General features: G+C 34.6%; 3 protein-coding genes across 3 annotated transcripts; all 3 read left to right on the top strand.

Annotated features, from left to right (window-relative positions):
• Positions 1–14965: 14965 nt before the first annotated feature.
• Positions 14966–15603, top strand: LOC120115732 (CTP synthase 2-like). The gene is made up of 3 exons (XM_039136349.1): positions 14966–15148; positions 15236–15316; positions 15434–15603. The coding sequence occupies exons 1-3, from the start codon at positions 15083–15085 to the stop codon at positions 15539–15541; spliced, it is 255 nt and encodes an 84-aa protein (XP_038992280.1). The 5' UTR covers positions 14966–15082; the 3' UTR covers positions 15542–15603.
• A 38390-nt stretch (positions 15604–53993) lies between these two features.
• Positions 53994–55795, top strand: LOC120115739 (myb-related protein 305-like). Its single transcript, XM_039136355.1, has 3 exons — positions 53994–54147; positions 54223–54352; positions 55132–55795. Exons 1-3 carry the CDS (start codon positions 54015–54017, stop codon positions 55793–55795), a joined length of 927 nt encoding a protein of 308 aa, XP_038992286.1. The 5' UTR covers positions 53994–54014.
• An 11559-nt stretch (positions 55796–67354) lies between these two features.
• On the top strand, positions 67355–68507 carry LOC120115798 (transcription factor MYB106-like). Its single transcript, XM_039136402.1, has 3 exons — positions 67355–67543; positions 67619–67748; positions 67949–68507. Exons 1-3 carry the CDS (start codon positions 67411–67413, stop codon positions 68505–68507), a joined length of 822 nt encoding a protein of 273 aa, XP_038992333.1. The 5' UTR covers positions 67355–67410.
• Positions 68508–72089: the final 3582 nt, after the last annotated feature.

Below are 72089 nucleotides of genomic sequence, written 5' to 3'. Positions count from 1 at the left end.
ACAGATCAAAAAATAGAACCACAGGTTTAAGCCCATTTGAGATTGTCTATGGTCAGAACCCATCCGGGGTGTTGGACTTAGCCCCTATTCCACGTATAGGACGTTTCAGTCCTAAAGCAGATGAGATGGCAAAGTATCTTCGGGGTATCCATGAGCAGGTGAAACAGACCATTCATGAGAGCAATACCAAGTACAAGACTCGGGTCGACAATCATCGTCGTCAGATACTTTTTTATGTTGGTGATTTTGTTTGGGCTGTATTAACTCGTGATCGTTTTCTTGTTGGTGAGTATAATAAGCTTAAGGATCGGAAGATTGGACCTTGTGAGGTCGTGCAGAAGATCAATGATAATGCTTACAGGTTGCGACTTCCCAGTCACTTGAAGACTTCTGATGTCTTTAATGTGAAGCACCTGAGTCATTGTTTTGTGGATCCTGATGACACTACTCTGAACTCGAGGACGAGTTCTTTCCAACCCGGGGTGACTGATGCAGGGGGATCCGAGACAGATGATGCTGAGCTGTCAGATTGCACGTTGATGGCGCTGAGATACCATGAGTTGGCAGATCAGCGCAAAGGCGGGAATTGATTGTGACATGTTCCTCATTGGGGTCGTTTTGAGTATGTTTCAGTCTTTTGGCCATAACTTTGGCTACAGGTGTCAGAATCGCACATAAGACCCCAATCCGGAAATCTATTTTCGACGCGCACACTCTCCAAATTGAGCTATGCTCCATGTGACCTTTTTTTCAACCTCAAATTCTGCCGTTTTCCCCTCCGGATCACTAGATTTAGTTATTTTTTACTATTTATGGTAATATTTCGATTGTTAATTAGGAAGTCAATTTAAATCCGATTTAGGTCGGATTTTTGGGAGATTGCTTATTTTATTTCGAATTTCAATTTAGAGTGATTTTCGGGATTTTGCTATTTTTGGCAAAATTCGAATAAAGACGATTTTTGGCTATAATAGTCCAGCTTGTGGACTGCTTTTTGGATTGTTTTGATTTTATAATATTTTATTAAACCCTAGAGACTTTTTTCTCTGGTTTTTGGGCGAATTTTCTCTTGTGAATCGTCTGTCGGAGCTAGCCTACAGGATAATCACTATTCTGTCTGGCGTCAAATTCTTTTAACCTGAAAAAGTGAGTAATAGAGTGAGCTTTGGAAAGCTCAATAATACAGAACTACCAGATGATACTGATGAACGTGCAGATACAGATAAATATATATTTCCTTATTGATTCCGAACATTTACAGAATTTTATGCTGAGCAGAGATCCTACTGATATTTCATGTGGTAACGGACAATGAGCTTTCAGTTCAGAGAAATATTTCGGATGACTGAGTTCAGGAGATCAGAATAGGTTATCTAGTGTGTTCCCATAAAACCAGTAAAAAGATACAGATCAAAATGTGTAGGTTCCCCAGAACCATACAACCCCGTCACGTCCAGTAAGGTCCTGAGCACACAGCCGAGGAACCGGTAAATAAGGCCCTGAGCACACAACCGAGGAGCCTCCAGGTATTCTTCCTCCAACATTACCCCCCAAGTAAAATAAGTCTGTCCGTAAACGGATATATCAAAAATCAACACATAAATCAGGTCAAGTATCATATCAAAATCCGGGTCAAGTATCAGATCAGAATCCAAGTCAAGTATCAGATCAGAATCCATGTCAGATATCAGATCAGAATCCATGTCAAGCATCAGATCAGAATTCAAATCGAAAATCAGATAAAATATTCATGTGAGTAGGGAACACACCAGAGTTTATGGACATTATTTAGAGGGACTGGATAATCTTATAAGGTAGAGAAACACGAATCTTCAGTTTACCGATAGAATGTCGGTATTTAGAATCACTATAGGAATAGTTTAATAACTAACGGAATCATCAGTTATTCATAATATAACTTGAGCTGATAAGGAAGAAATGAAAGTTTAGGACATTTATATTATATATCGATTGATCGGATTATCGGACAACTCTTAGATGAATAGTTCCCAGAACTAATGCCTGTCGATTGGTCAATTCATTGTTCTTCCAGGGTATTTACTCTTTAATACCACAAATTCTTGTTCGTAGACCATTTTCGGAATCATCGCTGAATAAATCTTCCAATGTCTTTATTTCATTTCCACGCTTCCACAATATCATGAAATGTTGACGTACTTGATTAATTTGTTCATAACCCATTGTAATTGTACACTACGTAAGCTCATCAGAGTTTCCAAACTTATCCAAATCACTTATTAAATCCTCAGTCATTGAGGTTACCTAGTTCATTTAGCAGTCATGTCCATTCCAGTTACTTCAGGATTTTCCAGAGTAATTCAAACGTTCCTGAATTTCAGATACATGTTGTACTTCCATTCAATTCAATTTGGTCTTCGTGGTTGATTTGTCGAACAAACATCCAATTCTTAGTACTGAATACGATCTAGAGTTGAGCTGAGCTGAATACTTCCAAAATTTATCATCGAGCCAAACTTGAGAAGACGAACATATGTTCCAGTAATATCTATGTCATTCAGGTATTGACATAGCTTTAGGGTTGATCTACTCACTTAAATTGTTTTTCATTACCTTTAAAGGTAGTCCAATACCTATGCTTACTTGGATTCCTTAATTAATCCAAGACATTTACTTAATTTAGGCCATAAGGTTATTTTGGTGTTCAATTTTATTCCATTCATTTCAGAGTTCGAGGATATCCAATCATTTTTGAGCTTGGTGATATTCTTGGGTCATTTCCATTATAGGGGTATTTTGGTCATTTTACAAATTCAATGTATTTCAATCATTTTCTTCCGTCCAATCTTACTATTAAATTCAATCTTATCATTTATTCTAGTCATTCCGAACAATTCTGACAGCAGAATACCCCGATAAATTACTCTTCAAGTATTTACTCATTATTCGAATATTTTCGGGTCAAGTGTCTTCTCAGATTTTACAAACGGAATATCATGAATTTTTCTGTAAAAAGACAGGATCTTAACAATTAAATTCGTACTTAATCAAGTTAAGTACAAATCCTCAAAGTATTTTCTCATTTGGGGTTAACTCGGACTATTTTACCTCTCAAGGGCATTTTCGTAATTGTTTAACCAGATAATTTCAATATTAGCTCTTAACGAAAATAATATAATTTAGAAATCCTATGATCAATTGCTTTCCCGAACATTCTCTTATCTTGAAATGATTACTTAATAGAATTCTAATATCTTGCACAAACCCTCTAGTGGTTAAAAACCGGTTATCCATATTTCATAAGCAAAATCTAGCATTTCTTAAGCACATCTTTAGTTTTATCATATCAATATATCCTTTCAGAGTTATTAATCAACTTCCAGGGATAATTCTTGACATCTTACAACTTAAGGGTATTTTCGTAATTTTACCCTACCGGAGTATTATCATAATTTCTCGTCCAAATACCTTTAACATTTAATCTTTGATGAAATAAACTATAAGTTACAAATCCATGTTGATTTCTTTATCACTAAGCACAGAACTTATAATTTAATTCTAACAATCCCTCAATTTCTTATAAAAATCATCTGAACCATAATCAATTATTGAACCCTGTTACCGTATTCAGATCGAGTGTAGAAACTAATTAACAACACAAATGAGACCAACATTATCTTAATCATGCATTTACCAATATTCACATGTTCCATAAAGCATAAAGAGGTAGTAAAGTATTACCTCGATTTCCGTGCAATACTGATCGACCATAAAAATTTTATTCGAACGCCTTTGATCTTCAATTCAACTTCCAATAATTCCTCAGATACATATTAACATAAATTATATAAAAAAATGGAGCTTAATTGCGATAAACGGATCGAATCGGGTGATAAATCAATGAAAAATAGCTTACCGGGTTCGAATTTGGTGAAACGATCTTCGGATTCAGATTCAGGATGTCGAAAGCATAAAATATGACTTTTCGGAAATTTGGAATTTTCAGTCAAAATCAAAGTCAACGGGTTTGACTGGCAATTTCGAGGCCTTTGGGTTCAAATTTCGAAAAACAGACTGCGGAATCGGATTTGGAACGTCGAAAAATGTCATGATAGGTATACTCGGTCAAAGTCAAAGGTCGTTTAATGCCCGGTCAAAGCCAGTCAAGGTTTTGGTTAACAGTGGTCAACGCCGGTCAACGGTCAAAGGGTAAACGGGTTGGGTAAACGGGTCGGGTCAGGTAAATAGGTCGGGTTATGACCGGTCAAACCGGTCAAAATAGGAACAAAACCGGTCAAACCGATCATTTTTTCTTCCCCACGAGCAGTGGCGGCGCGTGGGGGTGCGTGAACAGTGCTAAATTCCCGGAAAAATTCCTAAAAATTATTTTAAGAGATTTCGAGATACTTACAAAGCTCGGTTCACAATTTTGAACGGCAGAGAGCTCGATTTCAACAAATTGGAAACTTTAACCGCTTCACCTCCTTACGCGCCGCCGTCGACGGAGACCAAAGATGACACCGGCGGACTCGAAACGATGCAAGGAACACGATGGTGCGGGAGGTGTCGTAAAAGGATGACCGAATCATCGTGAATCGATGAAAAATCAACTAAAATTGAGTTATTACCGACGATACTTTCGACTGAAATTAACGACGAACGGCGACGATTCACGATGAAAGGTTTGAGGGGTTTTTGTTCTTTGGTTGACAACAAACACGATGGTGGTTTTGGCTCATCGATCAGAGGTCGGACGGCTAGTAGATCGGAGTTGAAAGAGGGGTTGACGGGAGAGGGAAAACTGGAAAAATTTCCAGAAACATACGGGAAATTGGGGGTTTATATCATCTCATAATTAAAAATGGATAAACCAAGAATTTAGCCACTAAATTTCCTGTACTTCTTAAAACGGTATGCCAACTTTAAAATTTTACAATTTAATCCCCACTTTCTTCCAAAAATACAAATTAAATTCACCACTTTATAATTTCTTAAATTTAGCCCTTAAATTGGGGTGTTACAATTCTCCCCTCCTTAAAAGAATTTCGTCGTCGAAATTCATTCATGTCACATTATTGCAGAAATGAAACTTCCATCAGTTTTTTTCATATCTTTTATGTAGCTCTTATAGAAATATGAATCCTCCACTAATCTTTAACCAGTTGAGTATACCTTCTTATCAGAAATCCCTCTCATTCCAAGTAAATAATCAAAACAACTTTATCCTTGTGAAATCAATTCAGCCTTGGTTACGACAATAGGCTCATAAAGCAGTAGCATATCCCAATATCATTTCTGGAGTCGGGTCAGCATTTCTCGGATAATTAACTCTCACATGGCTCGTGAGGTACTTTACAACGTTAAAAAAATGTTACTGGTATTTCTTTTTGTACAAATATTACCTTAACGGATAGAAATTTTGGTTTACTCGTTACAGATAGGAACTCAGCCCTGGAGTTCCGGCTCAGAGAGGTACGTTGCAGTCTAGGGGCATGTACTGATCAGACATATTTTTGACATTCGACCGGCCGGTCTAACTTGAAAATTTTGACTCAAACTATAGCTCTGATACCACTAAATGCAACCCCCCAGACCGATGCGGGTAACCCGATCCGATCCGGGAAGTCACATTAGGGCCACCGGAGCGACCCACTATAAAAATAGCGGAAAATTTAAAACTTTTATTGAAACGTGTAACATATAAAATCAGTTGTCACTATTTAAAAATAAAACAGATTTCCAGACTCGTATATAAATCAAAATACAATTACATGCCCCCTAATCACATGTACCATACTCTGCAATAACGCCGGAAGAACTCCCTTACTGAAGTCGATAGATGCACTGGTACAATTCTTTTAACCTAAAAAAGTGAGTAATAGAGTGAGCTTTGGAAAGCTCAGTAATACAGAACTACCAGATGATGCTGATGAACGTGCAGATACAGATAAATATATATTTCCTTATTGTTTTCGAACATTTACAGAATTTTATGCTGAGCAGAGATCCTACTGATATTTCAGGTGGTAACGGACAATGAGCTTTCAGTTCAGAGAGAAATATTTCGGATGACCGAGTTCAGGAGATCAGAATAGGTTATCTAGTGTGTTCCCATAAAACCAGTAAAAAGATACAGATCTTTTAAAACATATATATATATATACCCCCATCCGTCACGTAAAAAATGTGTAGTTTCCCAGAACCATACAACCCCGTCACGTCCAGTAAGGTTCTGAGCACACAGCCGAGGAACCGGTAAGTAAGGCCCTGAGCACACAACCGAGGAGCCTCCAGGTATTCTTCCTCCAACATTACCGCCCAAGTAAAATAAGTCTGTCCGTAAACGGATATATCAAAAATCAACACATAAATCATGTCAAGTATCATATCAAAATCCAGGTCAAGTATCAGATCAGAATCCAAGTCAAGTATCAGATCAGAATCCATGTCAGATATCAGATCAGAATCCATGTCAAGTATCAGATCAGAATTCAAATCGAAAATCAGATAAAATATTCATGTGAGTAGGGAACACAACAGAGTTTATGGACATTATTTAGAGGGACTGGATAATCTTATAAGGTAGAGAAACACGAATCTTCAGTTTACCGATAGAATGTCGGTATTTAGAATCACTATAGGAATAGTTTAATAACTAACGAAATCATCAGTTATTCAGAATATAACTTGAGCTGATAAGGAAGAAATGAAGGTTCAGGACATTTATATTATATATCGATTGATCGGATTATCGGACAACTCTTAGATGAATAGTTCCCAGAACTAATGTCTGTCGATTAGTCAATTCATTGTTTCTTCCAGGGTATTTACTCTTTAATACCACAAATTCTTGTCCGTAAACCATTTTCGGAATCATCACTGAATAAATCTTCCAATGTCTTTATTTCATTTCCACGCTTCCACAATATCATGAAATGCTGACGTACTTGATTAATTTGTTCATAACCCATTGTAATTATACACTACGTAAACTCATCAAAGTTTCCAAACTTATCCAAATCACTTATTAAATCCTCAGTCATTGAGGTTACCTAGTTCATTTAGCAGTCATGTCCATTCCAGTTACTTCAGGATTTTCCAGAGTAATTCAAACGTTCCTGAATTTCAGATACATGTTGTACTTCCATTCCATTCAATTTGGTCTTCATGGTTGATTTGTCGAAAAAACGTCCAATTCTTAGTACTGAATACGATCTAGAGCTGAGCTGAGCTGAATACTTCCAAAATTTATTATCGAGCCAAACTTGAGAAGACGAACACATGTTCCAGTAATATCTATGCCATTCAGGTATTGACATAGCTTTAGGGTTGATCTACTCACTTAAATTGTTTTTCATTACCTTTAAAGGTAGTCCAATACCTATGCTTGGATTCCTTAATTAATCCAAGACATTTACTTAATTTAGGCCATACGATTATTTTGGTGTTCATATTTATTCTATTCATTTAAGAGTTCGAGGATATCCAATCATTCTTGAGCTTGGTGATATTCTTGGGTCATTTCCATTATAGGGGTATTTTGGTCATTTTACAAATTCAGTGTATTTCAATCATTTCCTTCCGTCCGATCTTACTATTAAATTCAATCTTATCATTTATTCTAGTCCTTCCGAACAATTCTGACAGTAGAATACCACCGATAAATTACTCTCAAAGTATTTACTCATTATTCGAATATTTTTGGGTCAAGTGTCTTCTCAGATTTTACAAACGGAATATCATGAATTTTTCTGTACAAAGACAGGATCTTAACAATTAAATTCGTACTTAATCAAGTTAAGTACAAATCCTCAAAGTATTTTCTCATTCAGGGTTAACTCGGACTATTTTACCTCTCAAGGGCATTTCCGTAATTTCTTAACCAGATAATTTCAATATTAGCTCTTAACGAAAATAATATAATTTAGAGATCCTATGATCAATTGCTTTCTTGAACATTCTCTTATCTTGAAATGATTACTTAATAGAATTATAATATCTTGCACAAACCCTCTAGTGGTTAAAAACCGGTTATCCGTATTTCATAAGCAAAATCTAGCATTTCTTAAGCAGGTCTGTAGTTTTATCATATCAATATATCCTTTCAGAGTTATTAATCAACTTCCAGGGATAATTCTTGACATCTTACAACTTAAGGGTATTTTCGTAATTTTACCCTACCGGAGTATTATCATAATTTCCCATCCAAATACCTTTAACATTTAATCTTTGATGAAATAAACTATAAGTTACAAATCCATGTTGATTTCTTTATCCTAAGCACATAACTTGTAATTTAATTCTAATAATCCCTCAATTTCTTATAAAAATCATCTGAACCATAATCAATTAATGAACCCTTTTACCGTATTCAGATCGAGTGTAGAAACTAATTAACTACACAAATGAGACCAACATTATATTAATCATGCATTTACAAATATTCACATGTTCCATAAAGCATAAAGAGGTGGTGAAGTATTACCTCGATTTCTGTGTAATACAGATCGACCATAAAAATTCCATTCGAACGCCTTTGATCTTCAATTCAACTTCCAATAATTCCTCAGATACATTTTAACATAAATTATATAAAAAACGGAGCTTAATTGCGATAAACGGATCGAATCGGGTGATAAATCAATGAAAAACAGCTTACCAGGTTCGAATTTGGCGAAACAGGCTTCGAATTCGGATTCAGGACGTCGAAAGCATAAAATATGACTTTTCGAAAATTTGGAATTTTCGGTCAAAATCAAAGTCAACGATTGACTGGCAATTTCGAGGCCTTCGGGTTCGAATTTCGAAAAACAGGCTGCGAATCGGATTTGGAACGTCGAAAAATATCAGGATATGTATACTTGGTCAAAGTCAAAGGTCGTTTAATGCCCGGTCAAAGCCAGTCAAAGTTTTGGTCAACAGTGGTCAACGCCGGTCAACAGTCAACGGTCAAAGGGTCAACGAGTCCGGTAAACGGGTAAACGGGTCGGGTTATGACCGGTCAAAATAGGAACAAAACCGGTCATTTTTTCTTCCCCACGCGCAGTGGCGGCGCGTGGGGGTGCGTGAACAGTGCTAAATTCCCGGAAAAATTCCTAAAAATTATTTTAAGCGATTTCGAGATACTTACAAAGCTCGGTTCACAATTTTGAACGGCGGAGAGCTCGATTTCAACAAATCGGAAACTTTGACCGCTTCACCTCCTCACGCGCCACCGTCGACGGAGACCAAGGATGACACTGGCGGACTCGGAACGATGCAAGGAACACGATGGTGCGGGAGGTGTCGTAAAAGGATGACCAAATCGTCATGAATCAATTAAAAACCAACTAAAACTGAGTTATTATCGAAGATACTTCCGACTGAAATTAACGACGAACAACGATGATTCAAGACGAAAGGTTTGAGGGGTTTTGTTCATTGGTTGACAACGAACACGATGGTGATTTCGGCTCGTCGATCGGAGGTCGGACGACTAGTAGATCGGAGTTGAAAGAGGGGTTGACGGGAGAGGGAAAACTGGAAAAATTTCCAGAAACATACGGGAAATTGGGGGTTATATCATCTCATAATTAAAAATAGTTAAACCAAGAATTTAGCCACTGAATTGGGGTGTTACATTACTGAAAATATTTGTTCCATGATTCATTTGTTTATTTTACTGATCATGAATATTTGGCACATTCCTTTACTACTAATATTTATGCCAGAGGTTTGTAAACATATTACATTTGAAAAAAATATATGTCTTGTCACATTAAGTGAATTATATGTGTGATTTTATCACACGGATCGAAAACTCATATGGGAGGAACAATATGTTGAAAATATATCAAGTGGCCAAATTGATGGCCATTTTCGGTGGAGAATTAAAGGAAAAACAAAACAAATTAATTCCACCGAAAGTTTGGTTGAAAAAGTTGAATGGTAAAATTACAATTTTAGTCATTATAATTTAAGGTATTTACAAATTAGTCCTTAAGCTTCAACTATAAATACCCTAGCTCATTTAGCTTCAAAATCATCCCAAAGCATTCTAGCTTTCTTCCAATACTAGAGAATTTAGAAAGTTTCTTGAGAGTTGTTTTCTCATTTTTATCAAGAGATAATTATTATTGTTTTCTCATTGGTAGATCGAGAAAAGTTGTAATTCCTATTTTATCATAGTGAAATTCTTCTACTGTTGCTCGTGGTTTTTACCCTATATTACGTAAATTTTGTGTCTCTTTTATCTTCATTTTTATTTTCTCAAATTATCAGTTGTGATTTTGCTCTATTCGATAGTCGTCTTCCGCAACAATTGGTATCTGAGCAAGATTTGAGTATGTAATATCTGCTTATTGTCTTTGTGGTTGCCACCAAAAGGTGGATCCTTCAACATAAGAAAGTAAGAAGGTATTACCCATTCTTTGAAGGTTCCAGAGAACTATTCACGATAGTGAAATAGTGTGAGCTATCCGTAATAGAAGTTATGGCAACAAAATTTGATATTGAAAAGTTCAATGGGAGAAATTTCTCATTGTGGAAATTGAAGATGAAGGCCATCCTGAGGAAAGACGGTTGTCTAGCAGCTATCAATGAAAGGCCGGTAGATTTCACAGATGACAACAAATGGATCGAAATGGACAGGAATTCTATGTCGAACTTTCATCTAGCATTAGCAGATGAAGTATTGTCAAGCATCGAGGAGAAGAAGACAGCTAAGGAGATATGGGATCATCTCACCAAATTGTACGAGGTCACATCGTTGCACAATAAATTTTTCCTTAAGAGGAAATTGTACACTCTCCGGATGCTAGAATCTACTTCAGTGACGGAGCACTTAAACACGCTGAACACTTTATTTTCTCATCTTACATCCCTAAGATATACAATAGGAGAACAAGAACGTGTTGAACTTATACGTCAAAGTCTACCTGATTCGTATGATCAACTCATCATCAACTTGATAAACAGTAATGTCACCAGTCTAGTCTTCGATGATGTTACAGCTGCTGTTCTACAAGAAGAAAATCGTCGCAAGAACAAGGAAGACAGACAAGTAAATCTGCAACAAGCAGAAGCGTTGACAACGATGAGAAGGAGATCAACGGAATGTGGCCAAAGCAGCAGTCACAAACATGATAGATCAAAGTCGAGAAGCAAGAAGAATTTAAAGTGCTACAACTGTGGAAAGAATGGTCACTAAAGAATGATTGTTTGAGTCTAAATAAAAACTCTAATCCACAAGGCAATATCGCAAACACTTCAGATGATAGAGATGCACTATGCTATGAAGCGTCAACCACTGTGGAAGGTAGAAAGAGATATGCAGATATATGGCTCATTAATTCGGGAGCAACATATCACATGACCTCAAGAAGAGAATGGTTCCATTATTATGAACTTGTCTCAAGAGGATCTGTGTATAGTTGCAATGATCATGTCTTAGAGATCGTTGGTGTGGGAACCATCGAATTGAAGATGTATAATGGAACAATTAAAGTTGTTCGAGATGTGCGGCACGTGAAAGGCCTGAAGAAAAATTTATTATCCTACGGATTGTTGGATAATAATTCAAGCAAGATTGAAACATGGAAATGAATCATTAAGGTGTTCCGTGGAGCGCTTGTGGTGCTGAAAGGAAAAAATATAGATGCAAACTTGTACATGCTGAAGGGAGAGACATTACTAGAAGCATAAGCCTCTGTTGCCTCATGTAGTTCAGATTTTGCAATGCTATGGCATCAGAAACTTGGACACATATCAGAACAAGGAATGCAAGTCCTTGTGGAGCAAAAACTACTTCCAGGCTTAACGAATATATCACTTACGTTTTGTGAGCATTGCATAACAAGTAAGCAGCACCGGTTAAAATTCAATACATCAAATTCTAGAGGAAAAAGTGTTCTAGAATTGGTTCACTCTGACGTATGGCAAGCACCAGTTATATCCCTAGGCTGAGCAAAATACTTTCTCTCATTTATTGATGATTACTACAGGAGATGTTGGGTGTACCCTATTACGAAGAAGTCAGACGTGTTTTCAACTTTCAAAAACTTCAAAGCGCGGGTGGAACTTGATTCTGGAAATAAGATCAAGTGTTTCAGAACAGATAATGGAGGAGAATACACAAGCGAAGAATTTGATGACTTTTGGAGGAAATAATGCATCAAAAGACAGTTCACAGTGGCAAACACTCCTCAACAAAAATAGAATGGCAGAGCGGATGAACAAAACCTTGTTAGAAAGAACAAGAGCAATGTTGAGGGATGTAGGCCTAGAAAAATCATTCTTGGCAGAAGCATTCAATACTGTCTCTGTTATTTGGTGAATCGAGCTCCATCAACTGCAATAGAGCTGAAGAAACCAATGGAGATGTGGACTGGTAAACCAGCTGATTATTCAAACCTCCATGTATTTGGAAGTATTGTGTACGTGATGTACAACTCCCAAGAAATTTCAAAGCTAGATCCAAAATCCAGGAAATGCAAATTCTTGGGGTATGCTGATGGTGTAAAGGGGTATCGTTTGTGGGATCCCATTGCCCGCAAAGTGATCATTAGCAGGGATGTTATCTTTGTAGAAGATAAGCTACAAAGAAAAGAAGAAGATGGTAGCGCTGAAAAGTCAGAGACTACACAGATACATGTAGAAAAGAAGTTTGAACAAAGAGATTCTTCTGAAGCAGAACAAGTACATGATGAACAAGAACCAGAGAGTTCTGAAGCTCCAACAACTCGTCAATCAGATCGTGTGAGAAGACGTCCTAATTGTCACTCAGATTATGTTATAGAAGGTAATATTGCATACTGCCTTTTAACAGAGGACGGTGAGCCATCAACATACGAGGAGGCAATAAACAACTCATATGCTTCACTGTGGATGATGGCGATGCAAGAAGAAATTTAAGCCCTTCATAAAAATAATACATGGGACCTTGTGTCACTACCACAAGGAAGGAAGCCAATTGGTAACAAATGGGTCTTCAAAATCAAACGAAATGGCGATGATCAAGTGGAGAGGTATCGGGCAAGACTGGTGGTCAAAGGATATGCTAAAAAAGAAGGTATTGATTTCAATGAAATATTTTCTCCTGTGGTTCGACTAACAACAGTTCGAGTAGTTTTGGCAATGTGTGCTACATTGAACTTACATCTAGAGCAGCTAGATGTTAAAACAACTTTTCTTCATGGAAATCTTGAAGAAGAGATTTACATGCTCCAGCCTGAAGGTTTTGAAGAAGACGAAAAAATGAACGTGGTTTGCAGGTTGAACAAATCTCTGTACGGTCTAAAGCAGGCACCGAGGTGTTGGTATAAGAGATTTGATTCCTTCATTATGTGCCTTGGATACAACAGACTTAATGTAGACCCTTGTGCTTATTTCAAGAGGTCTGGTGATAACGATTTTGTTATATTGTTGTTGTATGTGGATGACATGTTGGTTGCAGGACCCAACAAAGATCATATTGAAGAATTGAAGGCACAACTGGCTAGAGAATTTGAAATGAAGGACTTGGGATCAGCAAACAAGATTCTAGGGATGCATATTCACTGAGATAGAAGTAATAGAAAGATTTGGCTATCACAAAATAATTACTTGAAGAAGATCTTGTCACGATTTAGCATGCAAGATTGTAAGCCAATTTCTACCCCCTTCCTATTAACTTCAAATTATCCTCCAGTATAAGTCCTAGCAGTGAAGAAGAGAGGATGGAGATGTCTCGAGTACCGTATGCATCAGCAGTGGGAAGTTTAATGTTTGTTATGATATGCACAAGACCAGACATTGCACAAGCAGTGGGAGTGACTAGTCGGTACATGGCGAATCCAGGCAAAGAACATTGGAATACGGTAAAGAGGATCCTGAGATACATTAAAGGGACCTCAAATGTTGCATTATGTTACGGAGGATCAAACTTACTTATCAATGGGTATGTCGATTCTGACTATGCAGGGGATTTGGATAAAAGTAAATCTACTACAGGATATGTGTTCAAAGTTACTGGTGGAGCTGTAAGTTGGGTTTCAAAATTGCAGTCAGTTGTGGCTACATCCACAACAGAAGCAGAATATGTAGCAGCTACACAAGCCAGTAAAGAAGCAATTTGGTTGAAGATGCTATTGGAGGAGCTTTGGCACAATCAAGAGTATGTATCTATGTTTTTGTAACAGTAAAAGCGCCTTGCATTTAGCAAGGAATCCAGCATTTCATTCAAGGACTAAGCACATACGAGTTCAATACCATTTTATTCGTGAAAATGTGGAAAAAGGGACGGTAGATATGTAGAAAATCCATACCAAAGACAACATAGCAGATTTCATGACAAAAGCGATCAATGGTGATAAATTTACTTGGTGTCGATCCTCTTGTGGCCTGACAGAAACGTAAGCAACATGAAGGTACAAGGTAGAAAGAATAGTGTGAAGATATGATTGGTCCAATCAAATCTTCAAGTGGGATATTGTTGAAAATACATCAAGTGGCCAAATTGATGGCCACTTTCGGTGGAGAATTAAAGGAAAAAACAAAACAAATTAATTCCACCGAAAGTTTGGTTGAAAAAGTTGAATGGTAAAATCTCAATTTTAGTCATTGTAATTTAGGGTATTTACAAATTAGTCCTTAAGCTTCAACTATAAATACCCTAGCTCATTTAGCTTCAAAATCATCCCAAAGCATTCTAGGTTTCTTCCAATACTAGAGAATTTAGAGAGTTTCTTGAGAGTTGTTTTCTCCTTTTTATCAAGAGAAAATTATCATTGTTTTCTCCTTGGTAGATCGAGAGGAGTTGTAATTCCTATTTTCTCATAGTGAAATTCTTCTATCGTTGCCCGTGGTTTTTACCCTATATTATTTAGGGGTTTTCCACGTAAATTTTGTGTCTCTTTTATCTTCATTTTTATTTTCTCAAATTATCAGTTGTGATTTTGCTCTATTCGATAGTCGTCTTCTGCAACACAATACGTATGGGGTCGAGGAGGACTTACTTCAAGGTTCCTGACTGCAAATATGCCAAGCTGTAAGAACACGACTCTCTAAGCTTAATTCCTATATATGATGTTACAAACTTCTTGAAATTGTTAAGGGGTTATATTCTAAGCGGCATTTCATTTTCTTAATGGTTGTTTATTCTAGGTATGGTGATGCAAACTTTGTTGATGAACGACATCGGCATAGATACGAGGTAGTCTACTATCCAAGGGACTATTAGATGCTATTTGTCAGTGACAGTTTATGTTAAGTTATTAAGAATGACGTTCGTCCTTTGTAGGTCAATCCTGATATGATATCAAAACTTGAAGCAGCTGGTCTCTCGTTTGTTGGCAGGGATGAAACTGGTAGGAGGATGGAGGTAAGTTACAATGTAGCATCTCTATATGAAAACCCAGACTCCACTCAACAGTTTCACTGATCATTACTTCTATATTTAGTTCATGATTGTTATGGGCATTGTCTGTTGACTATACAGATTGTAGAACTACCAAGCCATCCATATTTTATTGGTGTTCAGTTCCATCCTGAATTCAAGTCCAGACCAGGAAAACCTTCTGCTCTTTTCTCCGGTTCTTATCCATAAAATCTGGCATTAAGGGTTTATATTGGTTGCAGCATAATTGCTTAGTATTTAGATTATTTTATCTCTATTAGCATGGAGGGTTGCCTGGATTAATTCTGAATAACATGTTAGGTAATCGACTTTTGAAGTCCGTTATCTGCATTGAAGTACAGAAAACATGGTTAGAGAATTGTTGGGTTGTGATAATGGCACTTCTCTAGCATGTTGGATTGCTTATGCTTGTTTTATATCTTATGATTATTCTTTTATTTTATGAAGTGACACCTAAAAATCATCCATTGAACTTTGCCTGTCAAGCTCACTATATGTATTTTCGTAAATGTCCAGGACTCATCGGGTGTTCATTAGGTTAAAACGGTGACCGACTGAATCGAATTATCATTAACCGAATTAATCGAACTTTTTTTCTTTTAACCGTTAATCCAACCGAACTTTTTTTTAAATATTAACCGAGCCGAATAAATTTCGGTTAATTTTAGAATTAACCGATTTTTTTTAAAATTTTCTAAATTATATAAAAATTGAAAAAATTTTAATTCAAAAAAAATTACAATTAATTTAAATAATATATAATTATAAAATAAAAAATTTATATGGATTTTTTAATTAATTAATATTGATTTAGGTTGAAAAGTTATTGGATCATAAATTATTAATTGGGTTTTAAATAGTTTGGGCTGAGCCCATATGTTATATATAATATATTTAATATTTAAAATTTAATTTTGGTTAATTAACCGATTTCGAACCGAATTAACCGTTAACCGAATTCTAAAAAAATTAACTAATTCGGTGACTGACCAAATTAACCGAACTAATTCGATTCGATCGGTTAATTCGGTTAAAACCGAAAAATGAACATCCCTACTCATCGCCGCATCATGTGGGCAATTGGAATTGTTCTTAAACAAGTCTGATCATGTAAGCAACGGAGTGACAAACGGGGTAAATACCGGAAAAGCAAATCTAAATGTCTGGCAAAACGTGAACTGTTTCAAGTTTGCCAATGGATCATTAAATGGTGTGTACAGCAATGGTAATGGTGTGCACCATTAAGAACTCGGTTAAAGTTTCTCCAGGAGTTTCCGATAAGAACTTGGTTCTGTGTGTACAGTGGTTGAGTATGAGTAGGGTTTCTTAGCAATTGAGAGACGGACAATACTTTTCCAGGAAGGCTTTTTGGTGTTTAATGAATAGATTTATCATTATATGAAGTGGCTGCAGCAGGTTAAGAGAATATGGAGCAAGAGGGTGTCCAAAACGTTGAATTTAATATCATGTGTGCTATGATATTGGCTTTAATTCATTTAGATTGCAAGAAGAGAATGCACTATCAACAATACAAGACTTGGCATTCCTCTGCAACTATGCCCATCTGCAGCAGAAGTGCGGAAATTGGTTAATAGTTTTTGTTATTCTTATTGTATTGATAATCTAATATTTTCCATGGAATACTCCACTGTAAATATTTCCTAATTTTCTTTATAATTTATTATTGAAGCCTATAAAAGCTTGACATGAATTACTTATCATTTTTTATTTTCTGATTTGAACACTTATTTTGAATGTAGTGTTAGAATCAAAAATGTTTTGTCATCTAGTCTTCAATATTAATGGTTCTTTTTTTCCTATCATGAGCCCTTTTGCGGCGTTTATTCCGAAAATGCCGTTATAGATCTCGACTTTTTGCGGTGTTTATTCTAAAAACACCGCTATAGATATGATATTTTACGACGTTTTTTGAAACACCGCTATATATCTCGACCTTTTGCGACGTTTGTTCCAAAAATGCCGCTATATATATCGAACTTTTGCGGGGTTTGTTCCAAAACGCCGCTATAGATATCGACATTTTGAGGCATTTGTTCCAAAAATGCCACGATAGATCTTAACCTATTGCGGCGTTTTTTGTTCTCAAACGCCGCTAACTTTAACGGCGTTGGTATAGCCGGCGCTTCTTGCTACGCTTTTCCTATCGCCACAGTGCTTTTAGCGGCGCTTAAAAATGCTGCTATAGGACTAAAAAATGCCTCTAAAACCCTGTTTTGCTGTAGTGAATAGTGTTTTCCACTTCGGGTCATTCTTCGACTACGTTTTAAAATACTGGAACTAGAGTTTTGAATCCCCGACAAGGATTTGTCTTTGAAATAAGAAGATATTAAAGAAACCCCATTAAACAGACAAGGATTTGTCTTTGAAATAAGAAGATATTAAAGAAACCCCATTAAACAGGTGGAGAAGCTAGATTCGTTTATGGGTAAACCATTTGTTAATGATAAAGAGGTTGAAGATTGTGACCTTTTTGAAGAATAAAGTAAGTGTAGTTGAGAAATGAGTTTCATTTCATGATTCTAGCTTCTAAGTACTGTACTTTTAGCTTTTTTTATGTTACACCTGCTATAAATGTGATGCATTATTGTGAATTTGAGAATTTAAGCATGTTGGATGTTTTTGCATGATTTATGCCTTGTGTAATATTTTGGTGTTGCAACAAGTGTTTTTAGGGTGCTAAATGATCCTAGAAAACTCCTTTAAGCTTTAAGAATCAATTTAGGCTTAAACTAGAGTGATTCTTGAGCTTAGAAATAGATATTTCTAGGTTTATGCATCGATACTTGATAAACAATATTAATATCGGATGAATTTGTGAAAAAGATTAGTTAAAATATGCATGTAGTATCGATATTGTTCATATGATATCGTTATTGAGGGTTGGGTATCAATATCAGGAAACTTCAAGGCCTTTTTTGGTACCAATACCATCATTCATTATCAATACTCTTAGCTTGATATCGATACCCAAGTACATATACTCTCTATTGAGCATTCATACTCCTCGATTGAGTATCCATAGTCTCTAGCATCGAAAGATTAGAAACATATCTCATTGCATCTGAATACCTATAGATTTTTATGAAGTGTACAAAAAAAAGTTTGGAAAAGGGTCCTAATTTATAAAATAATCAAAATATCCTTGATGAGTAAGAAACTATAAAAGTACCCTTAAATGTACTCGTATAAAAAAGAGTGATAAATCGATGATGGATCATTATAGACTGGATACTAATAAGTAAGATGATGTACTACACGAATAATGTACTAGAGGAACCGCTTACCATGTGAATATTGAATAAGCAATGATTTGTGAGCCAAATCTCCAAGCCTTTTCGTAGGTTGTGGGAAAGTGAAAACAAATGCGTGTAGCAATTTATTAATGAATAATTAATATCAAATTGAGTAATGTTCTAAGGGAGTAGTGTATCATATAGATAGAGATAATATTTAATGCCTTATACATACATAAAAAATTAAAAGATTAAATTACCATTACATAATGTTCTATACGAGAGAACGAGTAAAGTAGTAACGAGAGAAAGAGAGAATGAACTCGCTAGCTACATTGATTGGCCTTATGATGTAATGGTTGGTATGTGTAGCCTATAAAACCCTATGCATGTTGTGATTGTATGTGATAATGAATGTCGGATATCCATGATATTTGACTTGACTGTTATAATTAGAGGTGAGTATAGGGGGCTACCCGTCCGTTTAGCCCACGGGTTTTGACGGTGCAGGCTTAAATGGAGCGGGTTAAAAAGTCCGCATTCATAAACGGTTTTGAATTTTAAGGCCCGCGGCCCGTCCATTTAACCCGCGGGCTAAACAGGCTTACCTGCGGCCCGCTTAATAAAAATAATTTTAAATGCTTTAAATGCAATAAAAAATAATGTTTTAACTTACTACACCTTTCAAAAATGATCGAATAACTTGAAAAGGAAGGTAGTACCGTCAAAATAATAAATAATATTTAATTTTTATTTTAAATAGCCGGAAATGATTATAAAATAATATTTTTTTAAATTTTTTAATCATTAATACACATATATATATAATGATATAATTATTTAAACTCAAATTAAAAAAACAATATTCACTTATATCACCAAATTGAAAAACAAATAAAACAATAACCACATTACACTTTTATAAAACACGATTATTCAATGCTATAATATGAAGACACAGAAGTGTCTGAATTCTGAAAGCAGAAATTCAAACATAAAAATTCAACAAAGTCAAACATTATACAAATCTAACAAGAAAGTTGTCAAGTGATCCTAATAATTGTATTTTATGGATACTTTAGAGAAAGACTAAAACATAATATGAAAATATAAAATAAAATACTTACAGTATAAGAGTAAATTTGAAAGATACAATTATACTAAAATTGATAAAATATAAGTAATTAATTTGTTAAAATATATTTATTTTGTAAAAATCTTTAAATGTTGAAAAAGTATGTTTTCAATTTTTTCTTTTACTTTTCTTTCTTATTTTTAATCCAAATATTACGTGTCATGTGATATATTATTAGAATATCACGTGACTTTTTATAATTAAAGAACAAAATGGATAACATACTTCATGAAAAAAATAAAGGTCAAAATTAAATAAAAAAATCTTTAAATACCAAAATGATAATGATGTATATTTAAATGAAAAAAATACCAAACAGCGGTAAAATTATGACAAACACCCTAATAAATTTAAGAACTACAATAATTATAAGTAACATCATATTTATAGGTAATTTATTTTCTTTTTCTATAAAATTCTTTAAGTTTATTTTATCTAAAATTTTATGAATTTTAAATTAAGCGGGCTTTAGCGGGTTTCACGGGTAGCCCGCGGTTATACTCATTAAACCCGTGGGTTTAACGATCTGGGCTAAAAAGCCTGTAATTTAAACGATCTTTAATTTTTGAGGTCCGAAACTCGCACGGATCGCGGGTTAAACGGATAGCCCGCGGGCTTTAGCCCATATACCCAGCTCTAGTTATAATGACAATGGTACGTATTATGAGAGGGAATTTACTGAGACATATGTGATACCATGTTTCTCTCTATGACCAATAGTTATGTTTCAAACCAAGAGATCATTTGTACTGACAAATGGTTGGTGAAAATTCTATTAAAACATGTGGCATTGAATTTCCTATTAATGATTAATACACGGTTACTATGGTGACAACTGGTGATATCATTAAATTATATTATGATTTTATATATGATGATGAATGAGTTGTATGTATTGAGATACGAGGTCAAATTATGTTCATGTCTTTGTTATGGGCTAAGGATAGTATGACACTACCATGCTATTTGAGATAATTGATGAACCTAAAGAATGCGATTTTGGACTTATGAATCAAATATGTATACACTTATTGTTTATTGTTATATCTACTAGCATACTTATTTTTATGAGACTTATAACGTTATTTTAGATTAGTGGAATATTATTGAGTTATTTAAAATTTAAGTTCAAATATTTTCATTCATAGATTAATAGTTTGAGCTTATTTTTTCCAGAGTATTTTATTATTACTTTTAGTGGATATATGTATTTATACGACCTTTATTCATGTATTCATATTATAACCTTAGAGTTATTATTGTTTTGGTTCTAAATTTTGTATTATGGAGTTTTGATTTGTATATGTATTTTACAATTGTTATGGATTTCTATTTTGACAAATATGTACTATAAAAAGTCTAAAGATTTTGAATTTTAAAAATTATCTCGACAGTTGAATGCGATAGTTCAATGTTACATAATTAAAAAAAGAGAAAATAACCTCTTTGACCGAAAATGCCTTATAATATACGATTTTGACCAACTTTTTTTCGATTTTCCAAAATGACCAACAAAATCGCAATGCGATCTCTAAATCGCAACGCGATCTCCAGTATCGCAAATCAGTTTCCAGATTCGCAACGCGATTTTGACTATCGCATTGCGATTTTCCAAAACCGCAATGCGAATATGTAAATCGCAACGCGAATATGTAAATCGCAACGCGATTCTGACTATCGCAACGCGATTATGACTATCGCAACGCGATTCTGACTATCGCAACACTGAATTTCAAATTCGCAACTCGATTTCTGAATTCGCAACAGGTTTTAGTTTCGCAACACAAATATTTTGGGTATATAACTACGCAGCAGCAGCAACTCATAACCTAAATCCCTAAATCACAACTCATTCCATCTCCATCTATCACTCTCTCCGGCGACATCCGTTCCTATATCCAACGACATCCTTCCCCATGCGGCAACATGTAACCCCCTAGACCCGGCCTATGCGTTTCGACTAAGTCTAGTGGATCACATTATGATTATTAAAGACAATTTTCGAAACCGTTATTCCATCAATATAAAATCACATTATAAATAACATGAAATTATAAACAAATTATACTATCAAAATCCAACTTGTAAATATAATATCAATAAGTAATAAATTAATTTAAAACATATCTTAAAAAAATCAAATCACGATAACCCGAATAGTAATAGCAAAAGTGTCATCATATTAAAATCCCATACTTTAAAATAAGGTCCATGTCAACAAAATAAAGTCAACTTGCAAGGTAAAAACATTACAATCAGATATACTTCAAGAGATATGTTGATCCTCCAAGTGCTCAATCCAGGGTATCTAACCAACAGTATCTGAAAGGGGAAAAATATTTTCGAAAAGTGAGCTAGGCTCAGTGTGTCCCAATATTACCATAAAATCACTATAGGTACACTAAACAAATCATAGTCCAATAAGTCTCATAAAATTATACTGCAGTAAATCTCTTTAAAAATCGTTACCCTAAGGGAACATCTTAGGGCCTGAGAGCCTACCCAAGATAGATTTCGGGGCCGTGGAGCCTATCTAAGAACACATCTTAGGGCCGCAGGGCCTACCCGAGAATGATCTCAGGGCCGCAGAGCCTACCTAAGAGTCACATTAGGTCCGTAAAATTTTCCAGCTTGATCAGAGCTGTACTTTATAAATTCGTATTCCAAAAATTCAATTGCACCGTGTTATAAATTCCATAAATCCATAAACATGGTAATCATATACCATTTCAAAACAAATATCAGATAAAAGTCATAATCTATAAATAATCACATTAAATCGGTGCATCAACAATACGGTAACCAAAGAATTCAGTGTACCACATATTAAAACAAATAAAACAATTCAGTAATAAATAGGGAACACACCTCGATAATATGTTCAAATCGTGGATCTACTGATTGCTGGTTTCACCACGCTCTGCTACAGTTTTCGAACCTAATTTATAATATCACTATATTACTAATGGGTAACATAAATAAATCTCTAAAATCATAAAATTTACGAGTCTTACGAGTGAATACTGGTATACGTGGTTTAACTGATCTAGAAGAGTTGGGTCGAGCTATCGAACGATCCGAAGAGTCTCTTGTACCTTCAAACAATAATAATTAATCAGCCCCAAATCTTACTTAATTGTTCAAAGCTAGAATTCTTAAGTATATAAGCATTTTTCGGGTTTGACTATCATTTTGGGGTATTTCGAGTCTGAATTTGGTCAAACGGACTGCGGAATCGGAATCAGGACGTCGAAAAACATAAAGTATGACTTTTTGAAAATTCAGATTCTTGGTCAAAGTCAAAGTCAACCACTTTGACCGTAGATTTGGAGACCTTCGGATTCGAATTTGACAAAACAAACCACGGAAACGGATTCGGCACGTCGAAAACTATCAGGATAGGTATACTCGGAAAAGATTAACGGTCGTTTAATGCTCGGTCAAAGCCATTTTAAGTTTTGGTCAAAGAAAGTCAACGGTCAACGGTCAACGGTCGGGTCGGGTCGGGTCAACGATCGGGTCGGGTCGGGTCAACGGTCGAGTCGGGTCAGACCGGTCAAACCGATTCAGACCGGTCAAACCGGTTCGAACCGGTTGAAACCGGTCAAACCGGTCAGAACCGGTTGAAAACCGGTTAAACCGGTTTCCAGCAGCCACTCGCCCTGCGGCGGCGCGTGTGGCGCGTGAGACGTCCTCCGGGGCCCTAAAAATCCCGAAAAAATTTCTAAAAATTATTTTGAGCGATTTCGAGATACTTACAACGATCGGTTCAAATTTTTGAACGGCGGAGAGCTCGATTTCAAATCGGCCGAATCTTTGACTGCACCACCTCCTCACGCGCCGCCGTCTACGGCGGACAAGATTGACACCGGTGTACTCGGAACGGCACAAGGAACACAATGGTGCGGGAGGTGTCGTAAACAGAGCAACGATCAGCGGTGAATTTAAGATTTTCTCGGCGATAGAGCTAACAAAACCGTCGCTACTTTGACTGGAAATTCCCGACGTTTGGCCGCGTTTCGCTTCAATTAATTTGAAGGTTTTGCTCCTCGCTCGATGATGAACACAACGGTGGTTTCAAAACAACGATCGGAATTCGGACGGCATCGGAATCGAGTTTGGAAGTTGTGTGCGTGAGGAAGAATTTGTGAAATTGATTTCTGTTTTTCAAAACAGAAATCACGCATATATCAATTGTCTGCCGACACTCCATGGTTAAATTCAGAGCTTGGTCCCTGAATTTTCTTTAACTTTAAAACAAGCTCCAAGTTTTAAAATCTTTCAATTCAGTCCCAAATTTTCATAATTAAACCCTCAAATTTTAATTAAATATTATTTTGAAAATCGGGTTGTTACAATTCTCCCCCTCTACAAGAAATTTCGTCCTCGAAATTTACCTTATGAGAATAGTTGAGGAAACTGAGCCTCCATTGACTCCAATGTCTCCCAAGTAGCTTCTGAGGGGCCTCGATTCCTCCACTGAACTTTGACCATTGGAATTCGTCTATTCCGAAGAACTCGTTCATCTCTCTCCAAGATCTGAATGGGCTCCTCTTCATATGACAAATCAGGTCTCAGCTCTACTTCTTCAACCTGAATAATGTGACTTGGATCTGGACGGTATCTCCTCAACATTGATACATGAAAGACATCATGAATACGACTTAGCTCAGAAGGCAACTCAAGCTGATATGCAACAGGTCCTACCCTCTTCAAGATACGAAATGGTCCAATAAATCTTGGACTCAATTTACCTTACGCCCGAATCTTAATACTTTCTTCCAGGGTGAAACTTTCAAAAAGACCCGATCTCCCACTTCAAACTGTATATCCTTCCTTCTTTGATCTGCATAAGATTTCTGCCTATCAAATGCCTCTTTCAAACGGTCACGAATTAATCTGACTGTGTCCTCCGTCTCTCGCACTAACTCAGGTCCCAACGTTTTCCTATCACGCAACTCAGTCCAACAGATCGGAGTGCGACATTTACGCCCATAGAGTGCTTCATAGGGTGCCATACGAATACTGGTCTGATAACTGTTATTGTAAGCAAATTCAGCCAACGGCAAAAAGTTCTCCCAACTACCATGAAAATCGATTACGCAACCCCGCAACATATCCTCCAGAATCTGAATTACTCTCTCAGATTGACCATCAGTTTGTGGATGAAAGGATGTACTATAATCCAATCTTGTTCCCAAAGCCGTATGTAACGCCTTCCAAAATCTCGAAGTAAATCTCGGATCTCGATCAGAAATAATAGACAATGGAATACCATGCAATCTGACAATCTCTGAAATATACAATCTTGCCAGCTTATCCAAAGTATAATTTACTCGCACAGGAATGAAGTGAGCTGACTTTGTAAGTCTGTCAACAATCACCCAAACTGAATCTTTTTTCAAAGGAGTCATAGGCAAGCCAGTAACAAAATCCATAGTAATACATTCCCATTTCCATTCAGGAATCTTGATAGGCTGTAACAAACCTGATGGATGTTGATGTTCTGCCTTAACTTGCTGACAAGTCAAACACCTAGCCACAAAGTCAGATATGTCTTTCTTCATACCAGTCCAATAATACCCCTCTCTCAAATTCCGGTACATCTTATCTCCTCCGGGGTGCATAGCATATGGACTACTGTGAGCCTCAGTAAGGATAGTCTGCCTCAATTCAGCGTCATCAGGCACACAATATCTACCTTTAAAGCATAAAACTTTATCCTGATCAATTGCGTAATCTGTGTTTGTCCCCTGCTCTACTTGCTCAAAGATGGAAAGCAAGGAGCTATCAAGGGGCTGCTTAGCTTTGATCTCATCAACCAAGGTCGGCTTAACTTGCAATTCTGCTAACAAAGTGCCATCGTCATATAAATTCATCTTGGCCATTAAAGACCTCAACTCCGATACCGTCTTTCGACTCAAAGCATCTGCTACAATGTTAGCTTTACCAGGGTGGTAATCAATCACGCAATCATAATCCTTTAGAAGCTCTAACCAGCGACGCTGTCTCAAATTAAGTTCCTTCTGGGTCAGAAGATACTTTAAGCTCTTATGATCTGTGAAGATGTAACACTTCTCTCCATAAAGATAGTGTCTCCAAATCTTCAAGGCAAAAATTACTACTGCCAACTCTAAATCGTGAGTAGGATAATTACTCTCATGCGGCCGCAGCTGACGGGATGCATAAGCCACCACCTTACTTTCGTGCATTAAAACACAACCAAGTCCTGAATGTGAAGCATCACTATACACTGTAAAATCCTTCCCGGACTCCGGTTGAATCAACACCGGTGCTTGAGTCAAAACCGCCTTTAATTTCTCAAAGCTCTCCTGTTGTGCCTCGCCCCAGTCAAACAACACATTCTTCCTTAACAACTTTGTCAAAGAAGAAGCAATGATCGAGAAGCCCTCAACAAAACGTCGATAATAACCAGCCAAGCCCAAGAAACTGCGGATTTCAGATACGTTCTTAGGTCGTTTCCAATTCATAATAGCCTCTATCTTGCTGGGATCAACCTGAACACCTCGCGCAGAAATAATATGCCCCAGAAATGACACTTCTTGAAGCCAAAACTCACACTTGCTTAGTTTGGCATATAGACGATGCTCTCTCAAAGTCCGCAGAACGATCTTCAAATGCTCGTCATGCTCTGCCTCAGTACGAGAATAGATCAGAATATCGTCAATGAAGACCACCACAAATTGATCCAAATATGGTCGGAACACCCGATTCATCAAATCCATAAAAGATGCAGGAGCGTTCGTCAAACCAAAAGGCATCACTAAAAATTCATAATGACCATATCTAGTGCGAATGGCCGTTTTTGCAACATCAGATCCTTTAACTTTCAATTGATAATACCCCGAACGAAGATCAATCTTAGAGAATACAGTAGCTCCTCGCAATTGATCAAATAAGTCATCAATCCTGGGTAATGGGTATTTATTCTTGACCGTCATCTTGTTCAATTTCCGATAGTCAATACATAATCTTAGCGACCCATCCTTCTTTTTCACGAATAGAACTGGAGCTCCCCATGGTGAAGTACTATGTCGGATAAATCCTCGATCGAATAATTCTTGCAATTGGACCTTCAACTCCTTAAGTTCCTTTGGAGCCATGCGATAAGGTGCCATAGAAATAGGTGAAGATCCGGATAAGTCTCAATCTCGAACTCTACCTCTCTATCAGGAGGTAACCCAGGCAACTCCTCAGGAAAAACATCAGGAAACTCGCTAACTGTACGAATCTCCTCGATTGTGGACAATGCACCTTTGGTGTTCAAAATACAAGCAATGAAGGTCTCATATCCCTTTCGGATCATACGATCAATTTCCATCGCTGAAACTATATTGGAGAGATAGCCACGCCGTTCACCAATTAACACAACAGTCCGACCATCTGAAGTCTTCAGAGTAGCCCGCTTGTATTCGCAATCCAGCTTTACCTTGTGTTTATTCAACCAATCCATTCCAAGAATTAGATCGAACTCCTCTAGAGGAAGCTCCATAAGATCAGCGAGAAAAATTTCTCCCTGAACCTCGAGAGGGCAACGCCGAAATACTTTATTCACTAATACCGCTTGTCCTACTGGACTCGTAACTGTAACAGTATTTTCAGTGTTCTCTATCGGAATCTGAAGGTTTCGAGATACTGAGCTCGATACATAGGAGTGAGTGGAGCCATTGTCCAGTAATGCAAAGTATGGGATAGAATAAATAGTAAATGTACCTGCAATAACCTCAGGCTCATCTCTGTCATCCCGACGTCTAGTGGCATAAACCAAGGCTGGCTGTCTAGCCTCAGAAACTGTTGGCCCTCTATTTTGCTGAGGTCGAGCTCTACTGTCTGTCCTGGACGCTGAACCACGAGCCTTTACTTGGCTACGATCTCTAATTGGAGTATGTACTGTAGTCTGAGAACGCACAGGAGTCTGGGTAGCGATCCGCTCAGACGAAGCTAGCTGAGGACAATCCCTCCGAAAATGTCCACTAGATCCACAATGAAAACATGCTCCGGTCTTCCTATAACACTCTCCGTGTGCCGTTTCCCACAAAAGTCATACTGAGGCACTAGAACCGGAACCGAAGAACCACCTCTACTAACAGCTGAAGGTGATGATACAGTAGGCCTGAAGCGTGTATTGCTCCTCTGAGGGGCTGAAGTACGAGTCCTCTTACCGGAATGTGCGGATGATTCAGTAGGGCCAAAAGATTTCCTAGATCGCTCCTGATCAACACGCTCTCTACCAGAAGCTAACGCCTCCATCTCCTCAGCATCCTTGGCTCTGCTTACCAGCACATCAAAAATCTCATCTTGAAGGGCTACCACCTGCCTACGTAGCTCGTATCTGAGTCCAAAGGCAAATTTACGACATCGATCTCTTTCGGTAGGCACCAGACTGATTCCATACTTTAACAATTTCAAGAACTCTATCTCATACTCTGAAACAGTCATGTCACCCTGAACCAAGTCCTGAAACTGCTGTCGTCTCTGGACTAAGTAGCGCTCACCCAAGAATCGGCTCCGAAAGCGCTCCTTGAAGAAATCCCATGTCAACCGATCAGTAGAAACACTACTGGTCACTGACTCCCACCATGTGTGGGCATTTCCATCTAACATCGCTACTGCCCCCAAATATCTCTTTGCTGAGTCCAAACCCAACTGATCCATGCGTCTTTCTGTATCCTGTAGCCAATCTTCTGCTTCAGTAGGAATTCCTCCAAGCTGTCCTCCAAAAGTCCTGACCCCATTAGCAATTAGAGTCTGCGAAATAGGAACCTCAGATACAACACCAGCAGCTCTGACTGCTCCCTGTATCAACTGCAGAAATTGTCTACCAAAAGTCTCATCCAAAGCAACTCCGGTAGATTCTGACTCAATATCTGTCGCTCCTATGATCGGTGTAGTCATGCCAATACCATCGGTAGGAGGCAGATTCGTTGGGGTCGTAGGAGCAGGATCACCTATCGGAGGTGGGGGATCTACTCGTATCTCATCGATCGGATCTGCAAATCTAGCCACTCGACCTCGTCCACGGCTAGTTCGACGACCACGTCTAGCACTCATTTTGATGGATCTCAAGTTTACTACAGAAGATAAAACTTAGGGTTAGATAAGCACTTGGAGTCTCGAACACAGTTAAAAATTTTAATAACTTTGTGACATGGCCTTAGTAACTCGTTTTGTAAATATTTCAAAATCGTATTTTCAATGTGGACTCATACACAGTCCGAGGTTTAAAAACCAAAAGCTCTGATACCAATAAATGTAACCCCCTAGACCCGGCCTATGCGTTTCGACTAAGTCTAGTGGATCACATTATGATTATTAAAGACAATTTTCGAAACCGTTATTCCATCAATATAAAATCACATTATAAATAACATGAAATTATAAACAAATTATACTATCAAAATCCAACTTGTAAATATAATATCAATAAGTAATAAATTAATTTAAAACATATCTTAAAAAAATCAAATCACGATAACCCGAATAGTAATAGCAAAAGTGTCATCATATTAAAATCCCATACTTTAAAATAAGGTCCATGTCAACAAAATAAAGTCAACTTGCAAGGTAAAAACATTACAATCAGATATACTTCAAGAGATATGTTGATCCTCCAAGTGCTCAATCCAGGGTATCTAACCAACAGTATCTGAAAGGGGAAAAATATTTTCGAAAAGTGAGCTAGGCTCAGTGTGTCCCAATATTACCATAAAATCACTATAGGTACACTAAACAAATCATAGTCCAATAAGTCTCATAAAATTATACTGCAGTAAATCTCTTTAAAAAGTGTTACCCTAAGGGAACATCTTAGGGCCTGAGAGCCTACCCAAGATAGATTTCGGGGCTGTGGGGCCTACCTAAGAACACATCTTAGGGCCGCAGGGCCTACCCGAGAATGATCTCAGGGCCGTAGAGCCTACCTAAGAGTCACATTAGGTCCGTAAAATTTTCCAGCTTGATCAGAGCTGTACTTTATAAATTCGTATTCCAAAAATTCAATTGCACCGTGTTATAAATTCCATAAATCCATAAACATGGTAATCATATACCATTTCAAAACAAATATCAGATAAAAGTCATAATCTATAAATAATCACATTAAATCGGTGCATCAACAATACGGTAACCAAAGAATTCAGTGTACCACATATTAAAACAAATAAAACAATTCAGTAATAAATAGGGAACACACCTCGATAATATGTTCAAATCGTGGATCTACTGATTGTTGGTTTCACCACGCTCTGCTACAGTTTTCGAACCTAATTTATAATATCACTATATTACTAATGGGTAACATAAATAAATCTCTAAAATCATAAAATTTACGAGTCTTACGAGTGAATACTGGTATACGTGGTTTAACTGATCTAGAAGAGTTGGGTCGAGCTATCGAACGATCCGGAGAGTCTCTTGTACCTTCAAACAATAATAATTAATCAGCCCCAAATCTTACTTAATTGTTCAAAGCTAGAATTCTTAAGTATATAAGCATTTTTTGGGTTTGACTATCATTTTGGGGTATTTCGAGTCTGAATTTGGCTAAACGGACTGCGGAATCGGAATCAGGACGTCGAAAAACATAAAGTATGACTTTTTGAAAATTCAGATTCTTGGTCAAAGTCAAAGTCAACCACTTTGACCGTAGATTTGGAGACCTTCGGATTCGAATTTGATAAAACAGACCACGGAAACGGATTCGGCACGTCGAAAACTATCAGGATAGGTATACTCGGAAAAGATTAACGGTCGTTTAATGCTCGGTCAAAGCCATTTTAAGTTTTGGTCAAAGAAAGTCAACGGTCAACGGTCAACGGTCAACGGTCGGGTCGGGTCGGGTCAACGATCGGGTCGGGTCGGGTCAACGGTCGGGTCGGGTCAGACCGGTCAAACCGATTCAGACCGGTCAAACCGGTTCGAACCGATTGAAACCGGTCAAACCGGTCAGAACCGGTTGAAAACCGGTTAAACCGGTTTCCAGCAGCCACTCGCCCTGCGGCGGCGCGTGTGGCGCGTGAGACGTCCTCCGGGGCCCTAAAAATCCCGAAAAAATTTCTAAAAATTATTTTGAGCGATTTCGAGATACTTACAACGATCGGTTCAAATTTTTGAACGGCGGAGAGCTCGATTTCAAATCGGTCGAATCTTTGACTGCACCACCTCCTCACGCGCCGCCGTCTACGGCGGACAAGATTGACACCGGTGAACTCGGAACGGCACAAGGAACACAATGGTGCGGGAGGTGTCGTAAACAGAGCAACGATCAGCGGTGAATTTAAGATTTTCTCGGCGATAGAGCTAACAAAACCGTCGCTACTTTGACTGGAAATTCCCGACGTTTGGCCGCGTTTCGCTTCAATTAATTTGAAGGTTTTGCTCCTCGCTCGATGATGAACACAACGGTGGTTTCAAAACAACGATCGGAATTCGGACGGCGTCGGAATCGAGTTTGGAAGTTGTGTGCATGAGGAAGAATTTGTGAAATTGATTTCTGTTTTTCAAAACAGAAATCACGCATATATCAATTGTCTGCCGACACTCCATGGTTAAATTCAGGGCTTGGTCCCTGAATTTTCTTTAACTTTAAAACAAGCTCCAAGTTTTAAAATCATTCAATTCAGTCCCAAATTTTCACAATTAAACCCTCAAATTTTAATTAAATATTATTTTGAAAATCGGGTTGTTACACAACATGTTTTAGTTTCGCAGCTCGTTTGTTTAGAAAATTAATTTATAATAATGAAATCATCTAATGTTGATCATGTTTGGATAGATTTGTGTTTTGGAGGGTCATGGGAGAATGTTCATGGTGTTTTACAATATATGTCTTTACCCATGAATCTTCAACTAAAACTGTCATTAAAAAAGTTAACTTATGAAACTCTAATGTTAGGTGTTGCAAATAAATTGAATTTAGAGCCCCTAAGTGGATTTAGGCTATCTTATCAGAGAAAAGGTAAAGTTTATTTGTTAACCAACAATAAAGATGTTGAACGATTCATTGCTTACATTAGTGTTTCGCAAGATGATGTTACATTGTATGTTGTTGAACCTAGAAGTAGTGAAGTTGGGTCAGTAGCGGGTAGTAATCAACTAAGTTTTTCAACCCCAGTTTATGGTACTCAAAATTTAATGGTTCCACCACAATTTCATCACCAAGCAAATTTTGTTTCACCATATTTCCAATACCAAACACAATCTCAAAACCCACAACATTTCCCTAATCCAAATCCCAATCAACTTTCAGCACCAAATTTCGGTTTTCGTATTGACCAGTTAGACGATGATGAGCCAACAGAAAAAATTGTGAGTACTAGTCAGTATTCGAAATTTGATCTTGGTCAATACCCGGACTTTGATCTTGGTCAATACTCGGATTTTGATGATGTTTCAGAAGAAGAAACAGACCCTGCGTGTAATGATTTTGATATTGGTCAATACCCGAATTTTGATGATGAACAGCCGCTGCCGAGGAAGATGTTGTTGATGATAATGAGGAGGAAGTTACGACTGTGAATGAACATGTTGAACATCCATTCTGTAATTTATATAACCCTGAAGAAGAAAAAGAAGAAGAAGAAATCCTCGAAGAAAAGTCCCCGAAGAAAATGCCACGGGAGTATAACTGGAATATGCCAGAATTACTTCAGATACTGGAAGAAGAGTTGGTAAAGATAGCAGTTGATTGTTACATAAAAATTATTCGTATCAAGAAAGATGATTGTTTTGATACGAAGGAAGACTTGAAGATAGCTTTGTATACGAAATGTGTGGAAGATGGCTATCAACTAAAAGTTAACAAATCAAGCAAAGATCGTTTCGAAACAAAGTGTATGATTGAAAAAAACTCTACGTGGTGTATGATTGCAAAGAGGATAAAAGATTACGAAATGTTTCAAGTTAGGACTTTTATTGATAAACATACATGTTCAATAACCCAAGTTTTTCCTTACCATAGACAGGCAAACAAAAAGGTGTTGGGTGGTTTTCTGGCTGAGTTAATGTTTTTGAATGAAGGGTATATCGGGGACATGAAATTATGACTGACATGAATGCTTGGTTCAAGATTAGTATCTCATATTCTCAAGCTTGGAGAGCCAAATGTTATGCCTTGGAATTGTTGAGGGGTCGCCAGAAGGATCGTTTGCCCAACTGCCGGCTTATTGTCACAATTTAAAGCTAAAAAATCCTGGGTCGGTAACTCATATCAAAACAGATAGAGATGGACGCTTTGAGTTGCTTTTTATCGCCATTGGTGCTGCGGTTAGTAAATCAATATAATTTTGTTGACTAATTTTTATTAGTTACATGCATTTCACATTTAAATGATTATATTTCTTGTGTATATTATTTTGTAGATTCGTTCGTTTATTACTTGCATGCGCCCAATTATTATAGTTGATGGAGCACATTTGAAAGGTCGATACCTTGGAGTAAACTTATTAACAGTAGTCATGGATGCTAACAATAGGATATTGTCAATAGCTTACGGGGTTGGCAAATCTGAAACCTCTGATTCATGGACATGGTTTATGGGGCATCTTAGGGATTGCATAGGTCCTATTAGCAATCTGACAATCATATATGATAGGGCAAACTCAATTGATAACGCTATTAGAAGGTGTTTCTCAGATGTTTTTCATGGACTTTATGGTGTTCATTTGTATAGAAATCTAAAATCAAGGTCTGCTGGTATAAAAAATCACAAATGGACATACTAGAAGGCTGTAAAAGCTTATCGGGAAGTGGATTTTAATAAGCATATAAATTGTTTAAGACGTGTTTTGCCTCAGTGTGCTCAAACATTAGAAGATGTCGGGTTTGAAAGATGGTCAAGAGTACATCAACTTGGAGCAAGATATGGTTTCATGACGTCTAATAGTGCAGAATCAATCAACGCTCTAAGTCGTCATTCCCAGAAATTACCCATTACTATGTTAATGGAGTTTTTTCGAGCCTCTATTCAACAGTGGTACTATAAGAAAAGAAACCATGCATGTATTATTTCTTTAAATTCGTAACTTATCATATATTTTACTGAGTATTATTTATTTAAATTTACAGGAACATTGGAACATCGTGTTACACCATGGATTGAAAAAAAAAGATAACGAAACGTGTTGTGAAGTCAACGTCATGGAGAGTTGAACCATGTTCAAACACTTTGTTTGAAGTACTGGATAATAACTTAAATGGGCTTGTCGATTTAAATACAAATATGTGTAGTTGTATGAAATGGCAAACATCTGGTTATCCGTGTGGCCATGTTATAAAAGTTGCTCTTCATCTAAACCAAGATGATTTAAACGCATACGCTATGGATTGCTACACTACAGAAGTATATTGACAGACTTATGCCGAGATTATCTACCCTATTCCACATCCTTCTGAGTGGGACATACCAGATGACTTACAAACAGTTTTGCCACCAACCATAGACAGAAGGCTACCTGGCCGACCAAAAAGTCACGATCGTATACCGTCTAAGGGTGAAGAGAAGAAGAGATCAACATGTAGTCGTTGCAAGGAAAGTGGTCATACAAGGTTGACATGTGGATCACCAGTGTCATCACAATCATCTTTTCCTCTACCAAAATATGGATCCTCATCAAAATCCAAAGCTCATATGGTGTCAAGCAAAAGGCAATCAAAATTGCAATCAAAATCAAAATCCCAATCACAACTGGCTTCACCTTTTGGGACTATTAACTTAGGTGATTTTTAAATGCAAACGTTGTATTATGTGTATTTTATGTGTAAACTTTTAACATTTTCAGTTAGGCATGTATTAGTAACTTGAGTTTGAACATTGCTATGATCTGTTCAGTTGTTATCACTTATTACACATTCATTTGAATATCGCAACGCGAATTTGACTATCGCAACGTGAATTTGATTATCGCAACGCAAAAATCGCAACGCGAATTTGACTATCGCAACGTGAATTTGATTATCGCAACGGGAATTTGACTATCGCAACGAGAAAATCGCAAAGCGTATTTGACTATCGCAACGCGAATTGACTTTCGCAACGCGAAATCAACAAATATGATGCAGATTGAAATCAACAAATCAACTTTTACATTTCAATCAATTAAACAAGCACAAATAAGAATTATTTACACATCAATTAAACAAATCAACTTTTACAAATCAATTAAACAAGCAAAAAATAATAATAATTCTTATTTTCCTCATCAATTAAACAAAAATCAACTTTTAAGAATCAATTAAACAATCAAAAAAAGTGTACCCCATACAGTTGTTTATGCACCCATACATCAATTTCACGCAGCTCACTTCAGGATTAACCTGCAGAAACCAAACATTTGCTCAAACAACACTTTCTACACATCTAAAACCAACAAACAACAAATTATTGAATTCTATGTACTTAACAACACTTGCATTTGACTTACCAATTGTTTATGGACACTTTCATAACGCGGATGTAGGTAGGCAGCGTCTCGCATATATCGCTCTAGCCATAAAATGTCAAAATCACAAGCCTACTGCACATCTATCTCTATCGGTGGGAGGTAGAAACTGTGTACTTCCTGTCGTCAAACGCTCCAAGCGCATACATACGAGAGGACCTCAATCCCCTCTGGCTCCCTGCATTTTTTGTGGCGCGGTCTCGTCTCTGATAACTGTAACATTGAACTTCTTTGGCTTCTTGTTTCCAGAATAAGTCCAATAATTAATCGCGTCTAAGAATTTAGCCAAATGAGAGCTCTATCCCTTACTAATATCTCTCAAATCAGACAATGATATGTAATTTAACATGCTGTCATATACTATTGTCTTCAGGGATGGGAGCTGAAGCTCGACGATAAGCCAATGACGACGTTCCAAAACAGGGATAAACACCTACAATCATAAGTAATAATTCAATTGCGCACTTATTTATGAACACCTTTAAAATATTTAAAAAATAAATACTAACCTTATCGACCTCCCACCATGCAGGATAAAGTTTAGCTTGTCCATTACCCAACATATATGATTCATCTCATTGATTCTTCAAGTGAACTACGTGAAAGGACGTCGGCATAATTGTATATCGCGTATTTTTTTTTATTTTTCCTTATTATTAGAAGACGTGACACCCATGCATCAATATGTTGTTTTACAAAAAAAGACATATATTAGTGAATTACATAAATTTTAAAAAAATTAATCAAAATGAAATATAAGAAAAATATAAGACTTACCCCCCATCGAAATAGCCATTGTCTTCAACCCCTAATAACACACCCCACCAAGACCGATCAAGCAACAAATGCATATCATCGTTGAGTTTGTATATGTCAGTGTAATACCCCTAGCTCAACTCATGTAGATAAAAATCAACTGCGGTCTTAGCCCAAAGGGTATTATCTAGAATTGTTTCCGGTAGTTTTCTCCTCTCCACTTCAGATACCGGAATGGTACTGGCCGGTAACTCATACGAAAGCCAACACTCATCCATCATGTCCGATACGTGAGAGGGTTTCTCAATAATTCGACACATTACGCCATGTGAATCAGGCTCTTGAATGGTCGGATGAACCTCTTCAACGATGACAGGGGCCTCTTGAACGGTGGGAGGGGACTCTTGAGGGATGATAGGGGCCTCTTGAACGATGACAGGTGAGTCGAGATTCTTCTTACGGAGTCTTCACACTATTGGGGTGAATGGAGACGTAATGGCACGTACACGCTGTCTGATGCATGAACCCTGTCGTGCAAGAAAAACCCGACGTAAAGCATCCACCTTATCGGGCCGCTAAAAATAAACTAATACATAAATCAGTAAATAAACAGACATGATATTAAACAGTGAAAACAAAGACAAATATGTTTCAAACTTGCACGGTATTCACCCAAGTCATTATTCTATCATAATTCACAAAATGAATCAGATAACATTCCAGAAGTAAGCACTTATATAAACATTTAAAAGGACAACATATAGGTTTAGTGCATGTTCAAGGACAACATAAAGAGTAGTAGTTTATTCTTGAAACTTAAATTTGCAACACTGTGAAGTTAGTATTTGTCTTTGTCTTTTGGTTGAAGTAATGCAATCCATTCAAGTTTCAATTTGTAGAAGAAGAATAGTTTCTGAAACTTAAAATCGCAACACGAAACTTAAAATCGCAACGCGAAAATGACTATCGCAACGCGAATTTGACTATCGCAACGGGATAATCACAATGCAAAATAAAAATCGCAACGCGAAACCAAAATCGCAACGCGAAACTAAATTCGCGTTGCGATTTTCATTTTCGCATTGCGATTTTCACGTTGCGATTTTTATTTCGCATTGCGATTCTCCCGTTGCGATAGTCATTTTCGCGTTGCGATTTTAAGTTTCGTGTTGCGACTATTCTTCTTCTGCAAATTAAAACTTGAATAGATTGCATTACTTCAACCAAAAGACAAAACAAAGACAAATACTAACTTCACAGGGTTTTTTTAGAACTGTTTAGCAGTATTGGCAGCAACCGAATGAATTTACTAAGCAATCTAAGTGAAATGGTTAATTTAAGTGAAATTACGAGTAAATTAAGTTAAATATGAAAAATCTTAAACTTACCTCGTTGCGTAGAGTATGAACCTCATTCTACAACGATACTACCATCTCACGTAGAGCGGCTACCTCACCACGTAAAGTAGATACCTCATCACGTCATGCACCATTCTCATCTCGTAAAGTACCGACCTCCTCACGTAAGGCATTAACCTCATCACGTAACTCCCCTAACTCATCCCGTGGAGGTGGAGGTGGAGAACAGGGATATAAATGTCGTGGCATCTTTGGCGGTCGCCTATCATGAGGTGATGGTGGAGAAGAGGCTCGATGATGTGACGGAATAGGTGATGGCTCTCATTGTAGAGGTGTATAGTATGGTCGATCAGGTGATGGCTCTAGGTGAGGTGATGGCTCTCGAAGTAGAGGTTGCTCATCATCCGTGCCATCAAAAAAACGCTTACTAGCTTGCCACCAATCAGTGGCAAGCTCAGCCTCCGTGGGTGTCAGCCTCTGTAATGGAGTGTTTGCCTCCTAACAATATAAAAGCTCAAACAAAGTTAAACGTGTACTAGTAATAACTTGTTTATATATGGTAGTATTTGTGTTAACTTATATCATTTATTGTCGTATACCGTAGTAACTCTTCCCAATCCAATAACCACCATTTCCTCTTCCAGGAAATAGCCCTAGGAATATCATTTGAAGTTTTTAATGCATATGTCTGCATGCCGGGAAAAGCCTCAAATATCCAAATCTACAAACAATATAATACACAAACATTAGTAATTGTTAAATAATTAATTATAATTTTGGAAACATTATATAGAAATTCTTACCTTAAAGCCCCAAATAAAGCCTGACAAAGTATATTTAGAACCATCGCCACGCAAACTTTTTCGGTCATCAAAGGCAGGTGACAACTTATTCCAGGTAGCTTTCCATAGATATGAACCCCACGGAAACATGTTCCATGCATTTAGGTCCTCTACCAATAATATTAGGTCCTTAGGAATAGGTTGTCTGGCCTATCTGCCTAAAACGTCAGCATGCAAAAGTACTAAAAGGCATACTCGGACAACATCAACGTCATCCATCCGAGTAAAACCATCTTTCTTATTAAATAATCTCTTCAAGTCGTCGACGTGTAAATTCGGCTTTTCCATTGACAGCTCAGGAAAAACCCGAGATAACCATGATGGGCGGGTAATATGACTAGTGTATCGGCCTACATCATCGTGTCCAAAGCGTAGACTAGTGATTAAGCAAAACTCCTCCCGCCCAAAACACGTATACGCTGGTGGAAAATGAAACTATATCTCTTCATTACCACATTTTATACTCTCGAGTAGATCGCTAGTCATGGTCTGAAGCCACAAATGGGTCAACATAGCATCTCCACCTGGATGTTGTACTTTCAACCATGGCCCGAAGCAAGTATCCTCAAACAATTTTCTTTGTACAGGTGAAAGCTTCGACGCAATTGTAGTGACTAGGCTTATTTTATTCCTTAAGGTCAATTGAGACGAAAAAAAGTTCTACAAAAACAATAAACATACCAAGTTAGATATACCAAAAACTACACTGTGAATATATACCAAAAACAATAATAAACATAAAGAGTAGTAGTTTATTCTTCAAACTTAAATTTGCAATACTGTGAATTTCGTATTTGTCTTTATTTTTTGGTTGAAGTAATGCAATTCATTAAAGTTTCAATTTGCAGAAGAAGAATAGTTTCTGAAACTTAAAATCGCAATACGAAAATGAAAATCGCAACACGAAAATGACTATCGCAACGCGAATTTGACTATCGCAACGCGAATTTGACTATCGCAACGCGAAATGAAAATCGCAACACGAAATGAAAATCGCAACACGAAATGAAAATCGCATCGAGAAAATCGCAACGCGAAACTAAAATCGCGTTGCAATTTTGTCGTTGCGATTTTCATTTCTCGTTGCGATTCTCGGTTTCAAATAGTCATTGTCTAAAATTGAAACTTGAATGAATTGCATTACTTCAACCAAAAGACAAAACAAAGACAAATACTAACTTCACAGGGTTAAAGTCTAAACAGTTTAGCAGTATTGGCAGCAATCGAATGAATTTAATAAGCAATCTAAGTGAAATGGTTAATCTATTATTGAAATTACCAGTAAACTTATCATCAATTTCAATATGAAAAACCTAATAATAGTGCAAAAATTTCAAAATAAAAATAATTAAAAAAACTAACCCTCGGTGGTTGATTTTCTATTTCTGACCGTGAATGATTGTAAGGGTGGCTCTGAGAGATAGAGATAGACGGATTTCGCCGGAGATGGTGACAGATTTCGTCGGAGATGGGGACAGATGTCGCCGTAGAGAGTGAGAGATAGGTCTGAGTTGTGATTTAGGGTTTTAGGTTATGAGTTGCAATTACGGGATATGCTGTTTACATTTGTGTTGCGATATATTAATAGTCGTGTTTGAAATTTGAAAATAAAATACGCGTTGCGATACTAATGGCGCTTTGAAAATCGCATTGCGATTTTGTATTATCGCGTTGCGATAGTTAGATTCGCATTGCGAACTTGGAACTGTGTTGCGATACTGGAGATCGCGTTGCGATTTTGTATTATCGCATTGCGATTTTGTATTATCGCGTTGCGATACTGGAGATCGCGTTGCGATTTAGAGATCGCATTGCGATTTTGTTGGTCATTTTGACAAATAAAAAAAAAATTGATCAAAATCGTATATTATAAGATATTTTCGTACGAATTTCTTCAAAGGAAACCTTGATTTTTGGACTTTAAAATCATGAAAAAAAAGTGAAAAAAAATAGAGAAATTGTACGAACCATAAATAATTGTACGAACCATAGAGGAATTGTACGAACCATAGAGAAATTGTACGAACCATATATGTATTTATACGACCTTTATTCATGTATTTGTATTATAACCTTAGAGTTATTATTGTTTTGGTTCTAAATTTTGTATTATGGAGTTTTGATTTGTATATGTATTTTACAATTGATATGGATTTCTATTTTGACAAATATGTACTATAAAAAGTCTAAAGATTTTGAATTTTAAAAATTATCTCGACAGTTGAATGCGATAGTTCAATGTTACATAATTAAAAATATATATATGTACATATCTAAGTTGTACGAATTTCTTCAAAGGAAACCTTGATTTTCGGACTTTAAAATCATGAAAAAAAAGGTGAAAAAAATAGAGAAATTGTACGAACCATAAATAATTCGGTGAATTTTCAAAGTTTGAAATTGTTTGGGTTGGTAGAATCGAGGGACAATAAATGCGAAAGGAGCTTGGACACTACCATTGTGAACAGATTACTGGTGGACAAAGGTCTCACGTGTTCACGAAACAATGTGAACCGTTTTTTCTTGTCTAACAACAATAAAAAAAATTCACAATATTTACAATATTTTGTCATGTGAATGAATAAAGTTTGTCATGCGAATGAATAAAGTGAATTCGATGGCAAATTATAAGAACCTTACGAAATTTTGTCTTATATATCTTTCTTTTATTCCGGTCATTTGTTTTTTAAAGTTACACTATAATCATTAATATTATAATATATCAATTTATTATGAAATAACTATTTAAATACTAATTTTCATTGCATTAATAATATAATACGTTATCAAACAAATTAATTTTAATTTGATTTATACACAAATCAAGTACTCTTCATGGTAAATGAATTGCTGTTATTCCTTGAAGACTCGAGTTTGAGCACCATAAATACCAAATATGTAAACCTTCAATGTCGAAAGGTTGAAAGTTTTCTTATAACAAATAATGGTTTGTATTTACCCAAATTAATCAAAGAAATTAATTTAACTTATAAATTTTAGTCAAAATAGAAATATAAGATTTTAATAATTCTTTTAAACGGTACCTTTTTAAAAAAATAAGCAGATATAACCATTTATAATTTTAATTTTAGTTTTTAAAATTTCAAATATAAATTTTAAAATTTATATAAATTTATAAAAGAATCAATATAAAATTACATATAAATTTCCCTTAAACATTTGAAGAATGCAATTTATTCCCAAAATGTCAAACTACACTAATCATAGAGTGACACGTGTATAGGTTTCTAATTTCTTAAAAATAATCAACACGATAGTCCTCAAGAGATGATTCATTAAACACAATAATTATTTTTATATGAGAGTTTTTGTTCAAGAAAATTTATGGCATCTCCTCAATCAACGAGAGACAAGTGTTGTACCTCATATGGATCTTTTCCGTTACCATTTCTTCGCCTATCGATGCCTCTGATTGAACTTTGTTGATCGAAGCCTCCAGAGTTCCTGGAAGTCTTCAGAGTTTCACATCCTTTGTCCAGCCACAATGTCTTGACATGACCATGGCAAGTCCATGTGACCTGCTAAAATCAAATATGCTATATGACATACATATCTATTTGTCTTAGTAGCATATAAATAATCGTCATGATCCTACACTTAATATCGACACTAAGGGTATGTATATAAACTCACGTGCAAGACTAGAGAAGGGATACTGAATTCTCTTTCTCTGTTTCGATATCTCTACACAATATATTATCTTCTTCAACTCACTTGAACCATCGATCGCGACTCTTTGCCCAAACTAAAGGGGGATAAACTGTTGGAAGTAGAGGTGCACAAAAAATCCGAATATCCGATTTTGGGTAAAAAATATCCGAAACCGGATTTTGGAAAAATCGGTTTTTTTTAAACCGGATCGGATATTTAAAAACCGGATAGTATAACCGGTTTGGGAAAAAATTGAACGACCGGTTTTTTTACCGGATTAAAAACCGGTTTTTTTTCAAACTGGATAAAAAACCGGTTTTTTATCCAGATAAAAAACCGGTTTTTTTAAAAAACTGGATTTTTATCCGAAAAAAACAGGTTTTTTTTAAAAAACCGGTTTTTTGAAAACCGAAACCGATTACACCGGTTACACCATCCGACCCTCCAAACCGGTTAGGATCCGAACCGGTTTTTTTAAAATCCGGTTTTTGGGTTGGGAGAAAAAACCGGATCGATTTTTATCCGATCCGGATCGAATTGAAATCTGGCTTCTGTGCATCTCTAGTTGGAAGCCATCACAACCATAATTTAAAGTTTGAATTTAAATCACCATATAAGGCTAGAGAAAGGATCCAAAAATCTCTCTCTCATCCGATTTCCTCTACATGATATATTATATTCTTTAATTCACTTGAATCATCGATCGTAACTCTATGCTTAAATCAGAAATGATGAACCACATAAAAACTACAATCATGATTTTCCTATCAACAATATTATTATTTTAAAATTTATTTATTTATTTTAAAAATATTTATGTTTTATAGTTAAATGTGATAAAATAATTATGAATCATAATAGTGGTGATTTTTTTAAATACCAAAACGACGATGTTCTTGGAATTTATTATTGTGTTCATGAAACAATGTGAACAGGTTTTTTCCCCTAACAACAATAAGAGTTATTTTGCGATATTTTTACTAGTCTTAGTTGTATAATTTGACTTGGGAATGATTATAGTGAATTGACTGGGAAAATACAAGGATTATCTTATCCAAATTTTTGTTTTAACTTTATGTATTCAGAGCAAGAATAATTGATTGATTATCGAATTGTTTATCTTTATTTTTTATTTTTATAATTTTTAAGTCATAAGTTATAGACTCATAAATAACACTCTTTTTCCTTCCTTAAAGACTTCCGTTCTCTTAATCTATAAATAGGATTAGGATCACATTTAAAATTTGTCAAAAACTTTTGTCAATTTTTTTTTCTTTTGTTCTAATGATATAATTTTTCAAACTTGCGTTACAATTATTAACATATTAGTTTATTATAAAACAATTCTTTGAATTTTAATTTTCGCTACATTAATAAAATTATATTTTAAATTTATTTTGATTTTTAAATTTCAGTTAAAATATAAATCTAAGATTCCTATAAGTTTTTTTAAACTGTAATTCTAAAAAAATATCAAGAAAAATATGTATAAAATTTTAAATTTTAAAAATTAAATAACTATGTAATTTACTAAACGAATATAAAATTATATAAATTTATAAAGAAAATTCTATGTAAAAGTAGTTATAAGTTAAAGAAAATCTATAAAAGTGTCGCGACGGTCTTTCGGTTGGGCCCGGAATTGGGCTTCGACTTGAAATGAGTGGGTTAGAGTCGCCACCGACCATTTTAAAACGAATTTAGGTGGGTCGAACACCATTTTACATAATCTGCGTTTTACCAGAAACGTGTCGAGTTCGGGAGTCAGTTACGGTCAAGGAAGGATTAGCACCCTTGAACCGCCCTTTGGTACCAATTAATTTATCGGTTGTCTTTAATTGTGAAAATTAAGAATTTAAATTAAAATTTAAATATCCGATTCGAATTGCTTACCTTTGATTAATTGTAATTATTCTAAAAAAGAAAAAAAGTCGAAAATGTTATATAAAAATATTAAATAAATAAAAATGTACAAAAAATGAAAAATAAATCAATAAATCAAAAGTGAGAAAAATACACAAAAAAACAAAGAGAAACAATAAAATAAAAATAAAAGAAATAAAATATTTAAAGGATCCAAATTATAATTAAACCCGATGTAAAATGATGACTGAAATGAAATATTAACAAACATCAAAACCAAAGTCAAACATAAACGAAAATAACATGATATACGAAATAGGGCTTAAATATAAATATTTTAAAAAATAACCAGTGTTCACAAAATAAAACCATTTCATTTAATGACTGATAGACAAAATTACCAGGTCAGAGGGACCATTACTGAGATTCTACCAAGCGCTATAATACAGACCTAGTCTCTCTTAATATGGCATCGTTTTACGCCCGTTATATATACGGTGTTTTAGGCCAAAAATGGCCACTAACCCTCCATTTGTGCGTTTTCCCTCATTTCTCTAAAAATGAGAGAAATAACTTTCTCTCGTCTCTCTCTAAGGCCACCTCGCCGGAGAGAGGGAACAGTGGCCGAGCTGCGGTGGCAAATGGCGGCGCCGGCCACCGGCACTAACCCAAATACACCCAAACAACACTCTTTCTCACCCTTAACCTGAAAACCAAGTTAATTTTCCCAAAAATCGACCCTAAACATATAGATCTAAGAAATACCATTCGGAAAAAAAAACGAGCCACCGATGACCTTTGGCGTTCCCGACGCTTCGCACGGTAGTGAACTCTCTTTTTCTCTTGATGTGTTGTATTTGGTTGTTTCCCTCCACTCGATGATTATGTGTTTTCGATGGTTGGCTTACTGTCGTTGGTTGTGTCGATGGTTGTCACTGTGCCCTCTGTTTTTTTGTGTTTTGGTACCGATTGTTGCCGTTGTGAGTTATGTTCATGTGTTTTGTGTTTCTCCTCACCATGGTTTGGTGGGTATTTATATCCACCACTGAAACTATCTGCTCTGCCCTCTACAGGCTGTTTTGGGGTCCCGAATGGGACGAAATCGTGGCCGTTGTGGCCTGTCACCTCGGGATGGGTCAGTCCTAGGGATTTCGATCGGTTGTTGGTACTGTTGACCGTTTAGCTCCTAGTTTTGCGACGATGTTGAAATTGATATCATTTAGGGTTTCTTAAACCCTAAACTTATTAGGTTGGATCAGGCCCATCTGTGTTTGGACTCTGACCGTGACTTGTTGGACTGGATATTTGACCCATTTGGACATGAAACGGGAAAAAATAAAATAAAATAAGTAATAATAATAATAATAAATAAACATAAAAACTATATAATATACATTTTTTAAATTGTTTCTTTAAAAAAAACTATATACTATATATAAATTTTCAAAAATGCTTTTTTAAAAAAACTATATAATTTCAAAAATGTTTTTTTAAAATCTATATAATTTTTAAAAATGTTTTTTAAAAAAATTATATATTATATATAGGTTTTCAAAAATGCTTTAAAAATTATATATTATATATGTTTTCAAAATGTTTTTCAAAAATTATAAATTATATACTTATTTTCAAAATGTTTTAAAAATTATATATATATATATATATATATATATATATATCCAAGAAACCGTTTTCAAAATTATATTATATATATATATATATTAAAAATGTTTTCAAAAACTATATAATATATACATTTTCGAAAACCGTTTTCTGGAAATTATACATTATATCATTTCAAAAGCATTTAAAAAATAAATAAAAAATAACTCTGGGTGAAAATGAGTGTCTACAGCTGCCCCTCTTTGTCCTTTCTCGTGGAACGAAAAATAGGACAAAGTTAAAAGGACACAAATTTTTGCTCTGTAGAGCTAAAAATTGATTTGAATTAGGAATAACTCCCTGTCGAATTTGAGTTGCGAATGACCCCTTCGTCGCGAAGTTGAGTCCATCTTGCAATGGCATAGAATTGAAGCTGTAGTTCGGAATTTGAATCGAGGTGTGGCTTCTCATTGCCCAATTGTAGTCAACCTCGATCTTCTTCTCGGTTTAAAGACCTTGGTTAAAAATTCGACTATAAAGTAGTTCCTTGACTCCACTATGTTGTTGATAGGCCCTCGAGTTGAATGAAATCGAGCTTGAAAATCTTCGTTGACATATAGCTTTCTCGACTTAAGTTATGCTGCTGGAAGATGGTATCTTGTCACTAAGGCACGACTAACCCAGGTCTTCTTCTTGACTTGAAAACCTCGATTATAACCGGACAATAGTGTGTTTGAGGTGTTATCGAGCTGAATGGAATCGAACTCGACCATTTAATTGACAAATATCCCTTCTCTCCTTGAGCTATGCTGTAAATTTGGTTTGCCTCTGAGCTGAGTGTAGTTGAACTCAAAGGTCTTCGGCTGACAGATAGCCCTTCTCGACTTAAGCTATGTTACAAATGGTGTGCCTTGGAGTTGAGCGTAGTCGAACTCGAATATCTTTTGGTGACAGATAACCCTTCTAGCCTTGAGTTATGCTGTAAATGATATGCCTTCGAAGCTGAGTGTAATCGAACTCGAAGGTCTTTGGCAGATAGCCCTTCTCGACTTAAGCTATGCTGCAAATGATATGCCTTAGAGCTGAGCGTAGTCGAACTCGAAGGTCTTTTGGTGACAGATAACCCTTCTAGCCTTGAGTTATGCTATAAATGATGTGCCCTCGAAGCTGAGTGTAATCGAACTCGAGGGTATTTGGCAGATAACCCTTTTTAACTTAAGCTATGCTGCAAATGATGTGCCTTGGAGCTGAGCGTAGTCGAACTCGAAGGTATTTGGTTGGCAGATAACTCTTCTCGACTTAAGTTATGTTGCAGATGATGTGCCTTGGAGCTGAGCGTAGTCGAACTCGAAGGTCTTTGGTTGGCAGATAACCCTTCTCGACTTAAGTTATGCTGAAATGATGTGCCATCGAAGCTGAGTGTAATCGAACTCGAGGTTCTTTGGCAGATAGCCCTTCTAGCCTTGATTTATGCTGTAAATGACATGCCCTCGAAGCTGAGTGTAATCGAATTCGAGGGTCTTTGGCAGATAGCCCTTCTCGACTTAAGTTATGCTGCAAATGATGTGCCTTGGAGCTGATCGTAGTCGAACTTGAAGGTCTTTGGTTGGCAGATAACCCTTCTCGACTTAAGTTATGCTGCAAATGATATGCCTTAGAACTGAGCGTAGTCGAACTTGAAGGTCTTTTGTTGGCAAATAACCCTTCTTGCCTTGAGCTATGTTACAAATGATGTGCCTTGGAGCTGAGCGTAGTCGAACTCGAAGGTCTTTTGTTGGCATATAACCCTTCTCGACTTAAGTTATGCTACAAATGATATGCCTTCGAAGCTGAGTGTAATCGAACCTGAAGCTCTTTGGTTGGCAGATAGCCCTTCTCGACTTAAGATATGCAGCAAATGATATGCCTTTGAGCTGAGCGTAGTTGAACTCGAAGGTCTTTGTTGGCAGATAACCCTTCTAGCCTTGAGTTATGCTGCAAATGTTGTCTTTTAAAAAAATGGCTTCCCTTTACAGGTCTAAGCCGATCATAGTTCTTCAGGTGGTTTCTCTGAGTGGGTCTAAACCAAGTAATGTGATTTTTGGATGACTCCCCTTCAAAGGAAAGTCCACTGATAAATTCTGCCAGCCATATATCTTCCGTCGTGGAATTGAAATCTGGCTTCCAAACGTCAATAGGGAACTAGCCACTCATCGTTGAGTTAATTTGAACTTGACACTTTCTGAACTGGTTCTCGATCTCATCTGAAATTTATTATCGATCATTCAGTTTGTCGAATTGGTTGAGGTGTAGCTTCCTGCTGCTGAGTTAAGCAACCACCATCAATCCTTAAAGGTGCTTTTGAATCGAGTATCCTTCATCTTGAAGTTGAAACTTGACTCTAAAAGTTGTAAAAAAATTATGTATGCGAAAGATAATAAATGTGATGCTCTTAAGTATGCATAAGATGCATGCAACATGAATGAGTTATGTTTTGTCTCTTGTATTGGTGTCCCGTGTTATGTCCGCCAATATGGTCCTTGGGATCGATCGTGCCCCATTTGCTTCTCGAGCTTTGGCTTTACAGACATTTCATATTTGAGAATGTTCTGTTTGAAAATGTTTTTCTCCTTTTTCATGTTTTAGGAGGGAAAATGATAAAAAAATATTGTAAAATATTGCTCTTAATTCATGCTCACAATTGAATCAAATTATAAACATGAGTTCAAAGTATATCAAAGGAATCAATAGCTCTTTTAATGCTTTCAAAGTTACAGCTTTTTGACAAATGTTCAAATGGATGAGTTGGCTTTAGGTTGGCCTCCTTTCTAAGGTTTTGGTCATCCAAAATGTCATTTTTTGAAATATCGCAACATGTTTTTTTTTTGTTTGGCATTTTAATTGGGTGTGGACAAAATGACGCAACTAGCATGATCAATTACTATACCTTTTATTTCGGTCCTCTGAAATCTTCCATTTGTTTAAGTTTTGTAAGCTCCTCTAACAAAGGTAGTGCAGAAATATTGTCTAAAAATGAAATTCTTGAGTGCTCGTGTGAAATTGACTATAACAGGTGTTCCTTAACTCCCTTAGTCCATCATTACCGAAAATTTCTTGCTTAGATAAATTTGATTTAATTTGCCGTTATTTGGCTAGTTGAATCCATAAAGCCGGAGCGTTTAACCAATTGCTTTAGAGGGATAACTTAACATTATAATCAGTTTTATCAAGTTAACTGAAGGGTTCATCTCATCACAAAGTTTTCGGCCAGACAATAGCAGTGGAGAAAACACTGAATTACCAAGTGTTCGAGCAATGTCATGGTTTGAACGTAATTTACTCATAAGGCCAGGGCTTTCAAGTTTCCTCTATAACCAATTGCCTTAGTGGAATAGCTCAGCTTTACGGATTTAATTTCTTAAGATTATCAAGAAGAACCTGTTATAGTCTAGGTGTTGTTGAAAGTTAAAAATTTCATCTTTAGAGTTCAATTTTCAAGCAACTGACCTAAACTAGATTCACTTACTTGACTATTCCATCTGTAAAGATAATGATCATCATTGAACATCTTAAACAAAAAGTATAGTAATTGTCATATGCAAATGATGCCCCATGTTGTTCGCACCTTATGAAAGGAAAATGTTACATTGGTTAACTGCAAGAGTAGGGTACTGTGTTTGAGTGTATATTCCGGGTAAGGTCAAAGTCCTTGTTTTAAATCATGTTACTTCATCAAAGATCTGTAACTTTGAACCATTTACAGAGTTTCTTAATTCAAATGATATTTAAAGAATTGTAAGTTTGCAAATGTTATTCATTGTTTAACATCTTTAAAGTAACATAAATTTCTTTAAAAGTGCTTACAAAAACTTGAGAAAAAAATGAAAAAACAAATTCAAACAAAATGCCTCAAATGATGAAATGATCTTCTTCACTTGGATGCCCCCGAGTTGTTGAAGTCAATCTGATTCTTGTTACGCATCTTCTGCACGATTCTCTTGAATGTGAAGCAGTTCTTGATAGTGTGCCCTGGGACACTGCTATGATATTCGCAATGAGTATTCTCATCATACCGCCTGGGGTTTGGGGCTTCACCGGGTATGACGACACTACGTGAGTGTTGGTAAAGTTCCTTGTAAGTCATGGGAATATGATAGAAATGTTATCATTTTTTATGAGACATGTGAATAAAAAAGAGAAAAATAATGTGTATGTAAAGAAATGAAAATAACAAAATGCAAAATATGTTTAAATGCATAATGCATGCAATGTTCGAGGCATTGATCCAAAAAATGTGTCTGTTATTATAAATAATCCTTATTGGGGACAAAAATGTTTTATCTTTTAAGAGACAAAAATATCCTGACAGCTTCTGACATGTTGACCAGTCTTCTGCCTTTTTCTGTCACCGGTTGAATAACCTGTCGAACCGTTATGGCTTCTCTGGATGAACCGTGTAAATGTTGAGTTGCTTTTTGTATTGGCTTAAGAAGTCTCGAATAACTGCATCTCTGGCATTTATCTTTTGTTGAACATGTTCCTAACGAATACGTCATTGGAGCCCTCAATTGATAGAAACTATGTGAAGTTCATTTGTCTGTTTCTTGAATTCCTCAGCAATGGTCTCCAATTTCAGTCATCGTTTTGCCATTTATTGTCTTTGAAGGGACTCCCAAGATCATTAACCTTCATCTTGCCCTTGCAACCTCTGTCAGTCAGTTCTTTAAAGATAGACTTTCATTGTGCTTGATGCAGACCCGGTTCATTCTGAGTCATTTATAATGCAGTAGAGTGATATACTCTTTAATTGTGGGCACCACGTCTTCTGGATTGAATATGACACATAATCGCCTTGAAGACTGTCCTCTGCATTTTCATCTCTTGTATTACAACCCCTTTATCCATTAATACAGATTATTCATGTTTAACAAACACGTTTTTGGTGGATCAATACCTTTTTTAAATGATGCGAATGATGAAAATAAAATAAAAGAGAACAAAAAATAAAAAGAGTTAGTGAGGTAAATCAAAACAATAATAAAAATGAAAAATCCTACCCCACATGGTATCTACCCCACATGCTTATGATTCCTACCCGGACATGATCTCTATCCCGCATGCTAATTTCAAACAAATCCTAAACCGCATAATTGTCTAGTTCGCATGCTTTGAACAGAAAGTAAAGCAGAAAATAAAATCAAAGAAGTCTAGGGTTTGGAATGAGGTTTTGGGGTGGGCTCTAATTCCATGTACTCTCCCGATTTAGGTTTTAAAAAAAAGGTACCCGAGTTCTCCTTGTCGGTGCCCCCTTGGGCTTGCAAAACCCTTGGTGCTAAGCCCATTACAAGCTCATGTGGACTAAGTTAAACTCGAGAGGAAACATTCCCTTATGCCCACACGGTGAATAAATTTACACGAAGACATAAGGTATATGAATCCCGAAGGTTACTTTCTAGGCCCGCACGGAGAATAAATTCTCACGAATGCGTCGCTTTCACCCCCACTTAAAAAGGGTTCGGAGCTCAGGTATAGAGCCAGAGATGAAAACTTTTTAGAAATCTGAAATCATTGAAAAAATGTCAGTACAACTATTTATTTGAAAAATAATCATAGATAAATAATTAGAATCTGATAAATAAATTAAAATTTAAAATTGTAATTTTTGCTAAAAAGACAATCGGAAATTAATTTCGGCATGACTCACTTGCCTGTCCCCAGCAGAGTCGCCAAGCTGTCGCGACCGTCTTTCGTTTGGGCCCAGAATTGGGCTTCGACTTGAAATGAGTGGGTTAGAGTCGCCACCGACCATTTTAAAACGAATTTAAGTGGGTCGAACACCATTTTACCTGATCTGCGTTTTACCAGAAACGTGTCGAGTTTGGGAGTCGGTTACGGTCAATGAAGGATTAACACCCTTGAACCGCCCTTTCGGTACCAATTAATTTATCGGTTGTCTTTAATTGTGAAAATTAGGAATCTAAATTAAAATTTAAATATCCGATTTGAATTGCTTACCTTTGATTAGTTGTAATTATTCTAAAAAAGAAAAAAGTCAAAAATGTTATATAAAAATATTAAACAAATAAAAATGTACAAAAAATGAAAAATAAATCAATAAATCAAAAGTGAGAAAAATACACAAAAAAATCAAAGAGAAACAATAAAATAAAAATAAAAGAAATAAAATATTTAAAGGATCCAAATTATAATTAAACCCGATGTAAAATGATGACTGAAATGAAATATTAACAAACATCAAAACCAAAGTCAAACATGAACGAAAATAACATGATATACGAAATAGGGCTTAAATATAAATATTTAAAAAATAACTAGTATTTAAAAAATAAAATCATTTCATTTAATGACTGATAGACAAAATTACCAGGTCAGAGGGACCATTACCGAGATTCTACCAAGCGCTAAAGTACATACCTAGTCCCTCTTAATACGGCGTCGTTCTACGACCGTTATATATACGGTGTTTTAGGCCAAAAATGGCCACTGACCCTCCATTTATGTGTTTTCCCTCATTTCTTTAAAAATAAGAGAAATGACTTTCTCTCGTCTCTCTCTAAGGCACCCTCGCCAGAGAGAGGGAATAGTGGCCAAGCTGCGGCGGCAAATGGCGGCGCCAGCCACCGGCACTAACTCAAATACACCCAAACGGCGCTCTTTCTCACCCTTAACCTGAAAATCAAGTTGGTTTTCCCAAAAATCGACCCTAAACATATAGATCTAGGAAATACCTTTCGGAAAAAAAAATGAGCCACCGGTGACCTTTGGCGTTCCCGACGCTTCACACGGTGGTGAACTCTCTTTTTCTCTTGCTCTGGTTTTGTTTTGTCGAGTTTTGCTAAGGGCTGGTGGGTTTATGATGGTTCGGTGTTGGTTTGTTTAGATGGTTTTTGTTCTCGTTATTTGATGTGGGTTCTTGGCTATGTTGTTATCTGTTGTGTTGTATTTGGTTATTTCCCTCTACTCGACGATTCTGTGTTTTCGATGGTTGGCTTACTGTCGTTGGTTGTGTCGATGGTTGTCTCTGTGCCCTCTGTTTTTTTGTGTTTTGGTACCGATTGTTGGCGTTGTGAGTTCTATTCCTGTGTTCTGTGTTCCTCCTCGCTGTGGTTTGGTGGGTATTTATACCCACCACTGAAACTATCTGCTTCGCCCTCCACGGGCTATTTTTGGGGTCCCGAATGGGACGGAATCGTGGCCGTTGTGGCATGTCACCCCGGGATAGGTCAATCCCGGGGATTTCGGCTGGTCGTTAGCACTGTTTACCGTTCAGCTCCTGGTTATGCGATGTTGTTGAAACTCATATCATTTAGGGTTTCCTAAACCCTAAACTTAACAGGCTAGATCAGGCCAATCTGTGTTTGGACTCTGACCGTGACTTGTTGGACTGGACAGTTGACCCATTTGGACCTGAAACGGGAAAATAAAATAAGTAATAAAAATAATATTAATAATAAATAAACATAAAAGCTATATAATATACATTTTTAAAACTGTTTCTTTTTTTAAAAAAAACTATATACTATATATAAATTTTCAAAAATGTTTTTTTAAAAACTATATAATTTTCAAAATTATTTTTTAAAAAAACTATATAATTTTTAAAAATGTTTTTTTAAAAAATTATATATTATATATAGGTTTTCAAAAATGCTTTAAAAATTATATATTATATATGTTTTTCAAAAATTATATATTATATACTTATTTTCAAAATGTTTAAAAAAGTATATAATATATATATATATATATATATTTCCAAGAAACCGTTTTTAAAATTATATATTATATATATTTTCAAAATATTTTCAAAAACTATATAATATATACATTTTCGAAAACCGTTTTCTGGAAATTATACATTATATCATTCCAAAAGCATTTAAAAATAAATAAAAAATAACTCCGGATGAAAATGAGTGTCTACAAAAAGGTTACTCAAGTTTTGGAAGACATCTATCATCTATATTTTCAAATAGAAAGTAATTTATAACTCAAACTTATCCTACTCAACTAGGAATTATTTTTAATTGATAACAAAATTTTAGTTGATGTTAATTTCAATATGAAGCAATGAGAAACAATTGAAAGGAACGTTGATATGAAAATTGAGCCTTTCTTACCATAGTTTATTTGTTACTTTCCTTTACATTCCTAAATTGCTATTATATTGATAAGGGGAAAAAAGAAAAAGAGAAGACACAATCATGTCGTTATATAAAAAACTTTAATTTTCGGTTTATTAAAAAATAGTATTTATATCAACAACCAGTTAACCTGAGATAAGACAATATATTTTGTAAATAAAATTATGCTTCAAATTCTGACCGTGTAAATAGAGTAAATTGGATTAGAAGATAACACACTTTCTTAATTTATTGATAATACAAATTACAAATATAACTGTTTGAATTCAGAATTTTTAAAGAGAATAAATTTCCTTTCTAACAGGTCACTTAATGATTCTAGTTTATAGATAGGTTGTAATTTATGATTCAATCAAATAAAATATGAATTTTCCATATTCTTAACATCGATGCCTTCTGTATTCAATGTCCTTTTCAGTAAGATGTTGCTAAAATTTCTATTTTAATGTGAAACCCCACCACCATTTTCAAACCTGTCGCCACGCCTTATCCATTAATTTCCCCTTTTGAAGCATTCAATAAATTAACAAAGAAACTGGCGTATATACATACAATTTATTTGTTTTGAGTTGTTCAGAATGAGAAGAACTCCATCATGCACTTCAGATGGTCTGAAGAAAGGAGCCTGGACTCCTGAAGAAGACCAGAAGCTCATTTCTTACGTTCAGAAACATGGCGAGGGTGGCTGGCGTTCCCTGCCCCAGAACGCTGGTAATTCATCACATCTTCTTTATTATTTGGAATCAAGTGGGAAGTGCAAGTGATGATATAATGTTAGTTTTGCAGGTCTTCAAAGATGTGGGAAGAGCTGTAGATTTAGATGGACTAATTATCTAAAACCTGGAATTAAGAGAGGAGACTTCACGCCTGAGGAAGATGAAACCATTATTAAACTTCATGCTCAATTAGGCAACAGGTTAGCTCACTGTACAGCTACAACTTGCTTTTAAATCAATTCATTGTACTCAATCACACGTATGTATTTATATTTGGGTTAACTACATGATTATTCATTTATGTTTGTGTTTTGTCCAGTTTCTTTTATTGATTTCAAAAAACATAATATAGTGTCATTTTAGGTTTTTCCTCAATTAAGATATGATCACTTTCAATTTTATTTAATTAAGATATGATCACCACATGTTAACAACCGTTAATAGTTAATGTTAACAACCATTGATAGTTAACAAATTAGATAATGTGATATTTTGGTATAATTACACATTTAGTCACTATTATTTGTATATTCTCTCAATTTAGTCTTACTTTTAATAAATTAAAATAAATTTAATACTCCAGTCATTGGTGCCATGTGTCATTATTTTGTTGGAGGACTAACTTCAAATACATTAACTTAAAACAAATATATTAAAATTAAAATTAGTCCTCCAACTGAATGGTTGCACATGGCATGACAAATAGTACCAGTCACACGTGACATCATTCGATTGAAATATTAAATTTATTTTAATTTATTAAATGTAAGACTAAACTAAAAGAATGTGTAAATAACAAGGACCAAAAATGTGATTATACTAAAATATTTAACGATAGTTAACTCGAAGTGATCATAAATTAATTATATAAAATCTAAAATAACCATAGATTAAATTAAGAAAAAGGAAAAGTGAATAAAATACAAATATAAGTGATAAATCATATAGTTAAACCTTTATAATTTTATTTTTCATGAAGGTGGGCAACAATAGCCCAGCACTTTCCAAGGAGAACAGATCAGGAAATTAAAAACTATTGGCACGCTCATCTCAAGAAACGCTTACCTAAAACACGTATAGATCCGACTATGACAACAGGCGGCAGCTCATCCAGCAGTACTACCGTCACTGCCGGCGGTACCAAGACGGACACAGAATGTGCTAAACAACAACCATCCGAACCCAAAACGCAACGCTCCGCTACGGCATTGCTACTCAATAAGTTAGCCACTAGGGTAACCCAATGTGTCGGCCCTCCACGTCCATTCAACGGTAACGGTACCTTTTTCCACCTCTTTCCAGGTTGTACGGCACCACAATCATCAGATAATAATAATATCACTGATTCGCTCACAACACCGGAATCTGGAAATGCCAATGATGAAGGTGTTTTAAACGACATTATGGCTTGCGAATTTTCTTCATTGAGTTGCTTTGATGAGCTTAATAATTGGCAAAACAACAACGAAAGCGTTGTACCAGGAGCAATCCAAGTTGCTAATCATACTGATTCTACAACTGTTAACTACCATGAAGGACTTTGGGATGACGATGCAATTGATGATCATATGATCTTTGATACCGTGAGATCTCTGGGATTTTATGACTCTAACCTATTTAGTTCAAGTGATGATAGTCCTTGAAATGTATATTCAGAGTATGAAAGGGGGAAATAATCTTTCTAGCTTTCTGCATATTATGCAATTATTTGCAGAACTTTAATTTGAAAGATTCAATAAATAACAATTTCATTTAGAACAGTATGTTTCTTTTTTGTTTTTGGAGATGCTACTTGCGATGAAAAATTGGTTTTTTACTCATAATCAATGTTACACACCTAAAACTGATTTAAAATTTAAGAAAGTGATTTTCAACTTAACATCAGAAAGTTCAAAATTTTAGTTTTTGCTGTAAAAAGTTATTTTTGGATGAAATTATTTTTATCTTTAATTATTTAATTTTAATTTACAACCTAAGCTGACCCTATTCCAATATGTAATGGGGTATGGGGAGGTAGGGTAGTAGGCTGTCCCCCAACGCTAGATTGAGAGCAACTTTCGTGGAAGACTTCCGGCAATTATACCCACCGTGAGACTCGATCCCACGACCACAAGGTTAAGAGCCTTGTGCTCTACCAACTGAGCTGGACGGGCAATTATGAATTTACACATAGCATCTACAATGAATATCTTATCTTTTCAAAACCACATTTTAACAACAATCTCAAACAATTAAAATTTAAGTTATACTTCTAAAAAAGATTATTAAAAGTACTCTTTTATAGTACTTTTCAAATCAATATTTCAAAAGCAATACTAAAATAGCCTTTAACGTTAAGCAGCTAACTCATGTCATTCAGATTAATAATTGGAATAATATCACACTTGGTAAATGTAATTTAAAAAATATGATTCATGTACTTTAAAAATGTCAAATGTAATACTTGTACTTTGATAAAAACATCGAATATTGTATTTTTAACTTGATAAAATGTTTAATGTAGTTCTTGTACTTTTCAAATGCCTAATGCGGTACCTATATTTTGTAAAAAAAAATGTTCAGGCATCTAAACTATGATTTTTTGTATTATTGTTACACCTGGATTAATATCATTATTAGATGTCATTCATGAACCATTATTTTGTATATTATTATAGTGCATGTGTTAATACTATTAGTAAGTGTCAAGTTATATATATATATATATATATATATATATATATATATATATATATATCAGATTAGATATTTTAAAAGCAGGATGAGTTTAGAGAGAATGTTGCATACGAAAACATAGATTAATGTGACACACTATTACACACTACAAACTAAATTGTGCATGTTAAATAAATATTAAAAAGTTCTAATGACCTACACAATAAATCATTTATTATAATTTAATTTTAATTTTAGTAGAAGTATATTAAATCATTTTTATTAAAAAAACATAATTAATATAATAATTTTTATTTGTTTAGGTTTGAAACATCTAATTTATATAAGTTTGCAATTGCATCCCAGCATCCATCAAAATCAACAGCCAGCGACCGCCATTCATCGCCGGAAAACTAAGTACTTAACGTAAACCAACTAAATCGATGAAGCTACATTTAAACCCAACCCATATTCTTTAGCAACTGAATCCCGTTACCCACTTTCTGAAACAACATTGTATCCATCGTTCTGTCTTACGATCAAGAAAAGTTTACACGGATCCACGGGTCGTCCATCTGCAAGCAATGGAGGAGGAGGCCAAAATTAACCTTGGGCACAAATCTTTTTCAAAAACAACCCAAGAAACTTGTTAAGCCATAACCTAAGTTTATCAGTTTCAGATTTCAAAAACAACCCTTCAGAAAAGGGCTCGAGCTTTTCTAGGGATTTAGCGCAATCTAATGAAGACCTATAGGCAACTCTCACCAACCACCTTGCCATGGATTTTGAATTCAAAACCTAGAACCAAATAGTTCTCCGGTTTCCTCTTGATACAGCTCTCCAGCGGAAGTGTTTGTTGAAGAGTACGGTTTTTCGGCTATGAACAGTAGTCGCCAACGGATGGTATTGATGGTTGCTGGGACGCAATTGCAAACTTATATAAATTAGGTGTTTCAAACCTAGACAAATAAAACTTACTATATTAATTATAGAGTTAATGGCATTACATGTCCTCTAAGTATGACCCTCATTTTAAATTGGTCTCTAAACTTTCAAATGTTCCAATTTCATCCCTAAACCATGACTATCGTTTTGCACCTTAAACTTTTGAACATTTCAATTTCATCCTTAAACTATGACTTTCATTCTAAATTGGTCCCTAAAGGTTTTGAACATTTCAATTTCATCTCAAACTATATACATATACTAATCAAATTATTTATTAATACAATCGTTAGGTCGAGTTACATAATTATATGTTTGAATTTTTTTATGTTAAACCATGGATGAAACTAATTACATATTTATATGAATTTGGGGTTGAAATTGGAATATTTAAAAGTTTGGGATCTAATTTAGAAAGAGGGTCATAGTTTAGGGATGAAATTAGAAATTTTAATTGTTTTAGGACTTATTTAGAATGAGAGTGGATGAAATTGAAATATTTAAAAAATTAAAGATTAATTTAAAATGAAGATTATGGTTTGGAGACATATGATGCAATAAACTCTTAATCATAATTTTTAATAAAAATGATTTAATTATGTTTCGATTAAAATTAAAATTAGATTATAATAAAGATTAATCGTGAATAAATCATTATAACTTTTAATAGTTATTTAATAAAGACAATTTAATTTATGGTATATATTAGTGTATCACATTAATAATGTATTTTAGTTTACGATGTCCATCATAGAATTTTTCTTCACAAAGTATAAGTATAACATTAGACATTTTAAAAGTATGTAAATCATATTAAACGATTTTATATAAATTATCAAAGTATATATTTTGTTGCTTGCTAATAAATTTTGACAATAATGTTAAGATACAATATATTTTAAAAAATATTAATTATTTTAATTATTAAAAAATAGAAAAATAATTATAACTTAAATATAAAATAACAAACTTCAAACATATAAAAAAGCTGCTGGGCCTTGGATTTTAAGAGAAAAAGAATGTTTAAGATATGATATTTTGGATGTGGTGTCAATTTTCAATTATTTTTTGTTTTGAATCAAATGAAGTTCATATTGTAATGAACTCTTCATTTATCGGCGCGCAAGTGGCGTGGATATGCTCTGCTAAAATGGGTATAGGAGTTGTAACAATAAAATGTAGGGTAAAATATATAATTGGTCCTCTGATTATGTGGTGTTATTTTGTTAAGTCTTTCAACTATTAATAATTATAAAATAGTCATATGATTATAGCGTATTGTTTTATTGAGTCTCTGACTATTACAAGTTACAAATTAGTCATTTGAATATTCATATGTTCTAACATGTCATTTTCCGTTAAAAATTTGACGGTCGTTTGAGTTAGACGTTAATCTACTCATTAGGATATGGTAAAATATGATTCTAGAACTGTTTGAATTGTCTTTTATGGACATCATTAAAATATGATTCTATCATATCTCAGTTAGTAGGTTAACGTCTGACTCAGTCGAGTGTCAATTTTAACATAAAAGTACGAGCTTAGAATATATAAATAGTTAGATGGTCATTTTGTAACTTTCAATAATCGTGAGACTCAACAAAACAGTATCCTACAATCGAGAGATCATTTTTAACTTTTAATAGTTGAAGAACTTAACAAAGTAATATCTTATAATCTATGGATGATTTGTATATTTTATCCTAAATTAAAATATAAAGTATTTTATGTAATATTCATACTTAAATTTAAATAAAAATATTGTATTTTATTATTGAAAAATTGATGCATACGAATAAAATTTTGTCTTCTACCACTCCCAACTGGGATATATTTTGACAAGCGGCATCATATTTATACACTAAACCATGTTTCTTTTGTCTTGTCTAAGACCTACTCGGATAAGGTAGGCTTTCTGCATTTACATATATGGCAACATTTTTTTAAAATAATGTATCATGTATGCATTTCTTTTATATTTATTTATTAAAATATTTAGGGTAAACTAATGTAAAAAAATAAGGTAAATTATGTATTTAGTTATCTGATTATTTCTTTAAATCATATATAAATTTACGTTTTTGTTTTATTTTAGTTATCTGCAAGTAAAAACTAAATAAAATTATTGACATGATATTTTTATTTTTTTCAATTATGATATAACATTAACTTATGATGAAACACCATCGTCACTATTTACTTTTTAACAACAGATGAAATAAATACATAATTTATCTTAATATTTAATAATCCTCAATTTTAATTTATATGATTTTTTCAAAATGCATAATATTAATAGTTTATATATTATATTTATGATCATATTTTATAAAAATAAAAATTTATTATTCGTTATATAATCATGAATGTGTTGAAAAAATTAATGTCAAGATGGGGTGAAAAAAAGTTATTTTTTAAATTAAGGTGGTGTGAACAATAGGTGAGAAAAGACGCATAAATCATTAGAATTTTTGAAAAAACGTCGGAAAGACGCCATACTTTTCTTAAACTACATATAGTGTAAAGATAAACCTTAATATCATATCAACTTAGAAGATATTATATTTTTCTGGTGTCTTTCCAAAGACATCAAACGATCTAAGTGTCTTTTTCTATGTATTATCCATATCACTCTAATTGAAAAAATAATTATATTTCATCCCATATCAACCATTAATCTTTTTTCATCTCATTATTTAAGAGAATTTATCATGACGATGGAATCTTTAATTCTAATAAAAATATTAAAGTTTATCATGTGTCATATTAATTTACTATTATTTTTATATAACGATTTCTTAACATTATTTATAAAATTTAATATGTAATAATTAATATACTAAAAATACGAAAACAATCCTTTATTAAATATATTATATAATAACTGATAAGGGTTGGTTCAAGTGGTAAGCTGTTTGATATCGCTTAAGTATGTCTTGAGTTCGAGTCTTTGTATATATAGAAAATTTCCGTTGGGAAACTCACCCACCAAAGTCAGGTTTGCGACGCAGATTGATCTGAATTATTCAAGATAAAACCCTTGTCGACACCGTTCTTCGCCCGGGCGAAGAAAGAACGATACTAACTCGGGGGTTTTCTCTTTGAATTTTTTTTTTCAAAATGTGAGGAGTTGTCACCAATCATTTAAGGTGCGATTGGGACACCACAAAAACTGAGTGATTTTAATAGAACATTTTATTTTTACCAAAATATAGAGTTTTAAGGTCTCTGAAAATCCAGAAATCGGGTTTGGGAGTCAGTTACGCGTGGGGAAGGATTTGCACCCCCACAAGCACTCAAAAATTGGTACCTAATTGATTACCCTATATTTAAAATTGGAAATTTTGAGTTTGATCTTTATTTAATTTGAAAATCATTACGGATGCAAAAAGTTGAAAGGGTATTTGTTTATTAAGGCCGATAGCATTCGCCACCTAGCATGAATGTGGGAGATCAACTATTGCGCCTAATAACAAGATATTGCCTTAATTTTAGAAAATCATGATTCAATTTTTGAAAAGGATGTCGACCTATTTCGAGAATCACCAGTAGTCACCCCAGAGCATACTTGCGGGAGATATACCATTAATTCCCTAATAAGTGAACATTGCCTTAGGTTTAAAAATAAAATGAATTCAAACAAACTTTTATTCGTCCTAATTATGCTAAGGGTAAATTAAGGCTTTTTCTAGCTTAAAGTGTCAAATTGTGAAAATTAAAGGACCTAAAGGCACAAACCTAGAAGTGTAGGTTCTAATATTAACCCTATTTGATTTTAGACCAATTATTGAATTGAATAAACGAGGTGGCCTCTTGGGCATTTACGCAAGGGCCAACTCGGATTATTTCCTAAATTAAGGGGAATGTATTGAAATCTAGCTAAAAGTGGAGGCTCTATTTAACCTATTTAATTATGTCAATCTTAAAGGTTTAATTGAAGTTCGGGGATTAAAGATCTAAAATGTCGAGTTCTAAAAGACTAAAAGTTTAAGGACCTAAATCAATAATTTCTAAAGTTGAGGACTAATTAATAAACAGGAAAAACTTAATTATAATCTAAATTAATCTATTAAAAGGGAATTAAACCTAAAGTTTATTTTTTTAGAAAATATTACTTATTAATAATTTTTAAAAGTCGAGCAATCGATTCGAGTAATTGGAAATTTTATGCGAAAACTTGTCTCGAATTGTTCTCTAATTAATAAATAATGTGTCGTCTTAATTTCTAAGTCCGATTCGAATGTTAACATAATCTAAGAACTGAGTCTAAAGGTTTACTATGAGATAATCAAAAAAATTAATAAACCTAATTTAAAAAAAATAAAATAACAAATAATAAAAAATAGTAAAAACATAAAATAAAAATAAAATACACATAAAAACAAGGACCCAATTACATAAATATTAAATTACCAAGCTCAAAACAAATAAATTAGACATGCAACGAGGGCTAAATTAAAATAAATCAAAATTTGAACGCTAAATCGAAACAAAATAAAAATAAATATATTAGGGACCAAAATACAAAAAACACGCCGAGGGACCTAATGGCAATTATTCATTTCATTTAAGCTTAAAAATAATCTATTTAAATAAAAAGAAAAAATTACAAAATCAATCCACATGCATTTTAAAAAAAATTAAAAGGTCACTATACATGACTAAAATGCAAAAACACGGTTAACATACTGGGACCAAACAACAATTTTACCAAAATATATAAAATTAGGCAAGTAAAAGGGAAAATTACAATTTCAAACCCTTCAGGACCATAATGCAAAACGTGCTAAGATCTCGGGGATCAAAAAGTAAATATACCAAAAAAATAGTATAAACAGAATTGGGAAAATTATAAAACGGTCCCTGATAGGTGACCACTTTAGAAAACGGTCCCCTACCGACCATCCCGAATCCCTTCCGGCCGCCGCTCTAGCCGCCACACACGGCGGTCAGAAAACCCAAAATGTCCCAAAGGCTAAAAAAATGAGATCTATCCACCTAGGGCTTTTTAGGGGCTAAAAACACCAAAATCAATCTCCAAATCGAGGGCAGATCCCTCAACTTTTCGGCTCCCCGCACCCCGACGACCAAGGTAAGCCTCGATCTACTATTTTTTTTTATTTTCTTTTCGTTTGTTTACTGTAAAATGACCTTGATTGTTGTTATTGTTTAGAAAACTGAAATATGTATATTTTTGCGTTTAATGCTACTCGAAAAAAGAAAAAAAAACTTTCACTTGTTTTGAACTAAATAGGAATTTTTATGCGTTTATTCGGATATATTGTTTTTTAAGACTAAAAAGTTCTTTTTTATTATTCAAAAACTAGAAAACAATTTCACTGATATTCAAAACTTAACAAAAGAAACTAAAAGGAATTTATTGTTCGAAATAAAAAATAAAAAATAACCTTTTAATCTTTGTTTATTGCTTCTGAGTCTATTCAGAACTGAGAGACCTTTTTTACATATTTTTGTTTCGGTTTTATACCCATTACAAGGAAAATGAAATGATTCCTATTTTTGTTGTCTTCCCCGTTGCTTTCTGCAGGTGGTGGAGAGTGGAGTGTTGGGGTAGTATTCCACTGTTTGGTAAAGAGAGCGGCGACTGCTCATTGAGACAGTAGCTGATAGGGGATTGGGGCGGCTACAGTTGATTGGTGGTTTAGGTGGCTTGGTTTGGACCTCGAGTCGGGTCCTAGCTTAGGTTTTGGGTCGGGTTTTAGGTTTAGGTTGGGTTATGGTTATTTGATTGGGCTTGAAGCCTGTAAATGGGGTGGCCTTGTAATATATGTATTAGTTTGGAGAAAAAATGGTGATTATAACCCTTAAAGTGGGAAAAATTATATAATATTTATGGGTACATTCAACATGTTACATGTAGTTATTTACATTTCATATATGTCTAAGTTAAAAATAAAATATTGCAATAATAAAAAGCAGAGGAGATGAGAATATGGAGAGGAATCAATATTATTTCTTTTAATATGAATGGTATTATTGTTATACAATATATTTTTTTTTATTTTTTATTGGTAAATGTAAAGAGTAGATATTAGATAGAAATTTAATTCTAATAGATATTAAAGTTTTATTTGATATATAATGTTCTAATATAATCATCACCCACATAAGTAAATATTCATAACATTTTTCCTTAGATGTCCATGAAAACATTGTGTCTCGTTAAAACCTAACTAAATAAAATCTTGTAAGAAAAAATCTTAGTGAACCAAACAAATACAAATATATTTAATTCGCGTAGCATGTCTCATCATAAATCTTACCAAGAAAACCTATTAAAATAAAATATTGATTAATAGAAAAGAGTATTACTCCCCTAATGAAAAAATTATTAGATGGACCCGACTAATCATATCATCTGTAGTCTCAACCAATAATATTTTTTTCATCTCATTTTTAAGGTGAATCTCCATCTCTTTCCTTTGTGTAAACAGGTGTGAACAATTATTTGAAATTTATTTTAAAATTAATAGATATAATTCCCTAAAACCATGGATGATATGGTGATTTGAATCCATAAATTAATTTCTCCCCCTAACGACGACATCACATAAACTCCTCAGTAAAACAAATTTAAATATATTAAACATATAACTCTTGAGTTACTCGATCATCTGGTAACCATCATCGAATCATGAGAGATTTCTCAATTCTTTGACAATTATATTCAACCATTCTATAAGCTTTACTGGGACATTTATATTCGTAGTCATTTAAATTAAAATCTTTTTACATATATAATCATTTATCGTACTAGTGCAAATGAAAATTGAAGGTTAACATACACATCCTTTCCTACGAAATCATGGCCTTCTACTCATTTTAGGCATACTATCGTGTCATCTACTCATAAAGCTCATGTAAATTCTTGTTAAGAAACCACAAAAACATATTTGCATTTAACCACACTCACCTTACTTGCCTAGCACTATGTAACATTAACATACATCATTCGCTTTACACAAAATCATCAATAGGCACACAATACATTATTTGTATAAATCCAATTGGTACGTGTTTTTCTTTTAAATGAAAAACATGATTTTCGAACTTTAAAATTATGAGGCAGAAAGTGAAAAAAATAAGAGAAACTGGGCAAACTTTAAATAACTGTTTTGATTTTCAAAGTTTTAAATGGTTTGGATTGAGAGAAAATAATGAAATTCTGAGCAACAATGAAATGAGAAAGGAGCTTGGAGTCTACACGAATAACTTCGGTTATTCATCGAGAAAGAAAAACTTCAAATCTTTGTGTTCTCAAAATTAAAATAGTATATGTTCATGATCTTTTTTAATCATTAATAACACCTACATCCTTCATACATATATACTTGAATTAGGATCTCAAAGAAGAACAATACTTTCCTTAATCACTGAGATCACTTAATGGGTTCATATTTATTTTATTTTGAATATATTATTTTTCTCTTTTGTTAGCTCTAATAATTAATATATACCAATTTAACTTTTCCTGAACTTAATCTTTTAATTTTAACTTCTAAACTCCTAGTTCTATTTGGGAATGTGACAGCTTCACTCCCTTTAAAAGAATTTCATCTTTAAAATTTATTTACTCCATATAAATACTATATTGTATTGCTATACCTTTCTCAAATTCTCATGTGACTTCATCTGTGTTTTGGATTTTTCATGTACTATTGTCATTTAAATTTAGCAAAAAAATGTTGCAGAAATAAAATATGTTCAACGATATGATCTATACAAATATTATATGAGAGGTGAGTTAGTTTTCTGAATGAATATAAAGATAAAATGTGAGTAATGAAAATCATAGATGACATTATCTCAATATTAAATTAGTAATTTAAGAAGGAAATAATTGAATACAATTTTTTTCGTTTTCTCTGATTTCATGTGAAACCACTAAAATTATAATATTATTTAAATATATAATTAAATTATTGATTAACTGATTTTTAATCCAATTGAAAATTTGTTAAAAATATACTTTTATAATTTATAACTGTGAATTAATATTATTATATTTTATAGCCAACTGTGATAAGATAATCATGGATTACAATAATCTTGATTTTCTAAAAATACCAAAACAACGCAGTTCACGGAATTTATTATTATGTTCATGAAGCAGTGTGAACAGATTCTTTTGTCTAACAACAATAAGAATACTTGAAAATTGACAACCTTTACGATATTTTAATTAATTTTAGTTATATAGTTTGTCTTGTTGTGAATGATTAAAATAAATTGATTGGTAAAATATAAGGATTGCCTTATCCAAACTTTTGTTTAACTTCTTTTATTGTGAACATTTAATTTTTTAAGTTAAATTACAATCATTAATATATCAATCTATTATAAAACGATTATTGAAATAATAATTTTTATCATATCGATAATATAAAACATTAAGGAGTATAAATATTTAATTTTTATTTTTATTTTAAAATTTTAGTTAAATAAAAATTTTATGACGAAGGGGACTGATTTTTGGCCAATGAAGACCAAGGGTGATAGCAACTGAAATTGGAAGAGGCTACTGAAACATGTAAGTTTCCTAATCTGAGCTTTGATGCTGCTAAGTTTTGGGAGATGGTTTAGGGTAAGGAAGGAGAGAGTTTTTTGGTACAGGTTGGTCTGGCATGCCTACCATATTTCTAGACATTCGGTGATATCATGGATGATTATTTTGAATAGATTGCCCGCGAGAAATAAGGTTGTTTCTTTAGGCTTCCAGGTTAAGACGTTTTGTGACTGTTAGCAAGCTTAAGGGGAGGTCTGTCCAGCTTACATGGACCTCGGTTGTCTAAATGGTTTGGAAGGAGAAAATGCGAGGATTATTCGGGGGAGGTAGACTTAAGAGCAAGTTCAAATTGACCATATAAAGGATGCTATTAGATGGTGGTTGCCTCGGAAAGCTATTCACCATTTGATAATCAGCGTTCAATTACTTTCGTAGTCGTTGGTGTTCGAACCCATGACATTTAGGAACAACAATATTTTTTTTAATCACTGAGACAATTTTTAAAAATACAAATAACTATATAATTTTTAAAAATGAATATAAGTTCAAATTAAAAAAAATATACAAATGTTATTGAAGTTTTTAAAGGCATCTACCATCTGTGTCTTCAAATAGAATATAATTTGTAACTCAAACTTATCCTACTCAACTAGGATTTATTTTTAATTGATAACAAAATTTTGTTTGACTTTAATTGTAAATTTTTTAAAATAATGCATGTTAATTTCAAAATGGAGCAATGAGAAACAATTAAAAGGATTAAAAAATTTCAAGCATTGTGATCTGAAAATTGAGCATTGCTTCCTATAGTTTATTCGAAATATTACTACCTTTTGTCTTCATTGGCTAAAAACATAGGAAAAGCTAACAACCTAACAGATCTAAACATGAAATCTATGGGAAAAATAAAAAAGCAAGTTGTATCATGTCGCATCACGTCACACGACCTTCTCTTGGATTCTTTTTCTATCAACCTCTCTGGATTTGTTTGTCCCTCTCAGTTTCTCCCTTTTTATTAAGACCTTGCCAAAGTTTCCATCTTTGGATTGGTCCATGCATTTCCCCTTTTGAAGCATTCACAAAATTAACAAAGAAACTTACATACAATTTGATTGTTTAGAGTTATACAGAATGGGAAGAACTCCATCATGCACTTCAGATGGTCTGAAGAAAGGAGCCTGGACTCCTGAAGAAGACCAGAAGCTCATTTCTTACGTTCAGAAACATGGCGAGGGTGGCTGGCGTTTCCTGCCTCAGAAAGCTGGTAGTTCATCACATCTTCTTTATTATTTGGAATCAAGTGGGAAGTGCAAGTGGTGATATAATGTTAGTTTTGCAGGTCTTCAAAGATGTGGGAAGAGCTGTAGATTTAGATGGACTAATTATCTAAAACCTGGAATTAAGAGAGGAGACTTCACACCTGAGGAAGATGAAACCGTTGTTAAACTTCATGCTCAATTAGGCAACAGGTCAGGTCAATCTACAGCTAGAATTTGCTTTTAAATCAATTCATCGACTTCAGTTTTCTTAGAATGCCGTAGGTATTTATCTTAGAGAATATATTCTCTTAATGTCTATATTTTCACTCATCTAACCAATTTGTAAAATTAAAATGGTTCACTAATCTAATTAATCTCACGTATATATTGATATTTTTATTTTCATGAAGGTGGGCAACAATAGCCAAGCACTTTCCAAGGAGAACAGATCACGAAATTAAAAACCATTGGCACACTCATCTCAAGAAACGCTTACCTAAAACACGTATAGATCCGACGACAACAGGCGGAAGCTCATCAAGCGGTACCACCGTCACTGCCACCGGTCCCAAGAAGATCACAGAATGTGCAAAACCACAACCATCCGAAACCAAAACGCAACGCTCAGCTTCGGCATTGCTACTCAATAAGTTAGCCACTAGGGTTACCCAATTCGTCGGCCCTCTACGAGTTCCTCAGACACTACAATCAATGTCATTCCAACCCTTTTCGAGTTGTACGGTACCACCATCATCGTCAGATAATAATTTCACTGATTCGCTCTCAACACCGGAAACTGGAAAATCTCTTGATGAAGGTGTTTTAAACGATATTATGGCTTCCGAATTTTCTTCATTGAGTTGCGTTGATGGGCTTATTAATTGGAAAAACAACAACGAAAGCGTTGTAACAGGAGAAACCCAAGTTGATAATCAGAGTGATTCTACAACTGTTAATTACTACGAATGACTTTGTGATGACGATGCAATTGATGATCATATGAGCTTTGATACAGTGGGACCTCTGGGATTTTATGACTCTGACCTATTTAGTTCAAGTGATGATAGTCCTTGAAATGTATATTCCAATATGGAAGGGGGAAATAATGTTTCTAGTTTTCTGCATATAATGCAAGAATTTGCAGAACTTTACTTTGAAAGATTTCAAATCTCGATTCAATAAATTTGCAGAACTAGTATATTTTATAATGATGATATAAATTAACTTAATTAAATTCAATAGAATGGTCCTATATGATCATTATTTGACATATTGACAGTGTATATTAGTCACATTATAGTTGTACCGTTTAGATTATGATTGAAATTTTAAAATTATAAAGATTAAAATTGATCTAATTAGAATATAATGATAAAATTTTATCTTTTAACAAATTAGTTTATGATAACTACAATTTTTATATTTATTATTATTACAATAATTATAAAAATAAATTTATTATTGCGATAACATCTATTTGACATTAATTTTTTGAATAAATTACATGTATTCGATATGTTGATCGATTAATCTAAATCAAATTTTACATAGATCATTATGGGATAGCTCTCCTAATCCAATTTAATCATTTATATTACATTATATGTCGCAACTGTCATACCATTTCCCATCAAGAAAAAATCGACGTCATTTTCATATTTCATTATTGTCCAAATTTTAGTGACAATTTTTTGTTACAATTATATACCTATGATAAGAATTTAATTTAAAAAAAATTAATCGTCACAATTACTACTATATGATAAAATAAAAATACTTTACTTTTAGTAATAATGTTGTACAAAAATTTTATCACAAAAAAACTTAATATTTATAATAAAATTACTCATATTAACTATTAAATTGTCATTAAATACCTTTTTTAATCATAACCACTAGGGATGGCAAAAAAAATCGAACCCGTCGGAGAAAACCGAAAACTAAATTAAACGAGTCGGGTTCGAGGATGATAAACGGGGACGAGGAAAAACCAAAATTTTTAAACGGGGATGGGGACGAGTTTGGTAATCCCCACCCCAATTACCCGAATACCCGACCCGATAATTATTAAAAATAATTATTATATACATATATAATATTATTAAATTTAATTTAAATTAAAAAATATATAAAGGAGATTAGGATTTAGGAGAACACATCTTGACCTACTCGTCGTTGTCATTATATAAAGTTGAAACATATATAAAGTTAAAAAATATATAAAGTTGAAACATTATATTATTAGTCGTTGTCATTATATTTGTCTATTTGAATTGTTTTGTTTTTATATTTTGGATGCATTTGGTGGTGTTTGGTGTTTCATGTCACACCCTAATTTAGGGGCTTAATTTTAAAATTATAAAGTATTGGATTTAATTAGTATTTTGGAAGAAAATAAGGATTAAATTGTAAAATTTCAAAGTTGGAAGATTATTTTATAAAGTGCATGAAATTCAGTGGATAAACTATTAATTTAGCCAATTTTCTATAGGAGAGAATTATAAACTCTCCCCTGTTAGTTTTCCAGAGATATTTTCCCAGTTTTCCTTTTCCCCTCAACCCCCTTTTAACTCTGATCTACTCGTCGTTCGGCCTCCGATCGACGAACCGAAACCACCATCGTGTTCATTGTCGACCGATGAACAAAACCCCTCAAACCTTTCATCGTGAATCATCGTCGTTCGCCGTTAATTTCAGTCAGAAGTATCGTCGGGTTTAACTCGATTTTCGTTGGTTTTTCATCGATTCACGCCGATCCGGCCATCCGTTTTCGACACCTCTCACACAATTGTGTTCCTTGCATCGTTCCGAGTCCACCGATGTCCTCCGTTTCTCCGTCGTCGCCGGCGCGTGGAGGGGTGAGACCGTCAAGTTTTCGACGTTTCGGAATCGAGCTCTCCGCCGTTCAAAATTGTGAACCGAGCTCGATAAGTGTCTCAAAATGCCTTAAAATAATATTTAAGAATTTTTCCGGGAATTTCCCGCCACTGTATCACTGTTCACGCGCCCCACGCGCCACCTCCCGAGAGTGGGCATCGTATGGTCGTAGGGTGTTAGTTTTGTAATAAATTTCTGTTTGGGTGTTATTTATATAAAATTCAGGTGTTAGTTATGTAAATATTTACAGAATGTGGCTAATTTTGTAATTAATTTCGGTTATGGTGATATTTGTGTAAAATGGTCGACTGTTGACCGTTGACTAGCGTTGACCACTATTGACAAGAACTTTGACCGGCGTTGACCGGGCGTTAAACGACCTTTGACTTCGACCGAGTATACCTATTATGGCGTTTTTAAACGTCCTGAATCCATTTTTGGGGTCCGTTTCACCAAATTCGAACCCGGTAAGTAAGTTTTCACTGATTTATCACCCGATTCAATCCGTTTTACAGAATTAAGCTTCGGTTTTATGTAATTTCTGTTGATATGCATCTGAGGAATTATTGGAAGATGATTTCAAGATCGAGGGCGTTCGAATGGAATTTAATGGTCGATCAGTATGGCACAGAAATTGAGGTAATACTTTACTACCTCTTTATGTTTTATGGAATATGTGAATATTGGTAAATGCATGAATAAGATAATGTTGGTCTCATCTATGTAGTTAATGAATTTCTACACTCGATCCGAACATAGTAGAAATTTGGCAACTGATTATGGTTCAGATGATTAATATAGAAGATTGAGAGATTGTTATAATTAAATTACAAGTTTTGTGATTAGTGGTAAAGGAATCAACCCTGGATTTGTGACTTATATTTTATATCAAAAAAGGTTAAATATTAAAGGTATTCGGATGAGAAATTATGAGAATACTCTGGTTGGGTAAAATTACGAAAATACCCTTATATTGTAAGATGACAAGAATTGTCCCTAGAAGTTGGTTAATAACTCTGAAAAGAAATATTGATCCGATAAAAATTACAGATGTGCATAAGAAATGTTAGTTTTGCTTAGGAAATGCGGATAATCAGTTTTTAACCCCAAGTGGGTTTGAGCAAGATGCTAGAAGTCTGTTAAGGAATCATTTCAAGATCAGAGAATGTTCGGGAAAGCAATTAACCATAGGATCTTTAAATTATAATTATTTTCGTTAAGAGCTAATATTGAAATTATCTGGTTAAGAAATTATGAAAATGCCCTGGAGAGGTAAAATAGTCTGAGTTGACCCTGAATGAGAAAAATACTTTGAGGATTCGTATTTAAATCGATTAAGTACGGATTTGATTGTTAAGATCCTGACTTAGTGAAGAAAATTCCTGATATTCCGTTGGTAAAAATCTAAGAAGGCACTTGACCCAAAAATATCCGAGTTATGAGTAAATACCTGAAGAACATATTATCGGGGATGTTCTTTTGACAGAATTGTTCGAAATGACTGAAATAAATGATAAGTTTGAATTCGATAATAAAATCGGATGGAAGGAAATGATTGTAATACAATGGATCTGTAAAATAACCAAAATACCCCTGGAATGGAAATGACCCAAGAATATCACCGAGCTCATAAATGATTGGATATGCTCGAGCTCTGAAATGAATAGAATAAAA

Source organism: Hibiscus syriacus, unplaced genomic scaffold (assembly GCF_006381635.1).
Source record: "Hibiscus syriacus cultivar Baekdansim isolate YM2019G1 unplaced genomic scaffold, ASM638163v2 tig00110271_pilon, whole genome shotgun sequence".
Classification (NCBI taxonomy): domain Eukaryota; kingdom Viridiplantae; phylum Streptophyta; class Magnoliopsida; order Malvales; family Malvaceae; genus Hibiscus; species Hibiscus syriacus.
Note: the sequence above shows the minus strand (reverse complement) of the source record. Positions and strands in the feature narration are given on the sequence as shown.

Coding starts and splice junctions, on each gene's coding strand:
- LOC120115739 (XM_039136355.1), top strand. CDS start 54,015: ATGAGAAGAACTCCATCATGCACTTCAGATGGTCTGAAGAAAGGAGCC. Junction 54,148..54,222: donor TTCCCTGCCCCAGAACGCTG/GTAATTCATCAC, acceptor TTAGTTTTGCAG/GTCTTCAAAGATGTGGGAAG. Junction 54,353..55,131: donor CATGCTCAATTAGGCAACAG/GTTAGCTCACTG, acceptor TTTTTCATGAAG/GTGGGCAACAATAGCCCAGC.
- LOC120115732 (XM_039136349.1), top strand. CDS start 15,083: ATGGTTGTTTATTCTAGGTATGGTGATGCAAACTTTGTTGATGAACGA. Junction 15,149..15,235: donor GACATCGGCATAGATACGAG/GTAGTCTACTAT, acceptor CGTCCTTTGTAG/GTCAATCCTGATATGATATC. Junction 15,317..15,433: donor AAACTGGTAGGAGGATGGAG/GTAAGTTACAAT, acceptor TTGACTATACAG/ATTGTAGAACTACCAAGCCA.
- LOC120115798 (XM_039136402.1), top strand. CDS start 67,411: ATGGGAAGAACTCCATCATGCACTTCAGATGGTCTGAAGAAAGGAGCC. Junction 67,544..67,618: donor TTTCCTGCCTCAGAAAGCTG/GTAGTTCATCAC, acceptor TTAGTTTTGCAG/GTCTTCAAAGATGTGGGAAG. Junction 67,749..67,948: donor CATGCTCAATTAGGCAACAG/GTCAGGTCAATC, acceptor ATTTTCATGAAG/GTGGGCAACAATAGCCAAGC.